The sequence below is a fragment of the Vigna umbellata genome, chromosome 1 (assembly GCF_029865625.1).
Source record: "Vigna umbellata cultivar VRB3 chromosome 1, Vumbellata_1.0, whole genome shotgun sequence".
NCBI classification, from domain to species: domain Eukaryota; kingdom Viridiplantae; phylum Streptophyta; class Magnoliopsida; order Fabales; family Fabaceae; genus Vigna; species Vigna umbellata.
Genome location: NC_142165.1, coordinates 44,763,841 through 44,835,929, shown reverse-complemented (window position 1 = coordinate 44,835,929; position 72,089 = coordinate 44,763,841). Strand labels below are relative to the sequence as shown.

Sequence of the window (72,089 nt, the reverse complement as noted above, 5' to 3'; positions counted from 1 at the left end):
TCTTATGTTATGATAATGTGGATGAGTTTTGAAGCGTGAAAAAAAGAAGAGATGGTAAAATCAAAGTGGGAAGTATTGAAAGAAAAAGTTGTTTAGAGAGGGGAATAAGTCAATTGTTCCCACAAGATGAGATGAGAGGAACGTGCAATGGAGCCTTTCTTTTATCACTAGCCATTTATCAGATCCACAATGGGAAAACCTTTTGGTTTGACTCATTTTGTAGTTTATGCTCTGCTTCTTTGACCCGTAAGGATAAGAAATCTCCTTTTTGTAGGGTTTTTCTTTTTGGTATAATAAAAACTTATATTTTTCTCCTATTCATACGTGATTGCTTCATTGATAGTGTTCCTATGTTAAAATATACATAGGTAAACTAGTTTTATGTCTAAATGGACATGTAACAGATAGTTTTTGAAGTCTACTTTCCTACCAATTCCTTTTATTACATATGTCGAGATATTATCTACATTGTTAATGTCGATGTGTATTCTTCTAACATAGGTGAGGTGATTATGGTGCAAATGTTTACAAAAATATTATGACGTTCAAGTTAATTACTAACAATAAATAATAAAATTATGATAAATGATTACTATTGACATATTTCATGAACAATAACTATATATATAGTACTTGGATGAGTCGTGTATGTTGAGTTTAGGATTCATAAGCTTATATTGTTTTAAGGTTTTCTAACTCGCTTAGTTATCTTTAATCTTTTTGTGATATTCCTATTGTTTACGTAGATTTGTATTACAAGGTTGTAGTACGAATCTGTAGTCCATAATGAGTCTTTAGTGTAGGATGAGACTTCATCAACCTTCCTTAGATTAAAATGTCTTCAACCTCTTCCAATGTCTCAACTCAATCTTGTATGTTCACATTATATATTCAAGCTAATGTGTTCTAAACTTGAACTTGCTTCTCGTTCAATTAATTATAAACATTTTACAGTTGTTTATAAAAAAAGTTTATTCAATCATATCTAAAATATTCACATCTTACCTGCATCTAAACATTTTATTCATAAATAATAATTACTTTTAAATTTATTGTATTACTTTAAATTTAATAAGGTTTTAATGTTTAATTAGTATTTTAGTCTTTATTTTGAAGAGAATCATCTACAACAAAGAAGATGAAAGGGTGTGAGAGAGAAAGAAAGAAATGAATGAATGAAAAAAGCACACATAAATAAGAAAATAAAACAAAAAAATATAGAAAATTTTGGAAAAAAAAGAAAGAAAAAGTTCAATATACTAACGTGTAACATTCACAAAACGGTGTTAACTCCAATTTAGCAAAAATATCAATACTGTGTGATTTTAAACAAAACTGAGATTCAAGTAAATAAAAAATATATTAAAAATCAATTAAATATTTGTCTTTCATACATAAATTAAAGTACTAATTAAACCTTATGAAATTGATATTATTAACTCGTGTGTTTACTTTTATATTTGTATTTGAATGTTTGTAAACTAAAACTCGATTCATGTTAAAAAATTTACATTGACTGGAAAAAAAAATAGTTTATAGTGAAGGTAAATTTCACTTTACTAAAGTATTAAATTAGATATAAAGTTTACTTTCTAAAATGATATTAAATAATCCAAAATTTATTTTAGTGATATTTTTTGTTTTTTAAGTCTATCATACTATTATCAAACCATTTTTAATATTTAATTTCATACCTAATTAATATATATATATATATATATATATATATATATATAATAAGATCAATGATTGATTCAAGACCATGTAAAAAATGATTGGAGACTCTTCTTTATTAAAAAAATACGAGTTTATTAATGTCAAACTGATTCATTCTTTCAAGGGCATAACGCTCAAACAAAGCATTAAATATATTTTATATTTCTAAAATATTAAATATACTTACTTCTTATTTAATATATTTTTATTAAATAATGTAAATACTTGTAGAAAATTATAGCATTAGTGTCTATAATTCATATCACAAAGCAAATATTTTTTATGCGTAAAACCAAATAGGTTCTTAATTTTCAACAGGGTAATGAAATTTCATTAATCATGTACAGAGAAGAATTTAAGCGTTAACCGAAAATACCTTCACACTACAAACCGAAAACTAGTTAATGTGAGACGGTATGAGAATTTGAAACTTAAAAATGAAGGAAGGGAATTTGAAGAATTAATGTTACTTAACAATAAAAGTATCATGGGTTGAATGTAAATGTTTATTATGGCAGCTAAGCAAATTTAGGTTGTTTTCTTAAAAAAAAAATGTGGAAGCGACAAGGTTGAACAAGACCAGTTCCCATGTTGGCAGTCCAAGTCGAAGGCCGTAATCTAACACACGGCGTCGTGTTCACTCCGTAACCTACTAGAAGCGCCGCCTCATTCATGTCTCTTTGATTAACTTAACATACCACACAGCAATTCTTCTTTTCTCATCAAAATTACTACTTTATTATGCTTTTTCCTCTTCTCTATTCTATCACTAATCTTATTTTTATAATAGTAAAAATTATTATCAATTACTACTATTGTTATGTATTATTGTTCTTGGCCACCAAAGAGATGTTGAGGGTGGACTTTTTCTTCCAAAATTTTCAATCTTCTTTTCAGTCCCATTCACCACCCATCCCTCTTCTCCCTCTCTTCTCTGTTTAAAACTCTTGTAATTTCTTTCTCAACTTGCATGCTCTTCCCTGACTCAAAAAACCACCAATTCTTTCACTTCTTACAATTATTATTATTTTTATTATTTTTTAAGGACTACAAGCATAAGGGTGGGTTATTATATCAGTTTCTGATTTAGATGAGCTGAGCTGCAAAAAAAGTTTCTTCTGTTATTCTTTCTGTACAAAAAGTTTGGAATTTTGATATGGGGGGGCTTTGTTCAAAGTCTGCCAAAGGTGACAAGGTGTTTGCTAAAGCGGATGCACATTCTGATAACCATAAATCTGATGGCAAGAACCACAAGTCCAACATCATGGTGCCCGGTGATTTGACAAGTGCAGGGGATCATGGAGTGAACAAGAAAAAGCAAGAAGGTGCAGCTGCTGCACCTGCAGGGACCGGTTCTGAAGATTTCTATGATGGAATCCCACGGTATACTGATTCATTTCCCCATAAGTCTAGGTCAGTAAGATCAAGGCAAGCTGTGGCAAAGGTTGGTTATTTTTTGTTTCTCTTCCTCTTTCTTCCGCTTCACCAATATCTTTTTTGTTATGCAACATTCTGTTTCTTGCTCGACCTGTTAGCTGATCAATCAGTAATCTGAGTCTACCGAAACCTGGTATACTTGTGAACCATGTTGTAATCGGTAATGGATTGGGTTAGATAGATCCAGAGTGAAAGTAGAGTTGTCCTCAAGCTACTGCTTTAGATTTTATTTTTGTTTGTTTATTTTGTTCTCAGGTGTAGTGATTGACAAAGATGGTGTTATTGGCAATGCAAATTTTGTTAGTTTATGTTACACGTTTGATTTGGATTGAAGGGATAGCTTTTAGGGGATGAGATTTATGCAAGGATTGGTTGGACGTTGTGGATGGGAGACGCTATGTTGCTGTGTGATGAAGAATTTTAAATATCATAGTTTATGTATACTTCTGCCTTGAGGTTAGGTTAGGTTGCTTGTCCTTGTCAGTATCGGGGTTGGTTGAGCTTTGGGCTTTGGGATTTCACCCTTGTTGAGTATGGATATTAAGTATTTGACTTTCTTTGGAGAATTTTCCTCGTTTGACTATTCTTGCTGTTTTCAGTTTAGCATTAGCGCCAAACTTCTTTCAAATTGCACAGTCACTGACTTCACAAAAGCACGTCGGAAAGTAGTATATCAAGCTTAGAAACACACTACCTAGGTTGGTCTAGGCAGTGTTGTTTCAGTTTAAGATAATGCCATTGGAAAGTCATTGTTGGAAGTGTTATTGCTGTTTAAGAGATAATGTTAGCAGAAACCACAACTTCCCAATTTCATTGTTGGTTTTTTCACTACCCGTATTGCATCTCAAGTCAAGAATGAGTTTTCTACAACATGAGGGGATAAATGTAGTATTATGAACTATCGTTTAAGACCACGGATATGAGCTTTACACCAAGCACAAGAAACCTCGCCGATATAAACTCTATACTATATTAGAAAGTGAATTTATATCAAACTCAATCCTACAAAAGCATGTTGAGGATTGTACCTACTTGTATAGTTTATTTTAGTTATATCTCTAGACATTGTGGAATTTGTAATATATGTCTTTATCAACTTGGAATTTCTGAACTCAATTGTTTGGGATATATAGTTTTTGGACAGGTTAATCTACCTGGTTTACCTTTACCTGAGTCTTAGGTTAGGTTTTCTAGTCTAGCATTAGTACAATTTTTTTCTTTTACCTTAGGGTTTTATCTTTCTTGTTGAATTTCAAATATTAGGAAATTGACAATTTTTTATCTTTTGAGATGCTTTATACATTTTTGTTTTTTATTTTCGTGGGGGAAGGCGAGGGTTGTTTTTTAAAATTTTGGAGTAAGGAATAATTAAAGACTATGAAATACAAAACTTTATACAGAAGTTTCAAGGAGATAATAAGAGAACTAAAAATTTGAGTGACCAATGTCCTAAATTTAATGAATCGTGGACTAGTAGTCTGTTATTGGTTGAAATTGAAGTACTTCCTTCTATTGTCACATAACATTCTTCATCTTTTTTCCCTTATTTTTTAATTTAACCCTGCCAAACATTCTTAATCTTAGGTATAGTGTTCCTATACTTTCAGTAGACTAAACATGAGGCTAAAATTGAAGCTATGTACTGAGATATTTGTATTTCAGGTCTCAGAGGTGAGTTTACGCCTGGGCAGAGCTGGTATTGATGTTTTGGACACTCTTGGGAGCAGCATGACAAATTTAAGTGGTGGAGGGTTTGTATCTGGTGCTGTGATGAAGGGGAATGAAATTGGTATTTTAGCATTTGAAGTTGCAAACACGATTGTCAAGGGTTTTAGTCTTATGGAATCTCTTTCAGCAAAAAGTATTAAGCACTTAAAAGAAGAGGTTCTTCCGTTAGGGGGTGTGCAAGATTTAGTGTCAAAGGATACGGATGAACTTCTCAGGATTGTTGCTGCAGATAAGAGGTAACTATTGAATTTGGTCAAATTCCTAACAAGGGGCCTTCCTGACCAGGCCAACTTCCAACTGTTAGTTTACCACAACTTTATACATCCCAAACTGTAAGTGATTTTTATTTATGTTTTCAGGGATGAGTTGAAAATATTTTCTGATGAGGTAATTCGATTTGGAAATCGTTCAAAGGATCCTCAGTGGCACAACTTGGACCGATACTTTGAGAAGTAATATAAATTGTATTCACTCAATTCATCTACATATTTAGTCTTTCAGGATAACAAATTTTAGCCTTTCGAATTTTCATTCTGACCCATCTTTTGGCAAATTTTAGAATTAGCAAAGAACATAATTCTCCAAGACAATCAAAGGACGAGGCTGAATTACTAATGAAACAGTTGATGACTTTGGTTCAGTTTACAGCTGTGAGTTTATTCCTTTACTGAAGAAATATGTACTGTTACTTCTGGTAGTTGCTTTTAAAGCTGAAGAAGAGAATGTTTATTTTTTTTTTGTAAAAGTAAATCACTCAGGTGGTTAGTTCAATCACTTAAATGGTTACATTTTAACCACTCTTTGAATATTTTAAATACTTGAGTAATTAATTGTTCCTTAATTGGACTTTTTTAGCAAAGTTTAATTTTTTCTATTCAAGGATGTCTTATTGAGGAAATTGAATTGAAGATGTTTCACTACTTTTCTTATACGTGTGTAGCATATCAATTGCATTTGGTTTTTTGCTTTCTATCCCTCGCTTTCTTATTCCTCCTTTGTGACTCTTATCTGAATCAAGATTTATGCTCGTAGTTAATTTGAATTACTGTATTAGTTCAACTTGTAATCCTTGAGTGTTAAACGGTTATAATTTCTATCACCTATCACCACCCTGTTGTAAATCTTGTAATCTATTAATTAGACAGTTTAATATATAGAAGTAAGAGTAGTTGAATACTACTTCATAATAATACAATGATTTGGAATGAAACAAGTGTGATGCTTGGATATACTTTCTTTCTACAACGATTGAATATGTATAAATTGATTCTTGTTGAAGGAATATGACCTCATAAATAATTGCGAAATCATTATATTTTCTTATTTATAAATAGTTGGCTTGATTAAATAATCTGAGGTGGAATAGCTGTATTTATTGCTCATTGTTTGGTATCTTCTCATATTTACTTGCTCATATTCATGAAAAAAAGGAAACGTGACTCAATTTGAATCTGTGTTTTTGAAAAATTATCTCCAATGTTTTCATGGGTACAACCAATGGCTCTATAATATATCTACACGGCGTGAACTTGTTGACCTGCATTTTTTTAGTTCATTCAACTTTGTCTTTGTTTCTTTGTGTTTATGTGTGATTTAAATCTGAAAGAAATGGGCAAATAAATTTTTATGTCCTCAGGAATTATACCATGAGCTACATGCTTTGGATAGATTTGCACAAGATTATCAGCATAAACGTGAAGAAGACGATAATTTTGGTGCAGCTCAAAATGGTAATTGAAGAGTATTATTTATGACATAATCTGCAGTTTTTTTTTTTTTTTGACAGAGTGATTATAAATATTGTATTTTGGCACACACTATTTCAAGTTAACATGGGACTATTTTTTTCCATTACACATCCAAAATTCTATTAAGGGTTATAATTTGGAAGAGAAGAGTAAATTTGGTATTCTAAAATAAACATTTAGGGGTTGGAGTGTGTGAAACTTAGACAAGACTCACTGAGCATAACTGATTCTGACCTGGTGGTGAAAGATAACACACACACATTAGTGCTTGTATTGAAAATGATCCCCAAATGTTTGCGCAGTTCAATTCATGGTTTAAGATTCCCATAAATTATAGTGAAATTATCCTTTACTTTTACGTACGGCCACACAATACACCCAGGACTTTTATTAGTCCTATGTTTACTACTGTGGTTATTATCAAACTAAACAAATAGAGAGTAGAATTATTTTTCGCTGGATTCTGAAATGAACATAAAAACTAGGTTGGATTTGTTTAGACTGTTTTAATTTGGTTTTTCTGTTCTGAATGCCTTCATTTGCATTGGGTAAGTAATCCCATGGCAACTCACCCTTATTAAAAAATAATAGTGTATGTCTGCTCATTCAGGTGATTGTTCCAAAGCACATCTTTTCATTTTCATTTGATTTTTTTTGGTGCCTGAGCTGTGATTCTTGTTGAGCATGTGCATGGAAGCACAATGCATCGGTTATTATATGTTTCACTTTTAAAGGAAAAGTCACTCTAAGCTAGAAGTTTGACTGTGCTATCTTGAGCAATATTTCTATAGGCAATTTCTTGTGTATAAAATGTTCACTATCTCATCATCATGTAGGTGGTGGCCTTTCAATCTTGAGGGCAGAACTTAGAAATCAAAAGAAGCAAGTTAAACATTTGAAAAAAAAGTCACTCTGGTCCAGAAGTTTGGAGGAGGTAACTTCAGATTACTACTGCACATGAATGATTATCATCTCTTATTCTCCTCCAATCAACATGTATTATCATTTCATTGCATTTGATCAATGTATAATACAATAACTAGCAAAGATACTCTAATATGTTTATTGATAGAGGTGGGTTCATTTTGAGCATAACATGAAGGTGAAGTTGAGAAAAGTGGAGTGTAATTTATAATCTGATGGATTACAGGTTATGGAGAAGCTAGTAGAGATGGTTCATTTTTTGCATTTGGAGATAAACAGTGTCTTTGGCACTGCAGGTATGTACCCACTAAAGGCATCAGGATTTTACTTGCTATGTTATCTGCTTCTAATCTCACCTCCTTTAATCATTATTCATCGATCCAACAGTTTATTTGATATCATTGATAAATTTCAGCCTTTTTTCTCTTATTTCTTAGTTTTGAGAAATTTGTAGAATTTCAATGGGAGATGGGAGGGAAAGAGGGGTGGGTGGGGGGATGCAGGGAAGGAAAGTAATTTGGATTCATTCTCATCAAATTACTCTTCAGATCAAGTTGTAATGAAAGCTGTGTTTTTGTTCGTGATTGTAATGGTATTTATCCATGGTTACCTGCAGATGACCACAAACCATTAATTCAAACCATCAGCAATCGCCAAAGACTGGGTCCTGCAGGCCTTGCTTTGCATTATGCTAATATAGTGCTCCAAATTGATACTCTTGTAAGTTTTTCTTCTTTATTGTATTCATTTCATAGCTTGGTCTAGGTCAGTCTGTATGCTTGATCTTTTGGTTAAAAGTTCGACTAAAGTAATGTGTAACTTGGCTACTCGCCCGTGATTTTTGATTCAAGACTCTTAAGAATTTATCAGGCCGTACACTTATTTTTTACCTTTTGCTAATTGGTATATTAATTTTTTGTGGCGGAATCAGTTTCCTGGTCTGTATCATGTGTAATCATTCTAGTTCATAGTTGTTTAAATAATTGTCTGTTTACTGCCATGTGTGTGATTAAGCTTATGTACTATAGAACCTTCCTCTTAGCCCTTGTTGATGCTGTCAGGTTGCCAGATCCAGTTCTATGCCTGCAAATACAAGGGACGCATTGTATCAGAGCTTGCCTCCTAATATAAAATTATCTTTTCGTTCCAAATTGCCAAGCTTTCATGTTTTAACAGAGGTACAATCTTACTGCTGGTACTTTCTCCTATTATCACTGTTCAAAATTTAAGAGACAGCACAATGCTCTGAAATGTTAAGAGATAAAAACAATATCAAAAGCCTTCAGAGGGTAAAGTGCACAATTGTACGCGTGACATTGTTGATTTATAACCCTTCAATCAGCATTCAACACACTCAATCTCTCATGATCAATCCTCAGCTATACCTTGAATTAACATTCGATACTTAATCCATTGGACATCCCTTATGGCCTTCCTAGATATTTAACAACACATTGCAACTTCATTTTTTATTTGAGCGGCAAGGAAAATGATCAAACAACAAATTAGTATTTCTCTTCTGCTTTCAGCCTTGTACTTTCAACCTATGTACAAAATTTCCTATATTGATTTAGTAATTCTATAGTGTATTTGCCATGTCCCTGTGGTGCTGTTTCCTGCAGCTCACCATATCAGATATTAAACAAGAGATGGAGAAAACATTGCATTGGCTGGTTCCAATTGCTACAAACACAGCCAAGTAAGCAAAATAAGAAATTTTCTTTTAGTACCAATTCATCTGTTTCTAAACGAACTAACTGTTTTTCTTATGGTTGGTTACTCTAAAATTGACTCAGAGCACATCATGGTTTTGGTTGGGTGGGGGAGTGGGCAAGCACTGGGTAAGCAACCTTCTGTTTCTATTTTGAAATTGAAAGTCAGATGTTTTACGGTGTACACTTGTTTCTTCTCTATTGTTATGCTCCTTTTTGTGTTCAAATTTTTGCAGCTCTGAGCTGAATAAGAAGACGATGAAGGCTGATGTGATGAGGATTGAAACGCTTCACCATGCTGATAAAGACAAAGTAGAAAATTATATTCTTGAACTTCTCCTATGGCTTCATCGCTTGGCCGTAAAAAGTAAATCCGGCATTGATATAGGAGAAACCACGTCTACCATAAAGTCCCATGTCGGCTCTACCCTGCAAACAACAAATCAGCAATCTCCAAAAGCCATTCCACCATTGTTAACAAGTGACGAGCAGAAAATGCTGCAAGATGTTAGTAATAAAATTCGTAAAAGAGGGATGAGTAAAAGCTTGGACTTTGACAGTTTGAAGATTGGATTGTCAGATAATGAAAGACTTACCAAGAGCAGCAGTTATTCATCAACAAGTAGAAGCAAGGAATTTTCTTTTAACAGAATTGTGTCTAAGCTTCCTGTTATTGATTTTGTTATTGACAAAAAGAGAGCATTGGATGTGATTGACAGATTAGATGTGGACAGATAAAATGCAACTATTGTTGAGTGCCTTTGAAAGGAAAGGGTAATAGCAAGACACGGACACAAGAAGGACTTGTTTGTGTAGCTATACAACACTACTCACGGCTCAACCTCAAGTGTGGAATGTCAAATTTGGCTACATTTTTGGCACCATGGACTCCTTTGCTTGATTATAGTAGGGTGCTTTGTTTTGGTGAAGTGCTGCTCCACATGATGATGTAGATATGGAATAAAGGAAATTGGTGGGTTGAGATGATAATCATTGTTGTTTGTAGCAGTGTGATTGAAATGGCCACTCGCTATTGGAGCAGGGTGGATTCTGTGTTTTTTGTTCTTGAGAGTGTATAGACAGTGAGGATATGATACTTGTGATTGGTTTTTATTACATGTATAATTGTTGGTTTGGTTACCTTGCATTGACAACAACAAAAAGATACTAGAACAAGAATAAAGTATATTATAACAGAAGATTCTATTTACAGATTAAGTATACAATGCAATGTATACATAAATATTATTATAACAAAATCATCATCTTATTCATGCTGGAAGGTTCGTCCTCTCTTCATGTAATAGAATAGACAATTGCTCTAGTGTCTTCAAATTCTTTATTATTTCTAATGGCACAAATTGGTATCTATTAATTAAAGTTCTTATCAATTCTTTATTTGCAGTTCAAAAGTCTCACCAAATTAATCTAAATATAAATAACTAATGCAAATGTTATGAGACTTAAACTCTTGACACCCATAACCTGCGTTTGATGCTAGCCGCGTGTTCCACCTCAAGTGCAACCATCGGTGGGTGAGATATGGCTTCCGGATTGAGATTTCAAAATCTCAAAATTATTTTTTGTTTTTGAATTGTATAATATGAAAATTAATTTAAGTTTTCGGATTATATATTCTGAAATGTTTCCAAATATACAGAATATTGATAATTAGACTTTTGATTAAATCATGACTCAAGACACCAATATCCCCTTTTAGTTAACCTTTTGAACAAGACCATGGTGTTATAGAGATGCTTCTCAATCAATGGATATCATGGGCGTTGCCATGCAGATATAAATAATAGGGGGGAAAATATTGGTATGCATTTAATATTTTTATGGTATTAATAAAAATGCACTGAATAGTAAAGATAGAATAAATCAGGATAAAGAAAGTCTCCATTTTTAATTTAGTTTTTTTAGTTTAAGGTAGAGCGATAATTATACTTTGAGTCCCATGTTTACTGATTGAATGAAAATGTCAGTTGTTAATGTCATTTTTAATCTTTTAAAAGTATAAATGAGTTAAAAAGTCCAAAATAAAAAAGTTGAATGATATACAATTAATATTAATTTTTAAATTTTGTTAAATATGGTGTTAGATTTTTTATATGATCAAGTCGAAATAAATGTCATGAATTTTATTAATCTAAAATTTCAAATCCAATTAAACTTATTCAACACAATGTGTATCTTCACACATGGTGAGTGACATGATATTTATGCATCATTGTATAATTGGTTAGTTTCACTTTTTGTGAGGACATTTCCAATATAGATAGGTGTCATATTCAAGATCTTAGACATGATCTATCTTCAAACATCTTTTATACCAGTAAGTGAATAAAATGCTTGGATCAAGGTGTGCTAAGCTTATACTTGCTAATGTATTGCACATGTTCCATACTATCAATTTTTTTATATTTTTTTGCAATAATCTCTTTTCGTTTTAGAATGGATATTTCAATTTGGAATTTTCACAATCACTTGATTTTGCATTCCGAATGACACATTTGTGAAACACTTCATTTCATGTCACTAGTTTTCTTTTAGGAGTATACTGTTTTCATTTCTTCTGGGAAAGCATTGCCATGAATAAAGGATAGTTACAAGTATAATGCTTTTATTTTGCATGCGACTTGTGTATTCCTCACATTTGTATTATACTAAAAGTTCATCTGGAACAACGTATTCACGTACTGCTGAAATCTGTCTTGTGACGACATAGGATTTCTTTTTGAAAGAGCTTATGATAATGGTTTATTGTGTCTTCAAATTACTTTTATAAGTTCTCCAACTAACCAGTGAAAGTAACTTGCAAGCTATATAAAAAATCTCATTCTCTCTTCGATTACTCAGATAAATTTTACGTAAGCATTTGTATGATAAATACTTCAGAACTAAGTTGTTTATCCAAACACAGTATGAAATGAATGTCCCCTCATTGTCTTGAGAGTAAAGTTGAAGTGGAACTACTGCATACAAGTCACTGACAGGAATAGATTCAAACAGTCAGGCAGAAAAAATGCAACGGGCATGACTACACAAGCCTTTCCCAAAACTACAACAAGGAATTCCCCAAAGGTATCTGCAGTGCAGGTATACACAAATAATGACAAATGTACACAGGAAAAGAATCAGTTACTATTATATACACACGTCCATTTCATTGAATTTTACCTGAGGAGACCATCTTCTACAATCCCTCATTTGATAATTTCAAAAATTTCCCACCTCTTCATCAGGTATCACGGTTAAAAGAGAGTATTTTACTTTAAGTGATATCTTTCCCTTCTCCACGAAAAGCCTTGCACCAGAAACAACCCAGTAGCCAGGAAAGTCTTGTGGCCCTCTTGTCATTTCAGTTGTGTCAACAAACCTTAGAAGTTTGGGTGACTGAGTAGGCACAGGAGGCCCCCCAGGATATAAAGCTGAGTTGATGTTCACATCAGATGGCCGGGGTGGCTGTGGCTTTTGTGGACCTGAGAAGTGAGTGCTGATCAATGTTGAGATTATTCCAGACTTCTGGGTCAAGCCAGGAGAACCATCCCACTGAGGTTCTTTGACCCTGGTTGCATGGACAACTTTAGAGAAATGAAGTCTTAGAAATAGAACTTTCTTAAGACCAGTATCTCCAACTTCGAAGTGAGCACCAGTCACAACAGCATGTTCATCATCTGATTGAACAGGAGCTGTGCAAACATGAGAGAAACTCTTCCACTGAACTTTCTCATAGTACTTACGTTCTGAAGAGTCATTGGATGCATTCCCATTAGGCTCATCCTGGAGTTGGAAGGTTTTGGGCAGAGAGGAGAGGTGCTGTAAATGGATTGCCAAGCAGTTACTTCTCTTTCCTTCCAAATACAATCGAAGGCCTGTCACAGGCTTATTTCCCACATCAACCTGTATGTAAGTGGATCAAATTTGTAACAATTATGTACAATACATCTAAATAATGAATGCATTAGCAAACTACTTTTGATGACTAAACAAAGAAACAGAAGGCTCTTTATCAGTACAAATGTGACCAGTAAAATTTGATGTCATTAATGGGTTACTACTTTCTGCAAAAACAATTTAGAAAATATCGGGTACAAAAGTAAACGAGACAAGAGTGACATGCAGCCCCTATAAACATAAAATCTAGTCATTAAATTTTTTAAATGAAATATGAAGTTTGTTCATCTATTCACACATTGATGTGGAAATATACACTAGTTAAGGAGATCATAACAGGAAAAAGGAAAAACCAAATCGTGCTAGTAATGTTTCTAATTTTCACTTTTGGCTAAATTATCCAATTACATAAATGAGATGGTGATTTTAACTCGATAATAAATGTCATCATCCCTGCCCCCAACACACACACACACACAAAAGCAAAGGTACACACATCAAAGGATATATTGTACTCCTCGTCTTTTGAGAACAACTGGACAAATTTAACTAAAAAAATCAGCAAAGTATCCAAAGATAAGCACAAATGGCATAATACAAAGCAGACTATAACCCCTAACTTTAAGGTTGTATTGCTTCTTGTAAAAGAAGGCTATATTTCTTTAGTTTCAAATATCTCTATTGGTGGATTAGCAAAAATGAAAAAGCGGGAAAAATATATATTTTATCACTATAGTTCTGCAAAATTGCAATGTCTTGATGATACAAAAACACAGACAAAATGCTCATATTTATACTGACACTCTACGTCCAGTACAAGAGCAACTAGTACAAACCTAGAACGGCAGCACTTCTAAAACAACAAGAATCCTAATATCCTCATTCTCTCAATTTTAAAATTAAAGAAAACAGAAATAGACCGCATTTTCCTTGTTATGTTTATATAAATGAGGAGGGGGAGGGACATGTATTAAAATCTCCGTTCACATTTATTGAAGATAAGTTGTAGAAATCATAGAGCCAAAGATAACAACAAACCAACTAGATACAAAAAGTTCAACATAAATCTGGTAGCATTACCGGTGTTGTATTTACATAGAGCTTAGGACCCAGGAAACTGAACTGTAAAGATGCAGTATTTTGAGGCTTCCTTTCAGGACCAAGGGCAAGCTCACCAAATACAGGGGCCCATTGCCTTGGAAGCTGGAACTCCAAAAATTGATGCAGTTCATCAATTGGTGGTTTATCTGCAGTCAAATTACATAGGATGATGATTGCATTTTATTAAAAAGACATGTTTTTTAACCTCCAATGCAAGGATTACATTTGTGGCATATATTTAGATCATCTCCAATAGCATACAAAACTATAATAACAATCAGCAATTTGCTGATAATCATTCCCGATGAATTCAGACAAAAAAATGACAAAATGTATAAGATCTTCACAAAGAATCTGAATTTAGTCTATACTCCTATGCAGCATAATAGGACAAAATATATTGAAAATGGTAGACTCTTCGACAACAGAAAAGTTGGAGGGAGATATGGTGTGCATGTCCTATGTTTCATTAAAGCACCAATAGGTTGATGTTCTCACAAAGGGGCTAAACAGCTTGGGTTTCAAGATCTTATAGCCTAACTAGGAATAGAAGACATCTATTTAACACTTGTTTGACAAAGTAAAACTAATTGACATTAAGCAAAGTTGTCTGATAGATATAGAACTTGCAATCTAAGAAATGAGACAAGCAATGTGGGACTTCCCAATACTGCCCTCCACAAATGTATGCCAAACCAAAATATACAATTACGAAGATGAGTTACAGGTTCTGGTACCATGTCAAATTTCATCCTAACAAATTGCGACTATATGAAATTGTCTAACATATATATAAGTCGTATCCCAAGAATTGAGACAGACAATGTGGTACTTCCTAAAACACCCCCCTCCACGGATGTCAGCCAAATCATGTGAACCTACCGTGATAGACAATTACCAATTAGCATTAAGTGAAGTTACCAAACCCACACCCCAAAAGTTAAGGCATGTGGAATTTCCAACACTCCCCTCCCACAAGAATTAAGACTGGCAATACAGAACTTCTGAACACAGCCCTTCCACATATGTATGCCAAATCATGCTAGCCTACCAAAATAGTCCATTACCAATTGGCATTAGGCAACTCACCAAACATGTATACAAGCCACATCCCAACAATCGAGACCCACCCCCCAAAGAATCAAAATAGGCAATTACTAAGTTGAACTCTAGGCTCTCATAACATGTCATATTTCAACTTAAAACCAAAGAACATTAATGAAATTGTCTAAGCGATATACAAGTCACCCCAAGAATTAAGGGGGGTGATGTGAGACTTTCCAACATCCCCTCCCACCCCAAGATGTAGGTGTGTAAACATTAGTATAATTATTAGGAAAATAAACTAAAAATCCTTTAAATTTGGGGATTCATATAGAAAACTAATTTGATGGCTTTTTATTCCTTTCACTAGGACTGATTATGTTCCTTCTCTGCACTGAGTATCATGCTATCTATTTTTTGATGTATCATCTTATTGAATCAAGAAGATTTTGTTCTCCCATTGAGGCATTACAATGGTGTAAGATGGGAGCGAGTTTGATTATCTTATCCTTATCTCTGAAGTAAAAATTCATTCTCATCCTTATAGTCAATAGGTATAAGTTTTTTGTTTCATCCTCATTTGCATCCCCATCGACTATCAGATATACTTATATCAACCTCCTTACTATTTCAAATATTAATTAAAACAACTCTTTTTTTACGAAAAGATAAAAACCATAGCAAATGAAGCATGATATTATACAAAAATCAATGTCAAAAGAGTACACAATCTAAAGGTTTATGCAATTAAACACTTAAAATTAAGAGTTAAATATTCTAATATGAAAAAAGAAACAAAAAAATATTAAAAATAAGTAGAAATAAAATGTGTGCCCTAAAATCAATTTGATTTAATGAAATTGAAGTTTGTGTTTCGTGAAATGTAAAACATCATTTGAACGAAACCGCATGAATGAAAAAATGTGTAATAAAGGTTGTGATATAAAAGATGTATCCTAAGGATCAAAATAAACTTTGTGAATATTGAATAAGATGAACAATAATTGAGAATGAATGAAAAATTGTGTAGCAAAAGAAAGAAAGAAGGGTTTTCCGAATGTTACGAAACTAAGGACAAGAGAAACTAAGGTCAATAGAAAAAGTAAAGATAAGTTTTTTAGGTTACCTAAAACTATAAGTGTTTTAGTAATTTAAAACGAGGATGAGTATAAAATATACCGAAATGAGATAGATATATTCATACTCATCCCCATATTCAATTTCAAAAGTCAGATATTACTCATATCCATAATCGGTCAATGTGGGCATTGTCCATCAAAATTAGGATCGTTTCAAATAATATTCAGAGGGACAAGTTTATTTGTCATCCCTACTTCCATTGTAGTTTTTTCTTCACAGTAACTAATGTTCACCACCTGGACCCCATTTTAACTAAAGTTGCTTGATTATCTGTATAACATGTATTGCATTACTGAATAGCATAATTATATATCAATATTGGTCAGCAATGCATAGCAACTAATCCCAAAAGCTCTAGATATATGGAGATGACTGATTCTGACTTTTTACATATGATTAAATAACTTATACCATGTGCATATAAATGCTAAAAAATTTAAAGTTACACAAGATTCATGATATATTCATAATAAACAATAAAAGGTCATAAGTTTAAGAAAAACATACAAGTAAATAAGATAGGTCAAGGAAACAAACAAAATCTAAATGCATATCTATATTTCAAATTTCAAATACAAGACATATTAAACATTCATAAGAAGTGAGAGTGGGTGTTGCACATAAAAAAGAACATAGATGGTTGGGGATTCAGAACTCACAATTAAAATGACTCAGAGTTCAAAATAGAGAAAAGAAGAGAAGGTGAGTGACCCAAGATATATTGCTGGAAATAGGTGGGTGTTAGTCAAACAGTGTGGGTGTCTCGTAGTAAAAGCATGGGAAACTGCATCCATTAGTGATTTTTTAAAATTTTAAAGAGGAAGGCAATCTCAACTTTGCCCTGAAAATTCCCAAAACGCTGCTATTTTGGGGGCCAGAATGGGTTGCTAAAAATGCCACACTCTACAGCTTCTATTTTAACTGCCATTGCAAAACTCACTGCAGTTCAAAACAGTGGTGGCACATGACATCACCACAAGGCTATGGCGCACCACTGATAACTATGCTAAAGAGAAATTACGAGTTTTTCTAACAAATCAAAACAGATCACATCTAACTAAAATTTAAAGCTAAATCTAAAAATGGCTAAAGGAGTCACACTTAGCTGCTTACATCGTAAATAGAGGTTCATCGCATGAGTTAAATATCCACTTCCATTTATTCCACCAAGTAGAGATGTAATTGGTACAAATGACATTGATATCACATCAGGTTGAGACAAAACAGTTTGACACCACTCACTATGGGACAAAGATTTTTTCCCATTTCCACCTTTCCTCTTGCACAAGAACTTGATATCCTGCACCTATATTGTTTAATGAAAAGAGAAAAGAAATAAGAATAATTATTGTGTGATCTTTGTATTATTTATTTTATTTTTACCAGTGGACCAAGAGGACATTGATACTGAAAAGGGCATCAATTTGATGACTACCTTGGCTGGAACCATTAAATCAACTATGCATCGAGGCAAAAACAACCAAATTCAGATGCTAAAATGCTGGTAGTATTCAACATGAAAATACTGGGTTGAACATACAATTTCAAAGATTAAATATCTAGAACAAAATGACACAAATAATTATGGATTAATAAAATTCTAAAACAAAAACAGATAGAACAAGAAAAGTATCTTTAGTAACAATATTAAAATTTGCATCAGAAAACACATGAAATTTTAAAAAATAAAGTTGAACAAACAAGTTGATCGGCTATATGTTACACACCAATTTAAATTTCAAAAAATTAGTAAAGGAATCTGGTAGTAAGCCCAAACCAATACGAGAAACCTGAAGGATCCCAAACCTAGCATAAATTCAATTTTTAAAATAAAATGTATTTACCTCTGATTCATAGTAGGAACCAGCTTGAATATCCATAAAACCTAGAGCATTGTCCTGCATAGGTCAATGTAATATTTTCGTCAGAAAAAAGAATAAATGTTAATAAATGGACTGACTTTACCTCAAATAAATGGTATCTAACCCTATATCCCACAGGATGGTCCTTAGAATTTCTTTATTTTCATTTGATCTGTTTTTCTTATTTTAGTGATTCTTCAGTCTTAATAGCAAATATATTATACTTTCATTGTTGCTCCTGATTTAAAAAAATTCATCGGAGGACACAAAATGAAACATTTTAAGTTTCTTTCTAAACTACCACTTACAATGTAAAGCGTTTCAATACACGATTCCTTTAACTTATGAGTTAGGACATAATACAGGATGTCCAAAGTGACTTATCACCAAAATATTCTAGTCTTTTACTGGAAATATATATTTACATTAGTAAAGGACTTGAATATCCTTTTTATTAAAGACCAGGATAATCATGTTATCTAACATTAGACATATCCTACAATCTAAAGATCAATATCACCTGAATATAAGCTTTATAATTTTAAAATTTTTGAAAGCTTCTACACACTCAATGAAACTGGCCAATATTTACAAAATCACAACAATTTTTTTCCTAGTAAGTGGAGTCTTAGTTTTAGTTGCATGAATCCTCTTAGAAAGTGGACTTTAAGTCCATCTCCAACAAATCCAACATTGCTATTGTATTCTAAGACTGAGTCTTTGGAAAGCCCACATGAGCACAAGGGTTTTTTATGGTTTCTCGTAAGACTTATTCTCATCTTCCATTGTCACTATTTATTCGGCCATGCTCCATGTGATCAATTCTTCTTACAGGACCTTCTATAGTTCTTCATCTCACATGACCAAACTGTCTTTGGAGAAATCATATAATGTTTCCTCAACTGGTGTTTTTCTCTCAAGATACACATTTCTAATTATATCTTTTGTTGTATGTTTGATACGAATGAAGGAGAAGGAGTGCAAGGGCAGAGTAGGAAAATCCACCAGGTTTATGAGAGGAAAAAGTGGAAACCCGTCACTTGGGGGCCCACATGCACACATCCTTGGTTCTGAAATAACAGAATGGCTGATGTGGCAGGTTTGAAATCATGGGGGTATCTTTTCGTTAGAGGAGAGAGGGAATAAAGAGAGTGAGGGGAGAATTACGTGGGGAGGAAAAAAAAGAGGAGGACCTGGGAACTTTCAGAGGGCAGAGAGAATTACATTCTCTCTAATTTTGGTTCTTTATTCTGAATAGTACGAACTCAGAATTACTGAATATAGAAAACGGTATTTTTTCCCTTGTTTCTTGTGTTTCTATATGAGGATCCTTAACAATGTTACTCATCCACTACAACATTATCAACTTTGCGACACATAGCTTATGTTCTTGCTTGCATTTTAGCACCCAAAACTAATGGAATGCATTCTTTTTCCAACTGACTGCTTGAACACAATGAATAAAAATCAGTGAGTTACATTATGACATACAAATTTAGTACCATAACTCCTAAAGCATTTTGTATTCATGGGTAGTTTTGATGTCTAGGGAGTTGCATTAGCCTAGGAAATATTCCTCAATAAGTCTATCAAGAGCTACATATGTATAACATGCAGAACATATATACTAAATTTTGTTGAATAAAATAAAGAATTCACATTAGATTTATCAGTGGCAGGCAACAGAATATGTTGGAAGGCCAAAACTCCACCAATATAAGCATGGCAGTGTGGTGGCCTATGGGCCCAGTATCCGCCACACTGGGCCTCCCTTCACAAATTGCCTATGGTGCTCACCCAAACAACCTGTCACACCATTCCATCACAGCAGCCATGGCGCCACTATTTAACAACATTGAATCTTATTCCCTATATTCTCTCTAAAATATGCTAGCTTCCTTTTTATCTCCCTCTCTAAATTCAACATGGTAAGAAAGTGTTACCGTCCACCATTGAACTAGAGATATGATAAATGTAATCCTTATTTGGGTATGCTCACCTTACAAATTAAATTTGCAAGATTAAGTTAGACTCAGCCCAAATTCTTATCATTGGGTCACCCGTATTTCCCGTGCACTAGATATTTATTTCCATGCTGGAGGGGATATTGCTATTAGGTTATCTACATTTGTCCACCCTCCAAATGTCTAATACTGAGCATTGAGGGGGGGAGGGGGGGTGAAGGGGATATTGATATCTCACATTCTCTAGAAATGTGGCCAATGTAGTATTTATAAACCTTGGACAGTTCAGATCTCACCTTAAGACCCTTCAAATTTGGACTCCCAAAACTTTCATGTATTTATTGTTTCCTCAGCCTGTATTCCAGCATCCTGAAACACAAATTCCACTTTGTATCCAATTGTTTTATATGTCAGTGCTTTTTATTTTGTCTCCTCTGTTCTGATACCGCTGATTTCCGCTCTCCACCATTGTGTTATCTCATTTGACACATTCAGTCACTGTTCTGGTCACTGATGCTGTAGTCCACCATACCAGAAAAAAATAATTTCTAGCACACTATTATTGCCAGTGACATTTTCAACAACTAGCCACTTTTACGTTCTCTATTGAGTCACAGCAGAAGCTACAAGCCTCTACATTCACTATCCATATTGACGTGATTTTGTTATCAAGAGCATGTAAGATGTCGATTAAAAATGTTGTCAAACCATTGGATATGATTGAGTACGAACCTACCTTCCAAGCCAATCTTGTGAAACTGACTTAGACTTAAAATTTACTTTTTAGGATGGTATGAAGGCTATCCTATCAAAGTTTGTCGAATCTATCATGTCATCCGCTATCGAGTTTTATTAGACCACCATCCACAAATGAGGTATGTTGGAAATCCCACACTAACTAAATATATGGTCAAACTCAAATCTCCACCTCTAAATTCCACATCCACGAAATACAAATCTTACAATCTCCATCCAAATCTTGCTGGATAAGTCCTTCTTACTTCCACTTGATAAAAAAGAAATTGATTCAAAAGTTTGCCTTCACAACTGTAGTATAGCACTGATTCCATCTTTCAACTTCCTCATCAGGTATCATACAAAAAAGAGCATACCCTAATTGTAAAATGGTGTAACCTTATAGAATTTACAAAAGTTGATGAGAATAAAAATAAAATTGAACTAGAAAAACTTCAAACCTTTGCCTTTTCATTAACCCTCCCACCAACGAAGAATTCATCTGCCATGTCCTTCAACTTTTTCTGTACAACAGCAGGTTGGACAGTAGATGAGTACTGCTGCTTTGCATAGATTATATCAGTTCCTCCTATTTTCACCCCAACTATAACATGAGTTCCATACTTCTCGATGAATCTGAAATGACCAGATCAAATATGAGTGGATTTGTTAATTGAAATGAATGGAAAAGGAGGCATGTATGTATTGGCATACACTTATGAACAAGGTTATCAAACTCCCCAGTTTATTCTTAAACTCTTACAAATTTACGTCCTAGATAGAGAAAATAAGTTAACTTGCTATCGAACTCTTTCTTGATTAAACTCTATAAAGTCATGATGAATTAGCATAAAATCTCAAGTCAAGAACCAAATAAAAAAGTTTGAAATCAAAAGCAATTTTTTCCCACCTTTTTTACCCAAGAACGACAGTATTTTATTTACTCATAAAATTTGAAGAAATTTTCTTCTTTTTGAAATGTTTTCACGTTAAGAACTTGATTTTATGAATTTATATATGATTTAGTCACAGATGTAGTTTAATCTTATTTACCTCTAATGTATTATCACACTTTATTATCATGAGTTGCTACTTTTTTTTATTATGATAAGGAAATATTGAATTATTGTTGTATCAAGAGTATTATGTTATGTATCTGATCATTAATAGATTTGTTAATGTTTTATATCAAGAAAACTCTCGCGAATTTCCCAATTGAATCTACAAGTTGAGTTTATCAAAGCTCCATGAGTTCATGAAAAGTCTGGAGTCTGACAACCTACGAGACTGTGTGCTAGCTATAGTAAGCTTTTTCTGGACAACTATTGAACACATCAACTATGCATAATTCTATATTTTGCTGAATCAAGGAAGTACCTTGTCAAGGCAGCCGGATCCCAGGATGAAGGAACAGCTTGTTTGACATGATCTTGAAGAACTAGCTGCGCTCTCTCAAATGCAATGTTGTAGAGTGTGATGGATACACCATCAAAAGCAAGAGTCTTGGTATCGGCAGCATCCTTTTGCCAAACTGATGTAAACCCAAATGCAACGTTGAAATGGCCCGTTGGAATCTTACCAGACAGAGACAACTCCTGGTTGAACTGCTCTGACATCTAAAACGAAGTACAACATAGTATTAAAGAAATCCTCCACTTGTCAACAACAACATAGTATCCATCAACCTCTAAAACAAACATGATATCATCACACATTAAATTTCTCTTCCATATCATATCTAACTACTTTTCTTCTTATCTATCTAGTCATTTTTCATCACATAACTTGTCACATCCACCACTTTCTCTTTTATTTTCTTTTTCTTTTTATCTCTCGTTTCCTCCCATCCATATACCCCAGAAAAATGGGGCGTGCATTCACCATAAAAACAGAGAAAATCGTTTTTTGATAAAAAAGAAAAGCATTCCAACACGGACAAAAACAACTTGTGCCATTTGGCAATATTCACAAACAGCTCCCCAGCTATAAGACATGGCATGATGTCAAATCTGTGATTGAAGTTAATTTGAAGACACATCGTTCCATTATTTCCAATTAATTTTAAAATAAACAAATCCTTCTTCTCCACCCGCATTAATAAACTTCAAACTTGGTTACCAAAATGAAACCTTGGACTCAAACCAAAACAATCATTTCTGTACACAACCAAATTCAAGCTTGGTTAGCAGAATAAAACCTTTCGCTTAAAACCCGTTCTAAAAGTCAAAAAGAACTTTTCTTTCCCGAAAGAATATTTATTTATATATATAAAAACTCAATATTTACTATTTTGAAGTAACTTAAAACTAGTTACGAATGTTTTCAAGCTTGTGGGGTTGAGAAAATAGTTATTGTACCTGCTGAAAAGAGAGAACATCGGAGCACAGTCTCATGCGGTCGCCTTTATCACACTTGATGGATTTGGGGACATTAGGGATAGAAATCCGAGGAGGGAGTTCCACAGTTCGGAGGTTGTCATCGTCCATAGCGATGAGTCTGGAATCATTCTTGCAGAATTTGAGCCTGAGATCGTTGGTGAGATCGTATCCCAACCCAATGACCCTTATGGCGTCTTCCGCCGCCACCCCCTTCTTTCTCCCGGGCAGCATCTCTTCAAGCGCTCATCACCCAAAACGAAGTGAATGAAATTGAAAGGCTGAGGTTTTGGTCCTCTTTGTGGGAATGGAATTTGTGCAGAAGAGAGAAAGGGAAAAGCAATGGATGGAGTTCACGAGAATTGGAATTGCGAATAGTGAGAGAGATTTTAAGGTGGCTGTTTGATAATGTCTATAGTCAAAGGAGACGTAGTATTATTATACTTCCCTTGCCTTCTATTTGTGTTGTAATGTTATGTCTTTTCCTCAATATCTTTATGCTACAAGACTGGTCAAACTAGTCACCCTTTTCTAACTTTCTTAACCCCTTTTCCATTTCTGTACTTCTTTCCATTTTATCTCATTCCAACACTATGCATTTCATCATTCAATTATCAATTACTTTGTATAGCAAATATAATCAATAAATTTTTTACCTTGATACTTTATTCATTCAAACAACAACTTGCAAAATATACTTGAAAGTTTCCATTTTTCTCAAACCTTACACACAGTCATCATTGACGTGAATTTTGAACTTTAACCAAAGCTATAAGTAAACTGATTTTTATACCTGGTCATGGCTTAAGTCGCATTGCAGGAGTTTAGAAAAGAAGGTGAACAATAAAGTCAAAGAAAGAAAATAAATTGCTTGCAAACAAATAATTTATGGCATGCTCTAATTTTGTAACAACTTGTTTAGAACAAAAGCATTGTACATACACATATGCGTGTGTAGGAATATTTTTATTTTCCTGCACGTAGTTTCGGTGCAAAAGAAATCCAATTTGGAATTATAAAACTAAAAGTAGAAGCATATAATTTTCTTTGATAATACTATTAAACCCCTTGGAGTTTAATGTCAACTTTGCAACTAGTTTTATTTCATTGGTGGGTTTTGTGCATAGGAAAAAGGCTTAGGATTCACACCATGGAATATAAATACATTGTAGGATTCTTTTACATACAAATCACATGGAAATTAGAAAAAAAAAATCAATTGTTAAAGTTTAATGTTTTTTATATAAGTCTTTGATTGAAAAGTGTAACATTAAATGGGATTGTCGTTCTTATTTGACTGTGTTGGTTGACACCAATTCACACGTTTTGTACAGTAAGTGTCCGAGGATTTCCGTACTAAATTACTCCGACACATATGTTAAAAAATGTTGATGCCCATGAAACAAATATTTCATATTAAATAAAATTAAAACCCAAGATGAGGTTCCTAGCCTTTTCCTCATAAGTCTTTTTTAAATTAGAAATAATTTGAATGTGGTGATTTTGGTCTATAACAATTTGAACTTTAATTTATTAAGCTTTTAAAAGACCAGCAAATTCATTATGCAAATAAGGATTATTTAAATAAAGAAAGCTGTAAAAAAAGTAGAAGTGATTGTATAAAGAATTTAATTTATATTTTTAGTGGAAAGTAAAAGTAGTATTATTATAAAGCAATTTCATGATTATGTGAATAAATGTATCCGAGAGTGGTTGGTAATGAAAGGATATATACAGCCAACTTTCGTATCTAGAAAAGTCAAAGTTCGAGTACGGCTGCTATGCGTCATTTCATCAATCAACACATGCCTTAATAAATATTATAGTAATTGTACCAGAGGTGCCGGATGCCGTACGGAAGGACGCCCACATAGACGGCGCCATATGTACCGATAGAGGATGTCTACCCAAAGTAGAACGTCCGCCCGAGGCTTGACGTCCGCGCAAGGTAAAATGTCCGCCCCGGAGGCTGGACCGAACGAGCGGCCATCCATTTGAGAAGTGGACGTCCGCCTAAGTTGGCGTGTCCGCCCAATAATCCGGACGTCCGCCAAACAGTCTGGACCGAGCGTCCTTAGGAACCGGACGTCCGTCCAAGGACGTCCGTCATCCGCCAGTCCGCCCAATAATCTGGTACGCATTCACGAGCCGGACGCCCGCCCAAGGATTGTACGTCCGCCCAAGAGCTGGACGTCCGCCCAAGAGCTGGACGTCCGCCCAAGAGCTGGACGTCCGCCCAAGGGTGGACGACCGCCCAAGAGCTGGACGTCCGCCCAAAGAGTGGACGACCGCCCAAGAGTCGGACGCCCGCCCAAGGATTGTACGTCCGCCCAAGAGCTGGACGTCCGCCCAAGAGCTGGACGTCCGCCCAAGGGTGGACGACCGCCCAAGAGCTGGACGTCCGCCCAAAGAGTGGACGACCGCCCAAGAGCCGGACGCCCGCCCAAGGATTGTACGTCCGCCCAAGAGCTGGACGTCCGCCCAAGGGTGGACGACCGCCCAAGAGCTGGACGTCCGCCCAAAGAGTGGACGACCGCCCAAGAGCTGGACGCCCGCCCAAGGAGTGGACGACCGCCCAAGGAGTGGACGACCGCCCAAGAGCTGGACGTCCGCCCAAGGATTGGACGTCCGCCCGAGAGCTGGACGCCCACCTAGGGTAACATCCCTGACCGACCATCATTCCCAACCGACGCACGTCGCTGATTACACGGTTAAATGCTAATGACACATTAAAGTCCTTAACGAAGATTAAGGTATTATTGGGCCGTCCCCAGGCCCCCAAAAGGTAAAAGCCCATTACAACTCACTATAAATAAAGGTCTCAGGTATGAACTCGGACGAACTTGAATAACGATGCATACACGCATCACAATCGCTCTGTCATATTACTGACTTGAGCGTCGGAGTGCCTTTAGCAGGTACCCGGCCCCTCCCCAACTGGGAGCGTGGAGCAGCGCTAAGTACGGAAGGACGCCCGTCCAGCTTGAAGCAGAGAACGAAGGATCATCCGCCAGGAGAGGAGGCCGTCCGCCCGGTTTGGAGCGTGGAACTGGGAGCGTGGAGCAGCGCTAAGTACGGAAGGACGCCCGTCCAGCTTGGAGCAGAGAACGAAGGATCATCCGCCAGGAGTGGAGGACGTCCGCCCGGCTTGGAGCAAAGAGAGAGCGTCTGGATTGGAGGACGTCCGCCCGGTTTGGAGCGCCATGGAACAGCGATCGTCCATCTTGGTGCCGCCCGTCAATGCAGCTAGCTCCGGTTCGTAGGATTCAGCAGTGTCCGCCCGGTCCATGTATCTTCGCCGCCCGCCCGTTCGTCTTCGACAGTAAGTTTGTGTGTTTTTACAGGGTCCGCCCGGACCCAGCCGAAACAGTAATAATAATAATAACTCATACAAGATGATTAAATATTACTTAATCTTTTTTATTATTGACAAAATTATATAAATCAATTGTAGAAAAACAAAATCTGAATCTTGAATAAATCAATATGTTTCTATCGATATGATTGGACCAAAATAGTTACGAACCTAATTTTAAAAGTCGATAAATGAATATATTATTTCAATATTTCGATTGATAATATGGTCGTTTTATCGTATAATGACTTTTTTATAATGGGTGTTTTGAATGATATATTTAATATTTAATACATATTTTATTATAGAAAAAAACTAATGAGAAATAAATGTTTCATGTGTTGAAGCAGAAACTTGAATGAAAAAAATATTGAGATGTAGACAAAAGAAACTGTTTTTTATTAAGTGGGGAAGTGTAGTTAAACATAACATGAGTTATATCAAAGTTAAAAATTAGGGACATCAAAACTTTAAAAAATTCAAAGAAGCCAACATTGTGTTAATGTTGTTGCTAAATTGTGTTAATCTTATTTTGACGCATTAGAGAGTGATTTCTGCTTGAAATTTGACAAAGAAGATGTTGCATACATTTCAGTTTGAACAAAAAATAATAATTAATTGAGGATAGGTACTTTGAATTTTGTCTTTTTTTTTACTCAAAAAGATAATTTAAATTCCTATATATTATATTTAATTAGTTACATTAATTTGATGGATTGACCAAGAACATGATTTGTCAGCTTACTTAGAGTATTAATGTCTTTGGAGTGTTTGAATTACTGTATATATTCTGTGTGGATGTTGATGGATAACAATAGTGTCCTTATCAAAATTTATACAAAACGAAAAAATGCGAATGGGCTTCAAGTTCTATTTAGCATTTTCCAGCCTAGAAAACACATTTAATTATGACCAGTTAAAAAATGTTATATTATATGAATGAAAGAATTTAAATATTTATTATGAAAAAAAAAACAAGTTTGAAATATGGGTGTGAATTGATGGTGATTGTGGGTTCAACCTATGGATTTGTTTGGTGGGAATCCAAATTGTATAATAGAAAAAGCTCAGTTCAATGCAAGTAGTAATTTGATTTCATACCAGTTAGTCCTGTGATTCTAATGCAAGTATTATAAGTTTTTCATTTTTTTTCTTCCATTTTACTAAAGGAACAAAATAGTTTATAACTATAAGCCTGGTACACAAATTTTGTGCAAGTTATTATATTAAGAGTCTTGTTTGTTACATACAAATAAAGTCCCGTATCGGATAAAATATGAAATACACATGGGTTTATATACACATAAGATACATCTTTTAATAAGAGGTTTTTTGGAGTAGTACCAAAAGCAAATCTGCGAGGGCTTAGTCTTTAAACATATTTTGTATTTGGTACGAGGTTGATTCTTCTTGTGTTTATATAAGTTTGAGGACATTAAATGTTTTTTTATAAACTATTGATTTAAGATATATTAAGTGTTTTTGACAAAGTATTTAATATGTATAACATTTTTAACAACACATGCTAGAAAATGTTTAATATCAAACATTTTTTTTAATTAAGTATACTCCTTTTTTCAGGACAATGTACATCCATTGTAGTTATATGTCTCTTGGATAAAATATATATTAAACATTGTTTACAGGGGTACATTAAATAAAAAATCAATAATCTACTTAATATTATCACAACTTTTAAATTTGAAAATTGTTAAATTTGAACTAGTATTTTTTCAATATGACTTCACTTTACAGAAATCATGCAAGACATGAACTCTTCTCTCAACTTACTTAAAATTCATAATTATTTTTAAGTCAAATGTGCACCAACTATGTAAAAAAAAACATGAAAAATAAGAAAGTAAATAAGGTTTAGGAAGGAGAAAAAACAAAGAGGATAGAAAAAAATTTCACATTCAAGTTATGTTGTCCATAACTTTATTCTCACCATGCATTTCCTTACCATGCATTTCCTTACATTCACGTACAAATTCATTGTTTGGTAAAGAGATAAAGAAATAATAACAAAAACAAAACCACAAGTAATGCAATAATTAAATAAAGGAAACCAAAAAAAGTAAAATAAATACAAATATATTAAGATAAAAAAACATCAAAGGTGAAGTTCTTGATAAGATTTCATAGTTTACTCCTCTTACTAAACACAACAAAAACAAACACACAAATAAACACGACAGAAACAGATAAAACTAACTCAATACATTATTATTGCCAAAGTGAATCTGTTTTGAGTAATTCATCAAACATAGTCAAGTTACTGACTTAATACACTTAGTATAATCTTTCAAACCATAATTCCTTATTGGAAAACCATCTTTGGTTGTTGAAGTTGCAATATCATTTGCAAGTGTTGTCATTGTAACATACAAAAATTTGATAGAAGGATTAATTTTGACTTGTGGTTAATTTAAATAAGATGTGCTAACACAATTTAGATTACACAAGACATTGAAAAGGAACACAAACATTATTGATATTGATGCAGGGTGTGTGATTGTCCATGAGCATTGATTAACATTTATGCAGGTGTGTAATGAAAGAAAATTCTTGGAATTGTTTAATTCAAAGTAAATATACTCTTTATGCCAGAGTATAAATGATGGTTAGTGTAGGCTATAGAGATAAAAAAGAAAGATGTGTTTTAATCATGGTAGAAATTTTTTGGTCGACAAAAATAATATATATTGAAAAGTCCTACACCACCTAGGATAAGTGATGGAGTGAGTGATAATAATTATATAATAAATTTAAAGTTTATGAGATTTAAACACCGAGTCAAAAACATTTTAAATTTGTATTTAACTTTTTTTATACTCTTGTGGTAAAATATAATGAGATTTAACTTTTCAAAAAAAAAATCTTATATCCATTATTATATTTATAATTTAAATTTCATCTCATTTTCGTTGATAAAGTACATAGTAATTATAGGTAAAAGAATCAGATTAATTATCTTGTTTAAATAAATATGAATATATTATAAATAAATTTCCAGAAATATTATCTATGTAATACCAAATTTAAATATAATAAACAGTTTGGTTTATTTTGATTTACTTTTCTATTTTCAATTAAAATTAAAATTTAGCTGTAAAATGGTAAATCAGAATAATCTAAGATAATTTTGATCAGTTTTCGACTTTTAGAAGGATTTTCAGATTTTTTTTATCGGTTTAGTTTTCAATATTTTAAAGTGAAACTGAAACTTCTTCATAATTTGTTTTCTGTCATAACCTTTTAACATTATTGATGTTGAAGTGTGAAAAATAACACTTTTTTATTTCAAAAAGGTTTAATTTCATAAGAATACAAAAGTTATTTGTTATATTCTGCTTACAACGACCTAACCATTTTGACCTATTGACATCAACTCTAAAATTGACACAACCTTTTATAACTAAAGCACATAAAATAAGGAACATAACTAATATATTTATTAATATTAAAAAATTTAAACTTTCTGTGAAGTTCTTCTATAAATATCTTATCAATCAATCCTTTTTTATTATTATTTCTTAAAATAATCTGAATAAATATATAAAACATTTAAAATTCAATGAAGAAACACTTTCAATATTTAACTTTATTTCTAATTATTTACTATTTCAAAATTAAGATAAGATTTGATGACTTTGTCTGAGTAAAGTAATATAATACTTTTGAAGTAATTTATGAGCACAATTACTTTACGTTTTATGTTTTTTTTGTGATTCTTTGTGTTCCCTTCTTTTTTTATAAGATATACTATAATTTAATTAAATAAATTTTACCATTTTATATAATTTTTTAATAATATTACTACAACTTATTTTTCTTTATAAATTTGAATTTTATCAGCTTGTTTAATTGTAAAATATTTAAATTAAAATTAAAAATAGACAACGCAATAATTGACACAATATTACAACAAGATAGAAAAAAAGAAAATAAATAAACTAACGAGATAGATAGAGAGAGAGAGAGAGTAGATAACAATACTAAATAAAGTAACACAATAAAATAATTTAAAAGAATCAAAATCAAAGTTTAAACGTAGTAACATAAATTTGAATACCATCTTTTTCTTTCTACTAAAATTACTTATTTTAGATAAATAAACTTATATTATTACTATCATATCATATTTATATTAAAGTTAAACTAGATTAGTAAGATGGAGTTAAGCCTCTTAGGCATTCTTAGACTCTTTCAAATTGTAATATGGTTCCATTGGTGTCTCGTCATAAGTGGCTGCTTCCTTGCTACTTCCTACGGTTCTGAAAGCCAAATCAAAGGTCCCAGTTTCTGCTAAATGATTATGAAACTTCTTACGAAGTTATTGTCTGTTAAAAACTGAGTCTTTGTCCGTGTTGACTTGGCTTGGTCTTAATCCAGTGTGTGATAGTTTCGTCTTGTACTTCAACTTTTGCGTTGTTTGGATGTTCTCTACCTTCAAATTTAGTAATGGCACCGAAAGTTTCGAGCTTGGAAGCAGCCCAGAAAGCCATAGACTCAATTGGGCTGGGTTTTGACATAACACAAGATATAGGTTTTGACAACTGTAAGAAGGGTTCAAGGTTGATATTTGTGGATGAGAAACAGAGCCGTCTTCTTGAGATTCCTGGAGGAGGGATTTCAATTCCAAATGTCCCTAACTCTATCAAATGTGTCAGAGGGGAATCCATTAGAGTCTTCTCAGAAGTGCTACCCTTGCAACAGGCATGCTAATTATGAATATGTTACCATTTTTATATGCTTCAGAAGTGTTATCAGCATACTGTAGTACGTTTTTTTTTTATAATATATTCTTCATTATTCGCTGAAATTTGTTAGAAGGGTATGTTAGAAATAGAGTTGTTGCCATTGGCAATGTCGTGTATACTTATACTAACCTTAAGGCAGATGTTAATTTGTGTGACCCTATGCCGTGTTTCAGATGTTGGAGCACTTCAACCAGGAAATGTGCCTTGGTGGACGAACTGCATCGGGTCATTTCTGTTCTTCATTTGGGTTATCCAGCCGAGGTATAAAGGATTTGACTTCTATCAAGTCTCTTGCTTATGATGGTTGGTTCATCAAACGCTATGCCATTGAATTAGAAAAGTATCATGGTGAACTCCTTGATCATGTCAAAGAAGCAGTGCCATCGTCGTGGGACCCTGAAGCCTTGGCAAGGTAAGACTTTGAGGCCTTGTAGTGGTATGATGTAACAAGTTACTACTCCATGTATCGAGAAGTGTTTTTGGCCCAGAAATTATGAGCTTCTCTTCCAGTGTTTACCGTTTCAACATATTTTTACGATCATGTTAGGTATTTTTAGTTCATTCATTACCACTCACCCAATTAATACTAGTTCAAACCTTTATTTTTTTTGTTAATTTCAATCTATTTAGAGACTACATGTAATGCTTTCCTTCACCATATATAATGCATCAAGTAGGAAAACAATGTCTTTAAGCACGTCATAAATTTCAATCTGTATATTTCATAAATCTCCTCATGCTCTGCTGTGTGAATTTGAAGGGGTGTCTTGAGTGAAACAAATTACATTGCATAACTGTAAGTTCAGAATGATAAAATTGTTATACTGATTCATGCAAGGTTTATAGAACGTTTTGGAACTCATGTCATAGTTGGGGTGAGCATGGGAGGGAAGGATGTTTTATATCTTAGACAAGAGGATACATCATATCTTGGACCTACTAGTATTCAGAAATTTTTGAAGGATACAGCTGACAGGAAGTTCAAGGATTCTGCAGACAATCATTGCCAGGCTTCTGAAGACTTCAGTAAAGAAAAAGAGGTGTCATTATACTTCTTTATTAACTTGATTTAGTCGTTCTGGAATTTTTAGTTGGAAATAGAAAATAAATATTATAATAGAGTGGTCAGATTGAAAGTTTATATATTAATTTGATTCTTAGGTGGGAATTTGGGATTGGGAAAGTCCTTCCCCTTCCACTTCCCTTAAAAAAAAAAGAACTAACCATGCAAGTTTTGTGCTAAAGAGAGTACTTTTCCCATAACTAATTAATTTTTAAAAAGTTGATTTTTGTTAGGGCAATTTCTTTTTGTTGATCATTAACTTATAAGTAGTTTTTTAGTTAATTTATTTTCTTAACCTTCCTAACTCATGCATCAAGAATGCAGTTAGTGGCAACTTAAAACTCATTTCAGCTTTATATGTTATAATCTTTGTATGGTAAACTGTTACAAGAGTAACCAAATTTTCTTACTTACGTATAGCATTATTCTTAAATTACATACGGAATTGCTTGTTCAACTTAAACAGATTCTTCCATGAGAATAATTATTCATTTTATGTATGTCTAGTAGCTTCACAGAATGCTTTGACCTTCCTTTAGTAACATACCATTAATTATCTCTTCTTATCTTACAATGAAATAACTCATCTTGAAATTTTAAATTCTATTTAGAATTCTACGGTGTCAGTGTCCCTTTCTTGAAGAACTAGCGTAATGTTACTAATAATGTCACAGCAAAAATATTCAATTCCCAGTATAATGAAGAAATGTTTGCTCTGTTATGCTCCGTTAATACATTTGTGCCCAAGTCCCTCTCTTGCAATGCAACGGATGTTACAAACAAAAAGAGTTTTAAATTTCCTTACCACATTGATTATTCATAAATTCTCTCAACTGGATTTGCAGAATCTCGTTATGATACATAGTAGGAGGGGTGGAAGCAATCAAATGATGTATCATGATGAATGGTTAGGTACTATTGATTCGGAGCCTGACGTGATATCACTGTTCCTTCTCCCTCTGACATCCCTTTTGAGAAGCATCCGTGGAAGTGGATTTGTGAGCCATGCCATAAATCTTTATCTCCGTTGTAAGCAATTCTTTTATTTGTCTTGTTGCACAAATATTTCACAGTAGTAAGACTTTGCCCTTTCTACCTAAATTTCAGAAAATGACCATGTCATGAAAAATTCTTTTATCCACGGATAAAATATCCAGGGGCTTGTTTACTTTTAGAATGGTTTTCCATTTCTTGTTTTCATCTTTTATCACAAGCGCCGCCTTATTTTTACTTGGTTTCTGGAAAACATTATCTCGAACAACAGAGTTCCGAAGTTAGTCTTTAAAGGGGACTCAATTCACCACTTTCCTTTGTTTTGTCAATCATACAAGTAAATTGGGTTTTTCTATGATATTCTCTTTCTGAAACTGAATTAACTGAACCTGTACATAAACTATGATTGCTGAAACAGATAAACCTCCAATTGAAGACCTTCATCAGTTTTGTGAGTTTCAGCTACCAAGACAATGGGCACCTGTACTTAGTGAGATTCGCCTTGGTTCTCATTCGAAGCATCAAGAGAACACCTGGCTTAGATTCAGTATCTTGGGTCCCAAGCTTTACGTAAACACCATTCCAGTAAGTTTGCCATCTTACAGTTTTTATGTGCATTTTATGAGTTGAAGGTTCCCATGCTTTCGGTGTTTAATAAACAGTGAGCAGAAAAAGATTTACCTTATTCTGGTTTTTCTTTCGTTGTGTTAAAATAAACAAGGCACGAGTAGTTTCTCTACATATTTGTTGAATATGCACGATGTTAGTGTTTTGCTTTTTAGACTCAGTTAATGTAATTGAATTATGTTAGAGCAGTGGCATTCTGATGCTAATATGACCCTTCTGGTAGTAAACACCAACTCTGCATTTTACATACATATGGATATAGTAGAAGTACTAACGTACTAGTAAACATTGACAACTTAGGAGATCTACGGTTTCTATACATTATACAATAATGAATTTGATCATCTTGGTTCCTTTTCCTTCACTGCAGGTAGATGTAGGGAATAGACCAGTAGTTGGGCTAAGATTACAATTGGAAGGTAGAAGAAGCAACCGGTTGGCCATTCACCTGCAGCATCTGGCTTCTCTACCCAAGTCCTTACCACTTTCTGACAACGCAAATACTTACTTATCTTGTGACTCATATAACTGCAGCTGGCATAAGAAAGTTAAATGGAACTCTTTTTCATACGTGTGTACTGCTCCAGTTGAGTCAAATGATAGTGTTTCAATTGTGACAGGAGCTCAGTTACAAGTTGAAAAGAAGTGCCTCCTTCTGAGGCTGCGTTTCTCCAAAGTAATTGGTGCCATTCTGCAGAAGATACCTGAATGGGATCGATCCTCCAGTCTTGACCAGTTTAGCATAAAGTCTGGGGGCATCTTAGCATTCATTTCCAGTGAGGGACAGAGGGGCCTTCCAAAGCCAGGTGATAAAACCATTAGTTCCAATACATATTCTTCTGTACGCCCTGCACCAGTTCACACACCAAAGCTTCAAAGGTTTGTTGACACAACCGAAATGATGAGAGGACCTGAAGATACTCCTGGATATTGGGTTGTGTCTGGGGCAAAGCTTTCATTTGAGCATGGCAAAATATATCTCCGTGTTAAATATTCACTGTTATCGTTTGTTAGGTAAAGTGAAACTGAAGCTTCACAGAAGTGCTTTAATGATCACCCTATCTTCTATTGAAGTTAAAGGTGTTTCCCTGGCTTCATAGTTAGCTGTTTTTTGTCATCCTTTGACTTCAAATGGAAGTGGAGTGAGCATTAAACAACTTCTATGAAGCTTCATATTCACTTTGCACAACAAAGGAAAATAGTGAATACTTAACAAGCACATATATATTTTCTCCTGCTCAACAGAAAAGCCTTGTTCTGGAAACAACCTATGCGAACGAAAAAAATAATTATGTGATGTGGTAAGTTCTTAAAGGATATATAGTAAGTACACGTATACGTATCAAATGGGATGAGTGTTTGTATAAAAAGGTGAAAGAAATGTATATCATATATGGGTGTTTCACTTAAGTAGCAGAATTTTATGTTTTTTAATCATAAGCTTTTATGATTTGATACAGTAACCATGAATCTGTTATTCACTCTTATTCTTTTATAGTAAAATCCTCCCTTGATAATTCAGTCCTTGTATTATTTTTAAAATAGTTACTGTAATTTGGTTTTAACCCACATGTTACCTATTTGTGTGATTGCATGTGCCCTTTTTTTTTAAGGAGCCAAATAACACTACAAATGCAAAAACAAAAAAAGACTCGTTACAGACAACCTAGGTGAGTGGCACCAACATGTCACGAATAATCCATTCCATGATTCATCCAAGTATCAATCATAACATTATATAAAAAATTATTTCTTTTATCATTAAAATGGATATCATTTTTATCATACTATATTACCCAGATTGTTGCATGTCATACAAACTCCCATATACTTTTTCAGTTTTGTTAATATTGACATCAGAAATCTGTAGATTGCTCTGCATGGTTTCTACCTTTATTATGCGGATAACTGTACTCAGACCAATTCTAAATTGCATCCTAATGTTGAGAGGAAAAAAAAATCACATCTAAAGCACAAATGTGTGACGGTTTCCACTTCCTTTTCACGACCTACACACTTTATACTACTAAGTATGTTACTTCGCCTAAGCAAAATCTACAAGGAAGAATTTTATCTTGCAACATAAATCACCCAAAAGTCAATTTTATTTTAACCCTCAAATTTTTCAAATTTAATTTGATCCTTTTATTCACATCATGAGCATTACAACGTCTCATTTTAATAATATAATATTAAAATAAAACATTTTATTATAAATATTCAAAAGACAAATAATCCAATGCATATATATATATATATATATATATATATATATATATATATATATATTAGTACAGTCTTACAAGATTATTAGTCAAATATATTCTCAAGCTCCTATATTATGATTATATTACAAGACTTAACATGATCTAATATTGTTCAATTGGATAAACAGTTGGCTTCTGAACCACAAGAGGTGTCACTATCACTTGTATCTCTCTGCTCACACCAATAAGATGGTCACTGTAAAAAAAGAACATAACACATTACAGACAAACAAACAAGAGAGGGTAAGCTAATTTACAAAAAGATATCATATATAGAACATATAATAATACATGTTATAAGATTTAATCAATCATTCATCAACACATACAATTAACAAGAGAAGACTATAAAAGACTCAATTATTCAAATACAAACGTTGATATCGAATATCGAGAGGTCTTGCACTTGTAGTGGCCTTTACTGTTTTGCAGAATCAGTGTCGATGAGTTTCACCCTACCTCATACAAGGTTAGTCCATTAATATCCTTGGCCAAGGTAAAGTTCCTAGACTAAGACATCATGCACCTCTCACCATATACCTCGTTCTACTCCACCTGAGTCTGAATGGTTATTAGAGTGACAGGATAACCTCCAACATCTGGACTCCACATCAAAGAGCACATTACACAACAAATGGAATTTTCCCATGAAATTTCTTTCTCCAAAACAAATCACACTTGTTTCATACTTACTAACCATTATCTCATACAAAAATTCATTTGTTTGCATAAAACGTAACTTAACAAATTTCAGACACTCATAGCATCAATACACAAACTAATTGTATAGTTTTTATGTTATTGATACCTTGTAATTACTAATTTTATGATTCTAAAGTGATTTGTTTGAATGATTAAGGTGTGTGATGATATAAGATAAGTTGAACTGAGATTATGGTTTTGATTTGACTTACTTGAATTTGTATGATGAAATTGAGAATGTTGATTTGATTATCCCTCAGTGAAGTCAATGTTAGAGAGCTTTTGAGAAGGATAAACTTGTTGGGCGAAGTCAAAGTTAGAGAGTTTTTTACTTGATTGTCACTGAACAAGGATATACTTGCTAGGCGAAGCCAAAGTCATAGAACTTCTGACTTGGTTGTTGCTGAGTAAGGATATGCTTGCCAAAGTCAAATAACTCACTATGTCTTTTGGGAGAAATTAAGTCTATGAGTTCTAGTGATAATTTCACTAAACGAGGTATCTGGTTGTTGGGTGAGTGGGCCTTTAGGCACTACCTGCTGAGCGAGTAGATATTCCCACTAAGGGAAATTAAGAGAGATTGATACTATTTTATATGTACATTCATGTATGTTTAATGTAGGACTATGTGATGTTAAAATGATAATTGATTTATGATGTTTATTTGAGAATGGTGGATATATTTTTGGATAAATATGCATGCGAATAATTATGTGATGAACTTGTTAATAAATATGAGCATTGTATGTGTTTGGTGTAATTTCAGGAATCTAGTGGGGAGATTCTATAGTGACATTTCTTTAGTGTATGTATTGATATATGGATTTGGTATGTCTCTACTAACCATTTAATCTCAACTAAAGAAGGGTGGGGTATGTGGTGAGACGTGCATGAGGTTATAGTTTATGGACTTTATCTTGGCCAAAGATGTTGATAGACTAACCTTGTGTATACGAGCTTGAGATTATGAGCTATTTCACCACCACAAGTGCATAATTCAACAAAATCTGACTTGTATCTGAATAATTGAATCTAGTATGAGTCTTTATATATTTGATATGATTGTCTTTATGAATGAGTGTTGTATGGTAATATCTCTATGTTTGTTTTATAAAAATTCTTTTACACATTAACTTATCATGTTGTTTCTTGTGTGTTTGTTTGTTTATTTTGTCAGAATCACGTTATTGAGTGAGTAGATTAAAAGTAGGTGTCGAAGCATATTTGATTGCACTAGAGTATTCTTTCTTATCTAATAGTTTTTCGTAATTGATTTAGATGTCTTATTTATTATTTATTATTTATTATGATGCTAAAATTAGAATGTTGAGGTAATATTTGGAAACATATTCCTATTTATTTAGTAATATTGGAAATTAATAAAGGTAAAGGGAAAATATCAAATTCCAAAAAGTCTATACGTTTTCAACTAGAAAGTGATTTCATCAATAAATTACTGAACAATTATAACTTATTTTAATCAAAGTTATTATTTTTTAATAAAATATATATTACATACAACATACAAATTTCAAAATTATTTTTTCATAATAAAAATATTTAAATTTACTTTACCATAAATATTTTATCAAATAATTATTCTACGAAAAAGTCAAAATAACCTTTTATGTGATTAATATATTTTAATTACTTATAAAATATTCAAATCAGCTTTAATTTATTTACAATTAGTGTTTAAAAATAATTTTAAACAAATAAGTAGATACTTTTTTATGTTGATTACAAATTATTCAAGATTTTAATTTATAAAGATAAGTTTTAAACAGCATTATATGATAAATAAATAAATAAATATATATATATATATATATATATATATATATATATATATATAGAGAGAGAGAGAGAGAGAGAGAGAGAGAGAGAGAGATACTTTAATAAAATTATATCATAAATATATTACAATTTAAAAAAAATTACATTGGTGATATTTTACTTTTAATTAAATCAATGTTTTAATTAATATAATAAAATTAATGAAATACTTTTAAAGAAAACATAAAAAAGACTTACATTAATTGAAAGAAATATATTTTAAACGTGTTTTTATTAAAAAAAGCAATTAAATGAAATTCACTGGAATGAATATGTAGATGAACTTTTTTACTACATGATATAGTTTAATATTTAGTAAAAAAATATATAAGTTTTGTCCCACATTTTATACTTTATTTATAAATTCAAGAAAATTTTTATGAAAAAATATTTAGGAACAGAATTTGAAACATTATATATAAAATACTTCTTTTAAATATAATATAACTAAATATTTTTTAAGTATCATTAAATTAATTTTTAATTATAAACATTAATATCAATATTCCATTTATAATGTGTATTGATAGTTTGAATACTAAACATTCTTTTTATATAAATTAAAACTTAAACAATTTTTTACAATTTTTTTTATTGTTTAATGTATAAAATTTTCATTTAATATGCAAATTGTTATATTTTTAATTTACTTACTAGCAATTATATATGCTAAGTATTCTCAATTAAGCATCACCAATATATTATATATGGTCAAAATATTATCCATCGTATCTAAGCAAACGTTGTTATAAATAAGTATTAATAACCAATTAAACAATACGATGAGAAAAATTTAAATGGATTTTGTTGTTTATTTTAAAATTGATATTTATTTCATTATATCTATAATCCATTCAATTATAATTTAAGTTATTTTTTTTTCCTTTTCTATTGAGAAAGAATTAGAAAGATAATAATTAAAGTCATTCAATTATTATAATTATTTATTTATATACATAAATACAACCATTATACAAACAATATTATTGGAGACAAATACTTCACTCACATACACAAGTTACACACAATTCATAAGTAAATATTAATGTACTCTATCATTTTATATTTATTAATAATACTTATCATATATAATTCAATCTTTATCTAAACACAGTTAAATTGATGTATTATATCAATCAACAAATTAAAAATTAAGTAACTCGTGTTGCACGGGTAAAAACCTAGTATTTTGTACATTGGCCATGCTGTGTTGTGTTTGGATGGTGGCAAACAGCGCAAATCTGTATATATTGGTTTATTTGTATATATATATAGCTTCAGTTAACTCAAATGTGTAACCAACGAGGTTCCAAAGTTGAAACTATTACCTTATCACTAGTTGAACATAAGAGCCCAAAATCTTAATCACTTCAACGTGATCTTTTCAGCTGGATAAACCCCTTTTTTAGTACTTCTCGTTACTTTCCTGTCAGATTTTTTCTGAATCTTCACTTTGTCTATATGACTAGATGCCATACTTGGTTGTGCAGCCTTTTCCCCGCCATTCCTCCTATCATACAAAAGACCAAAACGTCAAATCAATGCACTCACTAAACCAGCACTACCTGGAAAACACAAAAAAGGGGCCAAACACAAACCTTAAGTGCAAAATCATGAATAACAAACCAACTGCAGCTGCACCACCCAAGACCGATCTTAGCAGTTTCTTCTTTTGAGGTTTTTCTTTTGGTATTTCTTCATCTCCCTCTTTTGTTCCAACTACATTTTCTAAGAAGTGTACTCTCTCATCTGCTGGATTTATTTCATCCTATAAGGCAAAGTTGTAATAGAGACTCAATTTACAATGAAAATGATTGACACAAGCATGCCTGAAAAGGGTCAAAACAAACTTACTTTAACATGCGCCGCACAAGTATGTTCTGAACGGGAGACAGGATCAAATCCATGTTTTGGGCTTAGGCTTGCTGTGAAGGATTCAGTAAGTGATACAACCTCATCACAGTTAACAGGAACTACAACATCATCGATTATCATATCTAGTACTCTCTGGCCTCCATCTCCAATGTATTGAGCTGCATCACCTCTGCTGAAATCATTAGGATCGTCACCACGAGTTGAAGGTTTTTCACAGTCGCCTAAAACTATAGCATTTGAGGCCAGAGGCAGAGAATCGATGTTTAGCTCTTTGCCATCAGTGTCCAACTTAACAATAGTAGACAAGACTTCCGAATTTTTTTGTATACAAGGTTTAATTTCCTCATGTGAGCCATTTCCCACAGAACATGAACTTTTGTTATCTTTATATGATGTAATAGCGCATTTTCCTTTCTGATCCCATTTACAAGACTCGGGCTCGTAACCAGACTGACAGCAACTAGCATTATCCGAACAACTCAAGCCAACTTGAGACTCTCTCTCTTCATATGCTAGAAAATTTTTCAGTGAAGTTGATCTAGTGTCATTGCTACGAGGCACAACTCTATCTGGAGAATTGGTACTGCAGAAGTAACAATCAGGTGAATATAATGAAGGATAAGTTTCCTCGAATTTCTTTACAGAGCAAGAATATCCTGCATTAGAAATTATTTGATACGGCATGTCTCTATATCTCACCATTCCTTGAGATTCGTGCTCTTCTTTTATCTTGTCCCGTCGATCATTCTTGTCATTGTGCACTTTGGAAGACTCAATATTCCTAAAATTGATCTCTGCATCAACTTGATCTCCTATGTCTTCCCTTGAGTAGCAGTTCATGCAAGCAACTACCAGAACCTTCTTCTTGTCGTCGCAAGTTTCAAAGAATTTGCCTCTTTCAGCAGTCTGTGGAGTTGGATTTGAACCGTGAGAGCTGGCACTTTGATATACATTTGGTGTACCATTTTCTTCATGAAATAAATCGGGATCCTTCCTATCTTTTGTAAGTGAGCTAGCATCCCTTTTACATGGTATTTTGTCATTCTTAGGAGTTACATTGACAGAACCATTGCTGCTTAATGACAAATTTTCAAAGTAATCAAAGTCCACAATCCTCCTACTTTCTTGAACTCGTTCCGTTTTAGTATCTAAATGAGATGACATGTGAATAATGCCAGTACGTAAATCCCCACTGGGAGGAGATGATGACCATGTCAGCTCACAATCATGCTCTATGTCCTCAGAACAATGATATTGCAATGACTCCATTGAACATAACAATTCAAAGTCATTATAAATTCCATTTCTCTGTTGCTCTTGGATATCCAATTGAGCTAAATCTTCGGGCAAACAAATACGTTCAGCCATTGGAGAGGCTATGTTGTAGTCTATCTCTGATGTATAATCATACAAGTCATCAGTGTGCAACTCATCAAATTGAAGCACTAGATGTTTGTTTTCTGGGTCCTCATATTGATCCAAATATGTCTCAAAGTCTTTGGTGGAGGCTGTAACTGGGTAACCCTACAAAGTCATCATGCTTTAGGGATACAAGAACAAATATCAAAATGATTTGGTAAGTAGAAGTACATTGTACAGCACATGACATTCACATGGCAAGTTATTTACTTATTTTGGGTCAAATTGGATGAAAAACACTTTGGCAAAAAATGTCAATTGACTCACAAGATCGTCGTTGGCTAATAGCAATTTAATATTTGTTTGAATTGATTAGTGAATTCGAGGACAAACCTGTCTAGATCTTCTTGCATGTTTTTGTAAGTAATAGCCACCAGAGGAATCAGTAGGGATGCTGTGAGATAGTTCTATGCTTCTACGCATGCACCCAACCAAAGCTTTGGGCATGGTTACCATACAGGTCACAATGTCAAAATCTGGAACCTGTGACCACGTTTTTTCATTAGCAAAAGACCATTGTTTAGAGATTAAAAATACAAAGAGAAAATTAATTTTGTATGGAACATGAAGAAAATTTCTTACATTTATCTTCATAGATCTGGATTTTTTGGAGAATGAGCGTATACACATACAAACTTTTCTAGTATTTCTTCTCTCAACTACATCTGATGGAGAGAAGAGGTCAACGCCAGTCAATCCCAAAATTTTGCAAATCTGCATATTAGAAGTTACTGGGATTACTTTGATAATTTTATCTGTATACATGATTCAAATGTTAGAAACATAAACGAATAAAGTGAAGTTTCAGAATTTGTTTTTCTTGCATTCTTATGCTTTCATCAAGAGATTTTCCTACTATTTCAAATAAGCCAGTATCAGCATAATACAGAGATTTCAAACTAAATAAAATTGATAGGATGTGATGGTGAATAACTATTTTGCGTCTTCATGTCATCAGTTACATTAGAAATCATCAAGGTGATGCAATTCAATTACATAATAGTACAGAACATTACGACACAGCATAGTTCAAACTTCAAACAGATTAGAGGGCTGATGGAAGGAATAAAGAATGGTAGAGCACAACTTCTTAAGTATAAACATCCTCAGAACTACACTTCAATTTGAATTCAGAAAAGAAAATTCGCTATCATTCTCCACGCAACCTTCTGCCTCTAAATTCAGATTAAATATTAAGGAAATTTACAGGTTTTAATACAATAATGAAAATGTAAATTTTACTTCTCTTTTCATTTGGTCAGTAATTATCAGTTAAGCAAAGATGTGATAATCGAACACGTTACCTTCAAAAATGAATCAACATTAGAATAAGGCCTATATCTGGCAATGTTCTTCTTAGAAGTAAATGACTGGATTTTGTATGCTTTTATATGCCTTAGCTCCATATGCTTTGCCGACAGCAATTTCCACACCACTTTTGACACTTGAAACCTGAAAACCAATAAAACTGTTTCAGATTCCAAGCAATGTGAATTGCCAATCCAGGAGCAACTTGTGTGATGAATACTAGTACGAGTAGCAATTGTTAAAGGTTGATTTATTTATGTTTGAAAACATGATTTTGTGGCATATTTTTTTATTCAGAAACCATTACTTTCAATTTATTAAAGTATTGAAATAATTATTTTTCAAGTTTTTTTTTAATAACGTATATAATTATTATAACTTCTCAAACACATTTTCCTCAAAAACATACAAACAGATAGGTTCAAAAAAACATTTTCTCGAATTCCTGCTACATTCCATCCAGGTAGTGACATTCATGTGTTAGTCGTTCATTAAAGTTTTTTCTCAAATTCTATCAAGTGTTATCCTCAAAAAATTGATCACCAACTATCCATAAACAGGAAAAAGAACATCTAATGTGCCTTCTCTTAAGATTGTTAGCATGATTAATGCAGCTTTTAATTTTTAATAAACTAGATTTAAACATAAAATATTACGGATTATTTTTCAGAATATCTCACCTTAATATATTAACAGCAATAATAAACATAAAAAATAAAATTTGAAACACAATTGTTGATCAAACATATTATCAACAACGTACAACAATTCTCCATCAGCAAGTAGTTCTGATATAATGAGTTGCTCATCTAGTCTCATCTGCAATACTTCTCCTAGCCAAATTCTTGTTTGAGTCTGTATATAGAAAAAAAAATTAGCTACAACTATGAACAAACTATATCATCTAAAAATTAGTTACAAGAAAAAGGAAAGAAAAAAACCTATAAAATATTTGAAGTGTAAGATTATTTTCGAACAGTGAGGCAGAGAACCACTGATCATGTCTCAGAGGCAGAGGACGAAAAGCAATTATAATTCTATAGTGATTAACAACTGATAATGTGTTTCTCTAGCAACTTCTACATCTATATCTACGAATATATTCGTTAGAAGTATGATGTTAAAAGCTGAAGTTTTAACTTTTAACTTGATTCCATGGTTTAAAAGCTGAAGTTTTGTTGTCTTGCCAACCGAAAAGTCCAACATTACCACCCCAGATTCAACACTGAAGAACAGAAAGCTCTCCATAAACAAGCAAGAGATGTTTCTATTTTAGTCAAATTTTGATACAATGCAAGTATAATAAAAATTACTCTATCAAACATGAGAAATTATTCTAAATTTTACTTTTAAAGTAAAATAATAAAAAAATAATAATGCTCCATTATATGACATAATTGAATTACAGTGTTAAAAACTTCTGCTACACCAGACTATTCCAATCTTTTTCCACAGGGATAATGTCAGAAATAAGGAATTGCATTATCCTACAAATTCTCTACCAGTATCAAGTGGCTATAACTTACGATATTTCTGAAGCATTAACAGCCACAGAAACCCATTTTTGTATATCTCAACTTCTCATTTTCTCACAGACTAAATTTTATCAGTCCATTTTAGTATACTTGTTTAAAACTGAAATATAATTAAAATTAATTAATCATTACATTAATAAAAAAGTGGTAAATATTATATACGCGTACTAATCAACAATTAAAAAATAAACAAGATTTTAAATGTCAAACTTGATATAAAAAATAATAGTAATTAAAAATAAAATCTCAAGAAGAGTATATTTAGAGATATCTTTATCTTTTATGTACAATGAAAGTGGCTAAGAATCACTTATATTTAAGAGTGAAAAATTAATTACCCAAGTTACCAGTTCAAAAACGATTTCCATTCAATGTCGATAAAACTAACGAGCACAAAGAACATTATCTCATTTCCTCGGTCCTGTTCGAAGGACTTCGACACAACAACACACACAAACATCACAGAGCCAACATTTGATAGACAACAAAGTTAACAAGCACAATATAAGTTCATATTACAGATATCCAAACAGATACAATCCTAATTCCAAATCATCAAAACGCTCGATCTACGGTAGCACAAGAACTACAAAAGATGCATACAATTATCGTCTTCCAACGTTGGCTGATACTGTTAATCAACCACACAATCCGATTCCAAAAAGCAAAAACTATACACAGATTGGTTACTAAATCGCAATAAGAATAACCATGGAAACAGTGACAGAGAGAGTGATAAACCTGCAGGAATGCATCATCGAGTTGTCGAAAGTTGGATTCGGAAGAAGAAGAAGAAGAAGAAGAAGAAAGAATTGTTAAGAGCTCCGTGGATGGAGCAGTTTGCGATGAAGAAACCTCACAAACCATTGCTCTGTTTTCCCCCCAAAACTGTCACCCCCAATTCACCACGTAAGCAATACCCGACACGCTTTTGTATACATGTATGTGGTGGTGTGCAGCAGTAAGTACGTAACAAGGTTCCAGTACCTGCTACATCTTAGTATCGGCGTCGTTTGCGTTGTGTCATTGTTTCCTGCGACGGACAAAAAGTGGTGTGTCACAAAAGACACAGCGCGGATTCTGGCTTTTGGGCTTTTGGTTTTCTGTACAGTGGAACACAAAGTTTGAAAGTTGAAATGAAACACAGTATGCTTAATTTTATGAAGTTGTACTTATTAACCCACACTTCCTATTTACAACCACATTTTTCGGTCAACATCTTCATTCCTTCTCGTGCCCTTCCATTATTAAAAATTTTATGCGTGAAACCTAAACACTGATTACTTAGCAAAGGGTGTTATTTATGAATTGCACCTATCCTTAATTAAATGCCATGTTTCGAGGAGTTAATAATGTTATAATATATTACTCGTAGGATTTTCAGACGGCATTATTATTTCAATTCATTAAAAGGCCACTCTCAGGGTCCCACTATCAACTATTTCTCGATTATTAGGGGAAATTAGCAAGAAAAATAAATTATAAAAGAAAAATAGAAATTTGGTTTTATAAAACGACCAATAAATTATATTTTCTAACATTTTTTTTTTATTTTGCGATGGGTGATGAAAAAAAATACTATTCGCATTCCATCGTTGGATTGTCTACATTAGTTAACTTTGAATGGAGGAAGCGTGTTCGGTTTTTATGATGGAGAGTTATTTATATGCATATTATCATGGTTAAAAGGCATCTAAGGTTGTTACGTGTCCTCTCCTCAGGCACAGCCTCAAATCTTGTCTCCTTGTAATTTCCTTTTGTCTTGCATTATGTCAACAAAAATATGAGATGATTGATAGAGCTGTAGGTCAGAAGATTCTCTGCAACTCCAATCCTGCAAATCGGAACAGAAAAGGGAAATAGAATATAAAATATGAGTGCTTTTGTTTTTGTTTATGTGGTGAATGCATCACGTTAAAGATCCAATACTGAATCTATACAATTGTAGGGTGTATTCGGAAAATATTTGTTGCTATCATATACAATAGTTACACATAATTTAGGAATTAAGATTTAAAATAATTCAAATATTTTTTTTCTTTTGCATTTTTTATAGTTAAAATCGTAATAGAGTTTTATATTTTAAATAAGACAATATTTTATATGTATAATGTAAATGTAAAAATAAAATTGTAATAGAATTTTATTGTTTATGGCCATGATTGGATTTTCGACAAGATTGATATTTTTGTATCTAATTCAAACAAAATTTATGAAGGAGTAATTATATTATGATTGGTAATAAACAAAGCTTAAATTTAAGATTTGAAGGTAAATTCCTAAGTTTCTGCTGACTTAACTCTCTAAGTCAAATCAACTTTATGTATGTGTGAGACCCTGGATAATTAGCAAATTTAATCCTGACATCACACCACTAACACACACACCACGTCACTGTTGCGGGTAATTAAAAACACACTTTCAACTCTGATTTTCACCTCTGCAATGCACAGAAAACTGAACCACCATCATTCTCTGCAACATTAAAAACGCACCACTCCTTACATGCACACCTGCCACTTGTCACGTTAGAAACTTACAAATCAGAATTTAGTATGCAGGTGTCAGTCTTGGACATGTTTGTTCAAGCAAACGTTACTTTAACAAAACCAAAGTTTTCTGAGAACCCTTTCACCTGCACACTCATTCATCTTCTTCCTCAGAAAACCAAACTCTTCATTTTCTCCAAATTTCTCTCTAAGAATCCTTAACTTCTCTCTATCAGAAAACTCACGTTTCCTCTCTGATCACAATTGCAGCACCATAGGAATGTTAGTACTGCTGTGATCTCCATTTTGGACCAAACAGAAACTGAATCCAATCTGGTAAGCCTTCTTACTGTATTTCGTTCTTAGGTTTCTGGAAGAATAGAGTTTTAGTGCATGCAAGTATGTAGTCTCAGAGTTCTGCAATTTTTGATTAGATTTGTTTTGGAAGAATCAAGAATATAATAGAAGCATAGTTGGATAAAGCCATTTTCATCTAGGACAAGTTGGAACTTCAATCCGGGTAAGGGAAGCTTATATGTTTAATTCATACTGCTTGATTTTATAATCTGAGTTGCATGTATATGAAATCTGATATTTGAGCCTTATGAACGTTTACTGATATGAGATATAAATTCTGGTTCATTTGCATGTTGTTTTGGATACGCATGAAAGATGTGTGAATGTTATAGAGTTGGAATGATTAGATCGATTGAATCTGTCATGAATGAACACTGCTTAATTGTATTATATATGTTGTTGCTGATTTTTGATTTAAATGTATATTGATTTGATTCTGTATAAATGGAGTATGGTGATTGTATATTTGGAATGATCCAAATGTTGAAATCTGTATGATTTGATGTATTAAATCTGAAAGGAAAGTTGTCAAGTTCATAAAAATCGAAATCTGGAAAATTCTGTTAAGAGTTGAGAAATCTGGTCTCTGTACTGATAAAGGACGTTCGTCCCTGTACGGTCTTAAACCGTTCGGTTTTCAGTTAAGCTTACTTAGACTAGAATTCTTTCATTTGGAAAGAATTCTGCCCGAGAATGAGCGTCCCTAGTTGATGATCTGAGCGTTCGTCTAGCTCAGTAGTATTTAAATATTTAAAACTTTATAAATGAGTGACGTTCGGCCTTAAGTAGAGCGTCCGTCCTTAATAACGTTCGTCCTAAATGAAGTTCGACCTTCTGTTGAACGTTCGTCTACAGAGCGTTCGTTTCTATATTGAACGTTCGTTCATAACTGGTGTTCGGTCATATACCTAAACGTTCGTCCTACCCAACGTTCGGTTTATACCAACGTTCGTTCTGATTGTGCTCGGTCATTGACTTAGCGTTCGTTCCAAAGCGGGGTTCGGTTTCTAAACTGAACGCTCGTCCCTATTATTGAATTTTGAGCGAACATAACTGGCGTTCGTCCAAATTGTTAAATTACGTTCGTACTTGGACTGCCAGTGCTGTTCTTCTGAAATCAATTATATTGCTGGTGTATCTAAACACTTATCACTGGTTTTATTCCTTGGGTTCTATCTAGATTCTTTACACTTAAAATCTTTCAATGTATTATTCATCTCTTCTAAAGATCAGTATTTTCAAATTATCAAGAGTTGAAGCATATTAAGTGAATAAATGACTCGTTTCTTTTGTTCAGAAACGTGAAATCAAAGGTTCTGTGATAAGTTCATTTTATTTGATTAAAGAATGCATGACGTTAATATTAAGAGAGTGAAATACAGAATGGAGATATTATAATTATGAAAGGATATGATGGTTGAACACGACATGATATGATTATATGGTTTTGAACTTGAATGAGCGTTCCATGGAGGAGCTTCTCAGTTGTATTAAATGCTAAATTTGTAAAGTATGAACATGGACAAGTTACTGATGGCTTGGTCCATCCTGATATTCCGTGATGCTCATCTTCACGTAGAAGGGGGTAGTCATGCGTGGGAATGGCAGGAGGTCATTCGTATCCCTCACTTAGCAGGGGCGAATGATTAACCTCAAGTGGAGGTCATTCGTATCCCTCACTTAGCAGGGGCGAAGGATTAACCGCATGTGGAAGCTGATTAGGTATATCCCGGCTACCACACCACTTGGGTGCAAGGACGCCTGTAACTACATGGTTCATACAGTTCAGTACAGTCTGTTTTATATAGATTTATATGTTAAATTTTATGATTAAGTTGTTTGATGTATCTGTGAATTAAATTGTGAACTGTATGTATGTTGTATTAATTAAACAATATAAGCTTACCCTTGCAATTTTACTGGTGCTGTTTACTGTCCATGTATAATCCGTCTTGTCAAAATGCAATGATCATCCGTTGTGGATGTGAGCAGAGGGTGATGCATCTCTTGAAGTATTACTGGAAGAAGAAAATTTGGAAGATGCAAACCTGGTTGAAGTTGAAGTAAAAGCTGAACAGTAGAGGCGCGATTCCGTAGCAGTTTTAGTCTAGTGTGTTGTGCAGTATTTTTGGCAGTTGTGTATATATATAGTTCTGCAGATCTGTTTTGTGTTTATCTGAAAATTTGGAATTCTGTCAAGTGCTGGACTGTATTTTGATATTCTGTATTTAAATTCTACAGAATGGATAATCAGAACTGGTTTCTGTTTATTTTTTTTTTATGAATTCTGAACACTGCAGATTTTACTGTACGTGCTGTATGTTAAGTTTTAAAATTCTGAGCTACTGTAATATTCTTAAGACTGCACTGTTTATCTCTGTAAATGTGATCAGTTCTGGTTAATGGTAATTATCATTATTTTGGGATGTTACATTAGTGGTATCAGAGCAGTTTTGTTCTCTTAAGGACACTGTAGGGTTATGAGTGCACTGTGTTTTGCTGTGTGCTTATTATATGTTTAATGAGTTATTATTATTTAACTCTTGGACATAACGAACGCTCCAGCCATCTTCATGGATTACATGAACCGGATATTTAGACCCTATTTGGATAAATTTGTAGTTGTGTTCATAGATGATATTCTCATCTACTCCAAAACCAATGCTGAACATGAAGAACACTTGAGAACAGTACTAACCGTGTTGAGGGAGAAAGAGTTGTACGCAAAGCTGTCCAAGTGTGAATTCTGGTTAAAGGAGGTGCAGTTTCTGGGGCATGTGATATCGTCTGAAGGTATTTCAGTAGATCCCTCTAAAGTGCAAGCAGTGTTAGATTGGAAGAGCCCGCGTTCAGTCACTGAAGTGAGGAGTTTTGTGGGGCTGGCTGGTTATTACAGACGTTTCATAGAGGGGTTCGCCAAGATAGTGGCTCCTCTTACTAGATTGACTAGAAAGGATCAGCCATTCGCTTGGACTGATCTGTGTGAGGAACGGTTCCAGGAGCTGAAGATGAAATTGACGAGCGCGCCAGTTTTGATTATTCCAGACACGTCCAAGCCATTTGAAGTGTACTGTGACGCATCTCACCAAGGTTTGGGCTGTGTGCTCATGCAAGAGAGACGTGCAGTAGCGTACGCGTCTCGCCAGTTGAAGATTCATGAACGCAATTATCCCACACACGACCTGGAGTTGGCAGCTGTCGTTTTTGCACTAAAGATTTGGAGGCACTATTTATACGGATCAACGTTCCAAGTCTTTAGTGATCACAAGAGCCTCAAATATTTGTTTGATCAGAGGGAGCTGAATATGAGGCAAAGACGTTGGCTGGAATTTTTAAAAGATTATGATTTTGAACTGCTATATCACCCTGGGAAAGCCAACGTAGTGGCAGACGCCCTAAGCAGGAATACAGTACAAGTCTCATTGATGATGGTGAAGGAGCTGAACTTGGTGGAGAATTTTAGAGATCTAAGATTACAATTTGAATTAGGAGAGAACGTAATAAGGTGCTGTAATCTTAGAATTTCTAGTGATGTGTTTGACAGAATCTGGATGAAGCAACGTGAGGATGAAGAACTGTTGAAGATATTTGATGCACTCGGTTCAGAAAAAGCTAAGGAGTTTAATGCTGGAACGGATGGTATGTTGCGTTATTTGGGAAGAACTTGCATTCCCAATGATGGAGAGCTGAAACGTATTATATTGGAAGAAGCTCATCATAGTCGTCTTAGCATACACCCCGGTATGACTAAGATGTATCAAGATCTTAGGAAATCTTTCTGGTGGCCGGGAATGAAGAGTGATGTTGCACGCTTTGTGGCATCTTGCTTAACCTGTCAACGCGCCAAGGCTGAACACCAACGTCCAGGTGGATTGCTTCAACAATTGGAGATTCCTGAATGGAAGTGGGACAGCATTTCCATGGACTTTGTGACTCATCTGCCACGCACAGTCAAGAATCACGATTCAATCTGGGTAATTGTGGACAGATTAACTAAGAGCGCCCACTTCTTAGCCGTGAATTTGAAGATGTCAATGACAAATTTGGCTAAGCTGTACATCAAGGAGATAGTGCGTCTTCATGGAGTGCCTTCAAGCATAGTTTCTGACCGAGACACGAGATTCACATCTCGGTTTTGGCAATCTTTACAAGGTGAATTGGGAAGCAAGCTACAGATGAGTTCTGCGTATCATCCGCAAACAGATGGCCAATCTGAAAGGACCATCCAGACGTTAGAAGATTTGCTTAGGACGTGTGTCCTGGACCATTTAGGCGCATGGGATGAGGTCTTGCCACTAGTGGAATTCACATACAATAACAGTTTCCAGTCTAGCATTGGTATGGCGCCTTTTGAAGCTCTCTATGGAAGGAAGTGCAGAACGCCACTTTGCTGGTTTCAGGAAGGAGAGAATGTGCTAACTGGACCAGAACTTATCCAGCAAACTACTGATAAAGTGAAATTGATTCAGGACAGATTGAAGACATCCTTGAGCAGACAGAAATCTTATGCAGATAGGAGGAGAAGACCCTTGGAGTTTGCAGCAGGAGACCATGTATTTTTAAGGTTGAATCCAATCACTGGAGTGGGAAGAGTTGTTCGTCCAAAGAAGCTGTCTCCCAAGTTCATAGGACCGTATCAAATTCTGAAGAAGATTGGACCAGTAGCTTATGAGCTTGCTTTGCCTCCTCAACTATCAAACCTTCATCCTGTTTTCCATGTGTCTCAACTCAGAAAGTATATAGCCAATCCCTCTCATGTTTTAGAACTGGAAGACATTCAACTACAACCTGATCGAACGCTGGAGTTGCAACCAATCCGCATTGATGATGTTCGCACTAAATTACACAAGAGGAAGGATGTTCGATTGGTGAAGGTAGTGTGGGATGCCAAGAATGGAGATTCAACGTGGGAGGTGGAGAGTGCAATGAGGGACTTATATCCACACTTATTCATAGGTAAATTCTGAATTTTCGAGGACGAAAATTTTTGTAGTTAGGGAGAATGTGAGACCCTGGATAATTAGCAAATTTAATCCTGACATCACACCACTAACACACACACCACGTCACTGTTGCGGGTAATTAAAAACCCACTTTCAACTCTGATTTTCACCTCTGCAATGCACAGAAAACTGAACCACCATCATTCTCTGCAACATTAAAAACGCACCACTCCTTACATGCACACCTGCCACTTGTCACGTTAGAAACTTACAAATCAGAATTTAGTATGCAGGTGTCAGTCTTGGACATGTTTGTTCAAGCAAACGTTACTTTAACAAAACCAAAGTTTTCTGAGAACCCTTTCACCTGCACACTCATTCATCTTCTTCCTCAGAAAACCAAACTCTTCATTTTCTCCAAATTTCTCTCTAAGAATCCTTAACTTCTCTCTATCAGAAAACTCACGTTTCCTCTCTGATCACAATTGCAGCACCATAGGAATGTTAGTACTGCTGTGATCTCCATTTTGGACCAAACAGAAACTGAATCCAATCTGGTAAGCCTTCTTACTGTATTTCGTTCTTAGGTTTCTGGAAGAATAGAGTTTTAGTGCATGCAAGTATGTAGTCTCAGAGTTCTGCAATTTTTGATTAGATTTGTTTTGGAAGAATCAAGAATATAATAGAAGCATAGTTGGATAAAGCCATTTTCATCTAGGACAAGTTGGAACTTCAATCCGGGTAAGGGAAGCTTATATGTTTAATTCATACTGCTTGATTTTATAATCTGAGTTGCATGTATATGAAATCTGATATTTGAGCCTTATGAACGTTTACTGATATGAGATATAAATTCTGGTTCATTTGCATGTTGTTTTGGATACGCATGAAAGATGTGTGAATGTTATAGAGTTGGAATGATTAGATCGATTGAATCTGTCATGAATGAACACTGCTTAATTGTATTATATATGTTGTTGCTGATTTTTGATTTAAATGTATATTGATTTGATTCTGTATAAATGGAGTATGGTGATTGTATATTTGGAATGATCCAAATGTTGAAATCTGTATGATTTGATGTATTAAATCTGAAAGGAAAGTTGTCAAGTTCATAAAAATCGAAATCTGGAAAATTCTGTTAAGAGTTGAGAAATCTGGTCTCTGTACTGATAAAGGACGTTCGTCCCTGTACGGTCTTAAACCGTTCGGTTTTCAGTTAAGCTTACTTAGACTAGAATTCTTTCATTTGGAAAGAATTCTGCCCGAGAATGAGCGTCCCTAGTTGATGATCTGAGCGTTCGTCTAGCTCAGTAGTATTTAAATATTTAAAACTTTATAAATGAGTGACGTTCGGCCTTAAGTAGAGCGTCCGTCCTTAATAACGTTCGTCCTAAATGAAGTTCGACCTTCTGTTGAACGTTCGTCTACAGAGCGTTCGTTTCTATATTGAACGTTCGTTCATAACTGGTGTTCGGTCATATACCTAAACGTTCGTCCTACCCAACGTTCGGTTTATACCAACGTTCGTTCTGATTGTGCTCGGTCATTGACTTAGCGTTCGTTCCAAAGCGGGGTTCGGTTTCTAAACTGAACGCTCGTCCCTATTATTGAATTTTGAGCGAACATAACTGGCGTTCGTCCAAATTGTTAAATTACGTTCGTACTTGGACTGCCAGTGCTGTTCTTCTGAAATCAATTATATTGCTGGTGTATCTAAACACTTATCACTGGTTTTATTCCTTGGGTTCTATCTAGATTCTTTACACTTAAAATCTTTCAATGTATTATTCATCTCTTCTAAAGATCAGTATTTTCAAATTATCAAGAGTTGAAGCATATTAAGTGAATAAATGACTCGTTTCTTTTGTTCAGAAACGTGAAATCAAAGGTTCTGTGATAAGTTCATTTTATTTGATTAAAGAATGCATGACGTTAATATTAAGAGAGTGAAATACAGAATGGAGATATTATAATTATGAAAGGATATGATGGTTGAACACGACATGATATGATTATATGGTTTTGAACTTGAATGAGCGTTCCATGGAGGAGCTTCTCAGTTGTATTAAATGCTAAATTTGTAAAGTATGAACATGGACAAGTTACTGATGGCTTGGTCCATCCTGATATTCCGTGATGCTCATCTTCACGTAGAAGGGGGTAGTCATGCGTGGGAATGGCAGGAGGTCATTCGTATCCCTCACTTAGCAGGGGCGAATGATTAACCTCAAGTGGAGGTCATTCGTATCCCTCACTTAGCAGGGGCGAAGGATTAACCGCATGTGGAAGCTGATTAGGTATATCCCGGCTACCACACCACTTGGGTGCAAGGACGCCTGTAACTACATGGTTCATACAGTTCAGTACAGTCTGTTTTATATAGATTTATATGTTAAATTTTATGATTAAGTTGTTTGATGTATCTGTGAATTAAATTGTGAACTGTATGTATGTTGTATTAATTAAACAATATAAGCTTACCCTTGCAATTTTACTGGTGCTGTTTACTGTCCATGTATAATCCGTCTTGTCAAAATGCAATGATCATCCGTTGTGGATGTGAGCAGAGGGTGATGCATCTCTTGAAGTATTACTGGAAGAAGAAAATTTGGAAGATGCAAACCTGGTTGAAGTTGAAGTAAAAGCTGAACAGTAGAGGCGCGATTCCGTAGCAGTTTTAGTCTAGTGTGTTGTGCAGTATTTTTGGCAGTTGTGTATATATATAGTTCTGCAGATCTGTTTTGTGTTTATCTGAAAATTTGGAATTCTGTCAAGTGCTGGACTGTATTTTGATATTCTGTATTTAAATTCTACAGAATGGATAATCAGAACTGGTTTCTGTTTATTTTTTTTTATGAATTCTGAACACTGCAGATTTTACTGTACGTGCTGTATGTTAAGTTTTAAAATTCTGAGCTACTGTAATATTCTTAAGACTGCACTGTTTATCTCTGTAAATGTGATCAGTTCTGGTTAATGGTAATTATCATTATTTTGGGATGTTACAGTATGATATAAAGATTTTATTTATTTTTAAATAAGGTGAAAATTTAAAATTAAAGTAATATTACCATATTTTGGAATTAAAAAACGAGATACATTATTTTAATAAAAAAATAAGATTTTTTTTTTGCCTTTATAGTTATTTATTTGTATTCATAATTTTTAAATTGTGTAGTTAATGAATATATGTATTGTTAGAGTAAATTATCATTAAGCTACCCAGCTATTCTTACTATTATTTTTATCTCCTAACGTTACATGGTTGGTTATTTTATGGGAGTGCAGGATAAAATTATGGAGGTGTAGGAAGAAATTTCCAGTTGCGGATTGTACCGTATCAAGTTACAAGAAGCCCAATATCAAATTGAGTTAAGCCTGAATTGAGCCATTAATATGGAATGTAATTTAGAGCATTCTATATAAAATCTTAGATCACCCTTTCTAGTAAAACGATTTTTCTGTTAAATTTATTTTATTTTATAAATATACTTTTTTTATCAATACAGTCACTATGATTAGAAATCTAAGTCAAAAAAAAAAAACTGACAAACAGATTCTACTTTTATAGTATTTTTAAGTGTTTTCTCTTTTCACATCATACAATGTACAAAGTAATAGTAATAGAAAGATAGATTTAGCTTTTTAAAGATACATAAAGGATAATAGAAAAACTAAAAAGGTAAAAAATAAGAAACTTAAATTAAAATTGTAAAATTTTATAAAATATAAGGATGAAAATTACAATTAAGCCTATATTGAAATAGCTCTAAATTGGTCTATCGTTGAAATGACTTTTTGAACGGTAGGAAAATGATGTCGAGAAAATCTTTTTAAGTGACTTCAAAGTCAAAAGAGAAAGAAAAAGAAAAAAAAAATTGTTATGTAAATAATTATTATTTATTAGAAAAAGTTCGCATACAAACAAAATTTTCACCACCTAATGAAACTTTTTTTTTCTTTTTGTTCTAACAACACAATAATTAAATCAAGCATGCCTTTTCGTTGGAGGAGAGGTGTCTAATCAGGCGTGGCTATTAATAGTCATTTTTAGTATGGCCCACATCAAGTTAAATTAAATGGGCGGGTTATTCAGTTATTGGGCTATGAATCGGAGCTGTGACCCAATTTCATCTATCTAACCGCTTTGGACCTCCTAACTAGAATAAGGCTATTGTATCCAGCACGCTCTCAATTACTAACTGCACCTCCATAATCATAAATTTATATTCAGAAAAAATCATTTTGGAAATCCTATTCCGAAAAAGCTTTGCCAAAATGTATTTGACCGAAATATGATTCCGAAAATTCTGTTTAGGATATTTAGTTCTGAAAATTCTGTTTCAAAAAATTTATTTCAGAAATTTTATGTCACATTTTTCTAAGGGTGTGAGAAGAAGTTGCAAGGGTGCAGCATGTAAAAGAGTGATAATAAAATAACAATTTCTTGTTCTTCCTTAACTTACTTTTGGAATTGAAAAACACACCTAAAAAGTAGCCAACACTAATAACATCACAATAGCTAAAAAGTGACGACGTTAAAGAAATCAAACAAAAAACATAAAAGAAATAAGGTTGAAACATCATGGAATGATGTTAATGAAGAGGTTAAAACACACCGACTAAACCCTAATTTTTGGCAATTTATTATGTCATTATGTGTTTGGTGTTTCGTAACGTTGTGATTTATTTTGTGCATCTTTCATAAAGCAGCATCATTTTATTCGGTGTAAAATTATTTGCTCTTCTCTTCTTCTTCTGCAATCAACTTCAAGGTTGATTTTGTAATGCAGTAACTTTTCTTCCATCAATGTGTTTAACTTAAGATACAAAAATATAAGGATTAAAAATCATTTTATATTATCATTATACAACACTAAGAATCTAAGATTGAGTTTAAAATAGAAATGACAAAATTAAACCTATAGAAGAGGACCTATTTTGATTATAAAATGAATTTTGATTAAATTAGTTTTAGGAAAAATTAATGTTTATTCTAAATCGTAGTAGTATAAAGATTTAATACGAAATTTATCTCATTTTAGCTCAACTGAATCTTAAACTCAAAATCCCGGAAAAGAAAATGTTGGTCTTTAATATTTTTTAATCTGTCTTGACTTTTTATATGAAAATTGATAGATTCAGTTCTCCAAATTTTAAATATATATTACTTTGATAATTTATATACTGAATTTAATGTTTAGTGCCGATTATATATATTTGTCACAAAAAACAGTGATAAAAAGAACTGAATTCACATTATTACTTTTTGTTTATAGCTAAATTTGATACAGTGATAATTTTTTATCGTAAAAAGGTTAAAATAATTGAATTCAAATTTGTTTTCAATGCTTGAAAACTAATTAATTAATCAGGCTGACGTTAAAATATGAGGATAAAAAAAAATATTTTACCCTAAATGTAAATACATAATTCACGCGACAGCATACTGACAAGGAAAAGAAAGTTAGGTGAATGTTTAGTTCAGCACTAGACAAAATTAGTTTTTAAGCAACATGAATTATGTCTTTGAATAATTTTATTATAACAAGTTAAATATAAAATAAGAAAGTTCAGTTAAATATTTTATTAAAAAAAAGTATTTAAAGTATTTTCGCCTAATATTCAGTTCATCTTCATGAAACAAATACATGATAATTCATCTAAAATCACGTTAAGGATTTTACTGTGTTTCTGAAAAAAACCTAACGTTGAACCAAACACGTTCTATCTATTATGCGTGGTTGAAATATATATCTATTATTTGAAAACATGTTAAGCTACTTACTGCATAAGCAAGCAAGCAGTGATGAGAAAGAAAAGCATATGAAATAGGAAATAGTGGTGATCGATGCAGCTGAACTCAACTTTTGTGTCACTGGTGAGAAAGAATTGGAAGGGAAGTAGTTAAAATGCATACATAAGGATCCAATATTAGCAGGTGATGGAAAAGTGAGGAAGAAAAGAAAAATGAATGAAAAATGATGAATTTGTGAGTGTTTTGAGAAGAAATAGGAAACGAACAAGAGATACCAGGTAGGCAATAGACAGTGGCAGATTGAGTATAATGACTATTCTACAATTACAAGGATGTTTCACTAGCAGTGGTGTCGGACAAAGGACATGGTCACGCTCAAAAACTGCCAAATCATAGCAGCAGCAGAAGCAGCAGCTGCAGCATTAGGATCTCAATGCCAACACAAAATCCACTATTCTCTCTTCCTCGCTCTGATTTGACCACATGAGATACATATCAAAATCGCTATTTTTTTGGTCTTTGTGGGGTCAGTGATTGAGTGAAGCGGAGACTTCTCTGCCAAGTTCCATCATTTTTCTCATTATTAAAATGCTGAGGCATAACATGCATAAATACCTATCAGATGCCACAAAGGGTCCACATTGACGTGATTGTTTTGTCGTCTTCTTTCCATCCTTCTCTGTGTATTGTTCAAAACAAGTAAAAGGGACATTACCATAACACTGTATTATTGTTATTCTGCTTTTTCAAACTTCGTTTTTGCAAGGGACATCCATCAACAACCAACGAAACACCCACCTCTTCCTTTCTCTCTTCTGCTTTTCTCTTCTTTTTATGCATATTACTACTGAAAAAAGTTTTAAAAAAACCCGTTTGAACGCACATCACAGAGACAGAAAGAGAGAGAGTGAGGGCCACCAAGGGGGGTCCCTCTGGGAACTTTTCTTTCTTGCTCAACAGGTATACCATCTCTTTTTCGGTCCTCCAACCAAAAATCTATGTTCAATTCAATTCTATTATCAATCTTTTGACTGTCTGTACAGTTATTAACCCCCCCTCCGCCTCAATTTCAATCTCTCTCCACACCCCACAATGTCTACATCCATAACAAAAGCAATCCAAATAAAGAACTCTTATCACATGCCCTGTACAAGCTACTGTGACAATCTCTCTCTCCCTTCCCAACAAAAGTGAAAAATAAGTGTCATTCCTGTCCAAAGTCCTCTCCCCCCGTCCCTTTCAATTTTCAACCATTATCTTTGCAATGGCTATGAGAAAAATTTAGCCATCAACAACCATAATGAATTCCAGTCCATCTATGGAAAATTAAGCATTCCCTTGTGCATGGAATGTCATCTTAGCAAGCCAGATCCTTTGCCTCCAAGAACATCATTGCTCATTTATCCTCCACAAAGATTCTGTGTATGAAATCCCTGAACCTTTTGGAGTACAGCTTGGGATCAACAGCTGAGATAGAGGTGGAGTCCACTTGTAACGACTTGTATGCATGTTCTATCTTTTTGCTTATATCATAGTCTTGGAGAATGTCAATGATACCAAAGTAGAGGATTACATCAGATATCTGCCTGTTGTTGTTGTTACTCTCTGAAGGGATACAACATGAATTGCCACTTCCACTACCCGCTGCCTGATCCAATCCACCCTTACACACACTCTCGGCTCTGGCAGGCATGTTCATTCCCAGCCGGATCAGAGGTCCCCTGGAATATCAAGAATGGATCAAGAATTTACGTAATTTGGATCCTATGCAGATGTCATCAAGAGGGCCAAACAGAAACAAAATTACTTAAGTTTATTCGTTGCGTCAATTGCTAGAATAAGCACTGATAATTCACCTAGACGTGACTAGATTTGTACTCTCTAGGGGTTGAAATTGAACGGTGCTATACAAAAAACGAAAACATGTATATCATCTGTTACGGGTAGTACACAAATACATCTCACAAGTCTCGTGTCCTAGAAAACATTCTGATCCATCAAAATCCCTGTCAGCTACCATTTGGCTGTTGAAAAGAAAGCAGTGCCCTCACCTAAAAAAATCAAAAAGACCCCACCAGCGTTTGTTTGAAATGTCAGAAAAAAACTAAGTCCAATTTTTGCAGTACAACTCAGGTCACTTTCGATGCATTTCAATTCTCAGCCATTGCGTTGGTATTCTTAAAAAGAAATCAACAAGTCACACCTAAGTCATAGATGGATTGGACTAGAGAGTTGCAAATATGATATCCATCAGCAGCTAGTGATTTGTTTCTACCCAACTTGCGGCCACATCCTCTTGGCATTTTGCAGGCACATGGGCCAAATTGATATATGTATAAACAGAAAGCATTTAATCTCTCTGCTAGTTCTAGAGCCGGGACCATGTTCAATAAACCTCAAGGACACGACACACGGATACCATCGGGTACAAAACAAGAGAACGGTGTTAAAAGACCAAAATGCTATCCCCTATAAATCATATAGGAGTAACATTTATTAACTCAGAATTGGTGTATACTTAAAACAATCCAGATTCTCCTGTTTGACTGTATTTGTACACCAAATGCTGAGTTGGAATTGACATTAATAGTTCAAGCCAGAAACTGACAGAAACCGCACCAAGATTTCTCTAGATATTCAACCATTGTCCTCAATTAAATACTATTAAATGGTGAAAGAAAAATGCAAGATATTGCGAACAGTTGAATTATACACTTGTGATGACAGGGAAACTCAAATGTGAATAAAAGAGAAAAAGAAAAATACATACCGGCATGTGAGCATTTCATCGTCAAGCATGTCTCTCTTGCCTGGTAAATCAATAACACATAAGATTTTATACCCCTCCAGGATTTGGAACCAAAAAAACTACAAAAAGTATACAAATACCCGAATATGAATTGCGTGGTGAACTTTTCATTTCATCAACCGAGCAATCATCACGAAAATGCAGGCCAATTAGAAGACTGTAATCCATGATTCCCTCTGCTTCCAAGAACTCACAGTCTCTATCGACTTGCCTAAACAAATGCCGGTAAATAAAAGTTGAGACCAACTCTTAAGCAAGAAAACACAAAACGAAAACCCAGAAAAATAAAAGAACATGCAACTTGGCAAAATCTATACCGTATAAGCTCTTGAAACCAAGACTGTTCCAGGCGAAAGACAAAATTAAGATCAAGGTCTTTGAGAGTGGTAGTCTCATCAATCTCCTCCCTTGGCTTATCCGTTGTTCGACCATGAGAAGAACCTTTGAGGTCAAATCTCTTGTGGATCCGGTACTCGGAGCAAAACACATTGCCCATTACAATAAACCGGGTCTGTTTCATCCATGGTATCACAACTTTGCATTACATTTTGACAAGCATTATAGGTGGTGAAAAAAACCACCTTAATTAGTGCTACAAAACTCAAATGTCAAACCATACCTTTTGACCTCCAACAGGTTTGACACAATGCACGCCCAGGAATGCAGTCACCAAGGAATTTTTGTACTGACAAACATGTTGGTAGTAGCTTGGAAGCATCCTAATGAGCACCTGACATGGACAGCGAAAAATTACTATTGAACACCCAGAAAATAACAAGGTAACCAACCACAGATGAAAGCAAAGTTTCACCTCACTCAATTAACAATGTCTATAGTTCTGTCTAGTGTCTTCAAATTAATGAATAAATTCCAAGTGACTAACCTTGACTTCAGACTTCTTGACAGTCTTAATTATGAAGCGGTCGTCTTGAGTGAGATAAAAGATGCTTCCACTTTTTCCCGGAGAAGACATCTCCCTAAGTGAGTCACTTCCGCAAATAGCAAGCACGTAATCCGCAGGATCTATGGCAAATAATTCCCTTAGATGTCTAAATACCCAACCAACCAACCAACAAGTACCCACCAAGACACAGACACAATTAGTATAACCAATAACCAAACCTTCCTTACTAAGAAAAAAAAAGAACATTCAAAGCAAAGAAAATCGCTAATGTTCACACCTGAACACCATGGGGCAGTAGTCTTTCCACCTGAAGTCCACTGAATGATGCTGGGGCGTAAACCTAGACCCTTCAGGTGGGAACCTCGTCCAGAACTTCTCCTTGGGATCAAAATCCCCTGGTCTAAGCTCTCTCACTATAGAAGCATGCTTGGCAACAGTGTATCTAAAACAAAAACACCTTAATGAGAAAAACTGAAATGAAACTAAAAATAGCAAACTTCAAAAGCAAAAACCAACGATACCTGATACCCAGTTGAAGATTAAGGATGAGATCATAATTCTTGTGCCCTCTGGACACAGTTTGACCAGGCTTCTTAACCTCACCACCAGAACCATCAAGAGACCAACAAGGACTCTTCTGCAAAACCCCACACCCATTATTATTATTGATAATAATATCATCTCCACCGTTCTCAGACTCACTGGCAGTAGTGCCATCCCTGTAGAACAGAGAAGCCTCAGCATTGTGAACAATGTCACAGGTGATGTCCCCAGCTTCTCCATCCAACTCCCAAATACAAATCCTGGGAAAGCTCACACTCCTACACCCATCCACAGAACTCCTCTTCATCTTCTCCTCACGTGCCTCTTCCATAAACTCCTTCCCCCAGTTCCCCGCGCACGTGCTCCCATCACACCACGTGAAAACACCCTTCCCCACAGGCACACCATTCTCCCAAAACCCCTCGTAACGGTTCCCATTCGCCCACACCAGAACACCCTTCCCCGAAATCACACCACCCCTCCACTCCCCCACGTACTCGTTGCCGTTCCGCCATGTGTACCTCCCCTCCCCCTCCTGCAAGTTGCACCTCCACCAACCTTCATACACATCCCCATTAGCGTATCGTTTCTCGCCGAACCCGTGCTTTCTATCGGCCATCCAGGACCCTCTGTACATGTCGCCGTCGACGCCGATGAAGGATCCGAACCCGTCTATCCGACCCGACTTGAATTCCCCCTCGTAGGTGGCGCCGGAGGGCCACGAGAACCTCCCCTTGCCACAAGCTTTCCCCTTTCGCCACTCCCCCTCGTACATGCACCCATCGGACCAGAGGTACTTCCCGGTGCCGTGCGGCGCGTTCCCCGACAGAGTGCCGCTGTAGATGTCTCCGTTGGGCAGAGACTTCTCCCCGACAGGACTCACGCGCCGCGACACGCGAGTGGTGGAGTGGCCGCCGCTGCTACTGCTGTTGCTGCTGCTATGTCCGCTTCCCGGCTGCTGCGGCTTTTTCTTCTTGGCCCGAATGTGGATGTCTTGGTGGTGAGAGAGAGGGAGAGTGAGAAGCGTCTCTTGCATGGTCTCTCACCGCCGGCGGAGAGCAGCCGCAGAGTTAACCAACGGTGGCAGCATATCCTAGGAAACTGAAAAAGAACGAGAGAAATTATGACACGAAGTTAAGAGGTTTTGGTTTTGGTTCGCTTTGGTGCCTTGGCTTGGTTTTTTCAACCATTGCTGCTGCAATGCTTTGTTTTGCTTTTTACGGTTTGTTTTTTCTTTCCAGCATGTACGTCAATGTCGTACTAACCATGTTTTTTTATCACTGTTCCTCCGTCACCGACGTTACCTACGTCTCCCTATCGTAGTGTCAATATTATTATACGTAAAGTTTTATGTAGTTGTAGTAGTTGTAATGAAACATACGAGATGGAGAGAGAGAGAGTGTGTAACACATGAATCATATCATATGTATCGCCATTAGTGCGGTGTTGTGTTTGTAAGGCGAGATGGAATTACGAAAAAATCGCGTTTCAATTTTCAACCCAAACAGATGATAACTTTTTTTTTTTCTTGAAATTGAACAAAAATATAATATTTTGATAATAATATTCTCTCTGTCATCCAAACATGTTGAACCTTATATAGAACCTTGAAGTAAGACACAGTGTTGTTGACATGGAAGATTTTGGCGAGTGACCTCAGCCCTGTGCAAAACTAGAAAGTTATTACAAGAATTTGAGGTTAATTTAGTGGTGTGGGACTTGTAACTAACCTGTGACGACAAATTTTAATTATCCTAAGAAAATGCAATTGGAGAGACACGGGTAGAGAAGTAGTGTGTGACGCTGATTCGGTAGGTCGATTTCACATGAGGCATTAAGAAAAGTGTGTCACTTTGATCTGTTGACAATTGTCGGCCAAAAAAACAAAAATAAAACAAGATGATTCACGATTCATCATATCAGATCGTAGCTCCATATTTTGCGTCAATGATTTCTGGGCCACACGCTGCCCTTAAAGACAAGAATCCAAATCATCAACCAACCAAATTCCACAAGTATCATTCCGATTCATTCGTTTTTAAAATAAATAACCATCATTTCTGCTCCTCCTTCTTTTGGGACTTTTCTTCTTTATACTTGCTATTTTATGCCCACATGTGTTTATACACCACTAACCAAACATGGGTATTGCAGAACTTTAAAGATTGGTATTTCTGGGACCATTTAACCTCTTCTCACCCAACACCTTCAAAGTTCGTGACTTGGAACAGGACGCTATCATTCTACTAATATACTTTCTTTTACTTTTTACCTTATCCATTTTACAAAATTACGAAAGTCTTAAAGTGCCAAATGTCTGTACCATTTAAAGTCCTTCTGGTATCAAGAAAAAACTTGTGTTATTTACATTTAAAAATTAGTAATGTTAATGCTACGAGGAGATGTTTATGGTCACAAAAGTCTTGGTTAGGTAATTTTGGTTTTTGTGAACTAGACTGGTTAATAAAATGCAAGTGCGTCACGGGCATAACCATGATCGAGTTTCTTGAAACAAGTCAACAATGCTCTCCTACAACATCACTCACTACCCTATATTTCCACCCAATAAAACCCCATAGCAAACAAGATTTCAGTCGATGGTTATAAAACAAAACCATATTATTCTGCATATAGTATTTACGTTTTTCATTTTTCATATAAAGTCTCACAGTTCTTTATTCAATAGTTTATTCGTTGTTGTTATGATAAAAACGTGTGTGCTTAGTTGTATTTTTTAGACAAAATAGTGAGGTATTGTTTATTTAGCATGTTTGGTGCATTGGTGAAGGATGTTTGAATCTTTTCCATTTATTTTGGTGTAGTTAATGATTATAGCGGTGCAGGAAGCAACAACCTTCTTCTTCTGCAATGTTACCTAATTGGGCTCGGCATGTGTGTTTTCGTGCAATTTTGCATTTTATTTCTTTCGGTTCTCCACAGGTTTTCTTCCTGCACCTTTAATTTTTCTTCCTGCATCTCAATGCCAAATATGTCCTTTAGAATATATATATATATATATATATATATATATATGTAATATTAAATTATTTGGATAAATAATAATTACTATTCACCAAACGTATTTACTGAGAAATATGTTATATTTACTAATTTGGGTTAAATATGTTTTTAGTCTGTTCGTTTTAGTTCTCGGAATTTTGGTTTTAGTCCTCATTTGTTGCTAAATGAGGACCAAATTTTTAAACAGTATTTAGTTTTTGAGGATTGTACCTTATTTTGAAAGAGGGACGAAAACCAGAAACGACCAATAGTTTAGGGACTAAAAACATATTTAACCTTACTAATTTTGACACCCATGAGTTACTTTTGTAACCCCTTCCAACTATGTTTTTTCTCTTCATCAATTCTTTTCTTCTTCTTTCAATTACGCTTTTGTGATTTTCTTCCTTCGTCTCCATTTGAAACAGAGAGAGACACTCACTTCATTCTTCTCCACTTATTTGGTTGTTTTTTTAAAGTCGAATTTGATACTTTTTATCAAATTTTGAAAGTCACTCCATGAAAAATTTCAATAATCATCATATTTCAAAATTTGGTTTAGAGAAGAATTGGATTTCAAAATCCATTTAAGTAATTTGATCATTAGATTTAGGAACACATCAAATTTCAAAATCTAATTCAAAAACTCATCAGATTAGGAGATTCGCATTAAGAAAAAACCGAAATTTGAAATTTGATTAAAGATACTGTCGAATTTTAAGATTCGATTAAGTATTCTCCCGAATTTAAAAAATTCGATATTATTTTTATTTTTATTTTATATTTATTTTGCTTGCTTTGTTTATTTAAAATTCGATTAAGTATTTTTCCGAATTTAAAAATCTGATATTGTTTTTATTTTTATTTTATATTTATTTTGCTTGTTTTGCTTACTTTAAAATTCAATTAAGTATTCTCTCGAAATTCAAAATCTGATATTGTTTTTATTTTTATTTTATATTTATTTTGCTTGTTTTTCTTACTGTTTTTTAAATTTTATTTGCTTGTTTTGTTTTATGATTTTGTTGATCTCTAATTATTATTATTATTGAGCAAATAAAGTATTCTATGTTGATCTCATGTTATAGGTGGTTAGAGTCTTCATATTTAAGATGAAAGATTACCTTTTTAAGTTTTATAGAATCGCAATGATAGAGTACAAAAGGACAACATGTGTCTTCTTGAATTTATTTAGTTATGATATACTTGATTGAATGTGCATGTTAACAACATTACTTTGTTGACTAACAATTGATATGTTGTTTTTTTATCAGATGTTGAACATGATAGCTTACCCTTATTGTTTGTGTGTGTAAATGCAATATCGTATAATTCATGTTGTTATACGGGAGTCGTGTTGTTATACGGGAGCAGACGTTAATACATATGTTCCAGTTGATGATTAGAGCAGTAAGAAATTGGGGAGAAACTGAAAAAGATTTCTTTTGTTTTACTTTCGAACATTTTCGGTTAATTTGATTTATTTGTTTTTTGAAGTTGACTTAGAAGTTACAAGTTTGTAATAAAAGTCTTTTTATTTGGATTTTAATGACTATTATTTAATTGCTTAGTTTAAGAATTATATGAATGTTCTTTTAAGTTATCTGCTTAGAAAAGAAAATTATTGACTCGTGACATTCTAAAAGGGAAGGTTACATGATGAGTTAATTTAGTGTGTTCAAGGGATTGCTTTTGATATTTGTTTTGTTGTTATCATTATAAGATCAAATAAAGATAACGGTGAACGTGAGAGAAAGATGTATATGTTGTTAGGATGAGAAATGGGAGGAAATTACAAGAAATATAAATTTGATGTTCAACCTAATAGATCTCCAACATAAGAAAATGCAATAGAGCAAACCAATTTCTAATGGAATGGGGTGGGTATTCAAGATAATGTGTGGATATCATAATCATGATTTGTCACTGACTTTAGTTGGTAACCCTTTTGCTATGAGGTTAAAATTCACTTAACAATAATTACTTGTTGATATTACTAAGAGTCAAGTGAAATTTGCAAACATTTTCCTCATTCTCAACAAAATTAATGTGTGTAATGTAACAACAATAAAAAACAAGTATATAATGAAATATACACTTGCAAACATTTAGAGGTTTGAGAACTGAATTACAATTGATGATGAGATTATAATGTAATAAATACATCTATTAGAATATATGTGTAAACCAATATGACATGATCGATGACCTCTTTTGGACTTATCTGAATGCATTTAATAAAGTTTTTTTGATGAATAACATCTACAAAACCAACAAATATCGATTCTTATTAGAGACCGTTGAAGTTACGTTAACAGGATTAACTTTCTTATTTGTCTTTGCATTCTTATGTAAACGACAAAATAATTTCACTTGTCATTTTTATAATAATCAAAATCAAACAAACATTAAAAACAATATATCCAACAAATAATTAAACTTAAAATGAATAAATAAATAAAACAAGAACACACAAAATAAATAAAATAAAAATATAACAAAATGATAAGCCATTACAAAAAATTAAAAATTATACACACATATATATATATATATATATATATGATTTTGAAATTCAATATACTATTTAATCGAATTTTGAAATCCAACTTCCTCCATATCTCGAAATTTGTTACCTTCTCCAAATCCAAAACACTCCATCGAATTTTTAAATTTAATACATCACTTAATCGAATTACAAACAAATATTTGTTTAACAAAATTTCTAAATCTGGTACTTAAAGTCCACATTCGATTTTCTTTCCCAAATCAGCTATGGACTTCGACATTCAGTTCAAATGTTACATAAATTTCTCAAAATAGCCTAAATAAACAATAAAAAATACTTACTTGGTTGTTGAGCTTGCCATGAAAAGAAAATGAAAAAAAAAAAGGTTAGAGCAGGCAAGGTGCACGGGAGAGGGAAAGAAGTGAGTGAAGTAAAAGAGGAAAAAAGTGTTTGTTGTAGGAGTGCAGGAAGGGGGAGAGGGTGACAAGTGGGATAGAAATCAGAGTGTGTATTGTGTTGTGGGTCGCTGTTTTGGAAGAGAGACGAGTGTTGTAAGAAAGTAAATATAAGAGAAAGAAATTAGATTTTAAGGTTGTTTTACTGTAATCAAAATTTGGAGACGTAGAAAAAAAAAAATAGAGATGGAGGAAAAAAAGTCTCCTAAGATAAATTAAGTTGGTTTAGTGTTTTAAATGTGTCCAGATGAACTTATTCCAAAAGTAAGGAAAACAACTTAGGTTAAAACATTACAAAATATTGGAGGTTAAATTGAACTGGATTTTGAGTGTATTACTATTACTATACTTGTTTAGAAAGAAAGAGACATAGTCTATGGAAATACTTAAACATTATGTACAACGTTGGTCCTATAACAAGTGTCATGTAAAAATCAACATTATTTGGTGCTGTTATAATGGTATGAAGAATTATGTTCAATAATCTTCAAGTTTTTGTCAATGGTAAGTATTAGAAAGTATGTTTAAGCTCAATTCAATCCCACAAAACTTAACTCAAGTCCACAGAACCGACTTGTGATAGGCTCTAACCTATCTTTAATATCATATTAGAAAGTAAGTTTAAGCTTAACTTAACCCCACCCCACAAAACTCTGACTTGTAAGGTGAAATTTGCACCTCACTTATATATTATAATTTATTCTTATCTCTGGTAGTTGATGTGGGGATGTGAGACTTCCAATAGTAAGTTAAGTTGTAATTAATGTGTGCTTTGTCCATAACATATGACATTCCCCAACTTTTAGCCCTTCTGAGTACAAAAATGTATAAGTAGTGTTCCCGAAGCGTTTAAGCCTCATACGTAATGTGGTTTACATAATTTGAAGAGTATAGTAAAAATGTTACAGCAAAATCTCACATCCATCTATGTAAGATTGAAAAGTGGTACAATTTTTTCTATGTATTCATGATACATTATGAAATCTATGTTTTTTTTTTAACTTTTTAAGTATTTCTTCTTCCTTATATGTATAGCAAATGTTAAAATTAATAATTAATAATATCAACAATTAATATTAATGTTTGTAAAAGGATCCACACCTTCTTCGAGTGTTTAATTATGATTGTTAATAATCAATCATTTTAGATAAAGTACTATGCTGATGATTTTCCGTAATTTATCTTGATTATATAAAAAATTATCCATCCTTAACAAAATAAAGTTTCTAACTAAAGACATTTATTAATAAGTTTTATTTTCTGATGTTTAAAATAGTGTCATTTTGTTACTAAATTAATCAAAATCTTGTATTATTTGATCCATAAAATCAACTATTACCTTGTTTGGCAAATAATGTAAATCTAATAAACAAGGGTTTAAAATCATTTAAGAAAAAGAATAAGTTAAGTAAAAAGAAAATTAAGTCAATCGACATTATCATTTTAATTCAGTGGGGTCGTGATGCCTTAGCACGATTGTATAGAAATATGAAAATGAAGAATTATTAACATTTTCAGTCATATTATATATAACTTCTCATATCAATCATATTTTTTATTATTATTATCTTAATTTATTATATTATTATACTAAACTTAATGCATTTTTATAACTTTTTCACTCCTAAGTTGTTTATCCGTCTGTTCATTTTCCATAACCAAACAGATGATTAATCAATGGACTTTGGGGATGTTGAAATTAAAGGATTTATGATTCTCTTATTGTCTTATCTTAATGTTTCTGTGTTTATTTTTATATGATTCGTTGAGAACAATTATAGGAAAAATTCAATATTCATAATAGGAGAATAAGAGTTAGTGAAAGAGTAAACATGAATTTGGTAGTTACTTAACTCTCACAGAAAATTTGTCTGTTTACTATTTATTCCTCAAAGTCATTTGAATCCCTTTTTGATAAAAATCGTCTGCAAATTATAAATATTTACCAATTATTGCATACTAGTTTTTAGAGTATGATTCTAGACTTTTAGGTCTATTATACATAAGATACACTTACCCAGGAACTCATTCTGCATAAATTAATTATTAAAGATAAATATTTTTTTCTAGTAAGATCTGAAATCAAAGGAACGTGCTTAAGAGATTTTAATTTTTTGGGAACTTGTATGTCTTGATCATTTGGATTCTATACTCAAAGATGGATATTAAATATCTAAAAATTGATCTAAAATTTATGGGTCAAAAAATTAGACATAAATCTGTCGTATATTTAGTTTAAAGTTAATAAAAAAATTGATCATATATGTAATTAATATCTTTGTATCATAAAATAATAGATAAATAATTATTATCTTTATATTTCTATATTATCTTTGTAATTTTTATCTTTTATTATTATTCTTATAACTGTAACATTTTTTTGTTATGGAGAATAAACAATTTTTGTAACAATACTTATAAATAAAATGTTAATTATCACGATTAAGGAAGAAACTATTTTATACCTTTTATTATTTATTTTAAATCGAGAGGTCTCAACATCATTTGTTTTGGATTTAAAATCTACAACTTTTTATCGAACAAGGACAAATAAATTCTTTTTTATTTCATTGATAGAGAGGTAAAGAAAGCTAGTAAACTTAATTTTTTTTTATACATCAATTCCTTTCATCACAATCTTATCTAACTAGATAAGATTATAGCATTTAAATTTAGAAAAAAAACATTTATTGACTAATATTTTAAGCACAACTAAACATTTCATGTAAAAAATGAGCAACTTAACAACGATTATATTTAAGTAATTAAGTGATGCATTAAAAAATACATTAAAAAGTTTTGAACTAATCCTAGTTATAAATGTATAATATATTAGTCACATGTCTCCATTTAACTAGAAATACCAAAATTATTTTATAGGACTAAAAGTTTTTAACTAAGTATTACATAACCGATGCGAGAATTAGACAAATGTATTGAATAAAAAAACACAACATCATTGGTTTTTTTTATAGTGTGTAAAAGCATTCCATTAGTGCATTAGTGTAAGATTATATTAATATACAATGGTACAAAATTATAGATGTGAGACTTGTTTGGAAGATGTTCTATTGATGATTCAACGAGAACTTAAAAAGACTAAGTATTATAAAAAAGGTTTTGAAATCTAGTATTATTAGGTGAAACTTCGATTCAATTTATATTTTATTTAATAGTTAATACTTTATTT

General features: G+C 33.6%; 5 protein-coding genes across 5 annotated transcripts; 2 read left to right on the top strand and 3 right to left on the bottom strand.

Moving 5' to 3' along the window:
• The first annotated feature begins 2,271 nt into the window (after nt 1-2,271).
• LOC124829764 (protein PSK SIMULATOR 1-like) lies at nt 2,272-10,539 on the top strand. Its single transcript, XM_047303330.2, has 12 exons — nt 2,272-3,160; nt 4,816-5,117; nt 5,241-5,333; nt 5,441-5,531; nt 6,518-6,611; nt 7,466-7,563; nt 7,780-7,849; nt 8,170-8,273; nt 8,615-8,731; nt 9,176-9,252; nt 9,350-9,394; nt 9,502-10,539. The coding sequence occupies exons 1-12, from the start codon at nt 2,873-2,875 to the stop codon at nt 10,001-10,003; spliced, it is 1,881 nt and encodes a 626-aa protein (XP_047159286.1). The 5' UTR covers nt 2,272-2,872; the 3' UTR covers nt 10,004-10,539.
• Nucleotides 10,540-12,193: 1,654 nt separating this feature from the next.
• On the bottom strand, nt 12,194-23,832 carry LOC124829754 (MACPF domain-containing protein At4g24290-like). Its single transcript, XM_047303319.2, has 7 exons — nt 23,369-23,832; nt 22,389-22,627; nt 21,473-21,647; nt 18,295-18,348; nt 17,564-17,756; nt 14,246-14,412; nt 12,194-13,171 (listed from the first exon to the last, which is right to left on the bottom strand). Exons 1-7 carry the CDS (start codon nt 23,618-23,620, stop codon nt 12,488-12,490), a joined length of 1,764 nt encoding a protein of 587 aa, XP_047159275.1. The 5' UTR covers nt 23,621-23,832; the 3' UTR covers nt 12,194-12,487.
• A 7,135-nt stretch (nt 23,833-30,967) lies between these two features.
• On the top strand, nt 30,968-35,708 carry LOC124829743 (MACPF domain-containing protein At4g24290-like). The gene is made up of 6 exons (XM_047303312.2): nt 30,968-31,460; nt 31,678-31,916; nt 32,343-32,544; nt 33,413-33,596; nt 33,979-34,145; nt 34,558-35,708. Exons 1-6 carry the CDS (start codon nt 31,206-31,208, stop codon nt 35,203-35,205), a joined length of 1,695 nt encoding a protein of 564 aa, XP_047159268.1. The 5' UTR covers nt 30,968-31,205; the 3' UTR covers nt 35,206-35,708.
• Nucleotides 35,709-40,136: 4,428 nt separating this feature from the next.
• On the bottom strand, nt 40,137-46,377 carry LOC124829733 (uncharacterized). Its single transcript, XM_047303304.2, has 8 exons — nt 45,871-46,377; nt 44,358-44,449; nt 43,591-43,738; nt 42,869-43,000; nt 42,620-42,769; nt 40,847-42,391; nt 40,591-40,760; nt 40,137-40,502 (listed from the first exon to the last, which is right to left on the bottom strand). Exons 1-8 carry the CDS (start codon nt 45,994-45,996, stop codon nt 40,358-40,360), a joined length of 2,508 nt encoding a protein of 835 aa, XP_047159260.1. The 5' UTR covers nt 45,997-46,377; the 3' UTR covers nt 40,137-40,357.
• A 12,515-nt stretch (nt 46,378-58,892) lies between these two features.
• Nucleotides 58,893-64,516, bottom strand: LOC124820880 (phosphatidylinositol 4-phosphate 5-kinase 1-like). The gene is made up of 8 exons (XM_047292663.2): nt 62,914-64,516; nt 62,670-62,834; nt 62,372-62,537; nt 62,108-62,218; nt 61,806-61,999; nt 61,569-61,699; nt 61,450-61,489; nt 58,893-60,400 (listed from the first exon to the last, which is right to left on the bottom strand). Exons 1-8 carry the CDS (start codon nt 63,969-63,971, stop codon nt 60,076-60,078), a joined length of 2,190 nt encoding a protein of 729 aa, XP_047148619.1. The 5' UTR covers nt 63,972-64,516; the 3' UTR covers nt 58,893-60,075.
• Between the last annotated feature and the right edge of the window lie 7,573 nt (nt 64,517-72,089).

Bases quoted from the DNA above. Each gene is read 5' to 3' on its own strand.
- LOC124829754 (XM_047303319.2), bottom strand. From the start codon at position 23,620: ATGCTGCCCGGGAGAAAGAAGGGGGTGGCGGCGGAAGACGCCATAAGG. The intron at 18,349-21,472 runs GTTTGAAGTTTT...TGACCTATGCAG, and splicing joins GGGTTAATGAAAAGGCAAAG to GACAATGCTCTAGGTTTTAT. The intron at 13,172-14,245 runs GTAATGCTACCA...ACTTACATACAG, and splicing joins TCTATGTAAATACAACACCG to GTTGATGTGGGAAATAAGCC.
- LOC124820880 (XM_047292663.2), bottom strand. From the start codon at position 63,971: ATGCAAGAGACGCTTCTCACTCTCCCTCTCTCTCACCACCAAGACATC. The intron at 61,490-61,568 runs GTATTTGTATAC...TTGATTTACCAG, and splicing joins ACCACGCAATTCATATTCGG to GCAAGAGAGACATGCTTGAC. The intron at 60,401-61,449 runs GTATGTATTTTT...TTGATATTCCAG, and splicing joins GATGAAATGCTCACATGCCG to GGGACCTCTGATCCGGCTGG.
- LOC124829764 (XM_047303330.2), top strand. From the start codon at position 2,873: ATGGGGGGGCTTTGTTCAAAGTCTGCCAAAGGTGACAAGGTGTTTGCT. The intron at 8,274-8,614 runs GTAAGTTTTTCT...TGATGCTGTCAG, and splicing joins TGCTCCAAATTGATACTCTT to GTTGCCAGATCCAGTTCTAT. The intron at 9,253-9,349 runs GTAAGCAAAATA...AAATTGACTCAG, and splicing joins ATTGCTACAAACACAGCCAA to AGCACATCATGGTTTTGGTT.
- LOC124829743 (XM_047303312.2), top strand. From the start codon at position 31,206: ATGGCACCGAAAGTTTCGAGCTTGGAAGCAGCCCAGAAAGCCATAGAC. The intron at 31,917-32,342 runs GTAAGACTTTGA...GATTCATGCAAG, and splicing joins GACCCTGAAGCCTTGGCAAG to GTTTATAGAACGTTTTGGAA. The intron at 33,597-33,978 runs GTAAGCAATTCT...TTGCTGAAACAG, and splicing joins CATAAATCTTTATCTCCGTT to ATAAACCTCCAATTGAAGAC.
- LOC124829733 (XM_047303304.2), bottom strand. From the start codon at position 45,996: ATGGTTTGTGAGGTTTCTTCATCGCAAACTGCTCCATCCACGGAGCTC. The intron at 43,001-43,590 runs GTAACGTGTTCG...TCTAATATGCAG, and splicing joins ATGTTGATTCATTTTTGAAG to ATTTGCAAAATTTTGGGATT. The intron at 40,761-40,846 runs GTAAGTTTGTTT...TTTGCCTTATAG, and splicing joins CTTGTGCGGCGCATGTTAAA to GATGAAATAAATCCAGCAGA.